Here is a 71,796-nt window from a genome sequence, read left to right as displayed (position 1 = left end):
GCAACGACAAAGACAATGCAAGTGGTGTTATGATATACCGGCAATACAGATGTGCTATTCTAAATACTAAAGTACAGTGCTGTAAAACTGTAAGGTCTAAACAATAACAATCCCAGAAGGGAAAAAGACTGGTTCCATTTACATAGACATAGATGAGTGATGACTAAACAGTTACAAAGCTACCCGCAAAATTCAAAGCTTCTCTTTCACTTTTTCTTTGCTAAAACAAAAGTAATGTCAAGTACTCATAAACTTGGATTGTGTAGTTCATGCCAGGGGTTGCAGTTCGATTCGTGACTAAACGGAATGTCGGACAGCATATATCTCAAAAATTACATTGTTCACAAGCAATTGCTCTGGATAAATCATAATGCCACTCCGCCCCATTTCAAATTCCTATATATACTTCATTTGTAGCAGATAGCTTATCAAACTTTGATTAAATGCTCGGTTGCAATCTGCTAACCATTAGACTAGTTATCATAATTTTCGAAGTGCGAAATATTCGCGACTCGAAGCCTACTCGAAGCCTATCCGAAGCCTATTCCGGACAAAAGTCAAGTCTAAATGTAACTTTTCTTAACAAAATTCAGTTATAGGTTTGTTCCGCTGTAGGTTTGGTTGTTCAAACGTTACCATATCCGGTTCATACAGTTGTAAGATACTACATGTGCTTATATTATGTACGTAGCCTACCACCACGTGGCTTAAGTGGATAATTTTCCAAGAAAAACCGGAAGACGTCAATTAAGATTATTTGGGACCTTCAGGGGTATGCTTCTCTTAAACTCTCTCTACGCAACACGTTAAACAAAACCCCTAATACTATATATCGTTTTAAAGGTCACATGATACATATTTCGAAAATAATATTAATTCAAAATGATTTTCTAACTTGAAACAATACCGAGCTTCAAACACAAATCGAGCACGTTCCGTAGAGGTGAATTAACGGAAATAGCGTTAAGCGCGTATAGCCAAAACAACCTCACTATGTGAATAAGCAGAAGATAATCTACAAAAGGGTGTGAGCGATTTTTGATATTTTGAGTTTATAGTTTGATGGAGTTTTGTTTAAAGTGTTGAAAAGAGAGTGTTTAACCAAACATACCCCTGAAGGTCTCCAGTAACCTTAAGGACTTATGATGTTAAATACGTGTCTATTCAAAAGGGGTTGACAGCTGCTCAAGGTCAACTTCTAAAAATTCATAATATTCATAATTTTTCATTAAGCGCCAAAATCATGCGCCGCTTCTAACCGTAACGGTCTGAAATCTCAAACTTGTAATCAGTCAAGATTTGGGGACCACTGCAAGAAAACTCGTCACTCGATGAGATGGCAGCCCGCAACAACTACCCTGCAAGGCTTTCAGAGCATCTTAAACCAATGAGCAAGGAGAAAGATGATAGCATGAAAATGTACGCCGAATGGTATTTTGTAGAGACTGTGGATACTGGAAAAGCAGAGCAAATATGTCCATGTGGGAAGCATGGCCTCAGATATCTGTGCACCATAAGAAACAAGCACACCAGAAGTTCCACCAAAGTTGGGACAACTTGTATCGAGTTATTTGACGAGGAGATGAAGGAAGTTTTGAAGCTTGTTTATGGCTTAATCAGCGACACTATACAAGGAAAATATAAAGGTGAATCAACCCCATCTGGCAGACACAGATTTGAGATTCGAGCCAACACGAGGCTGGTGAAGAAAAGCCAATTTTTAAAAAGCCATGTAAAGTACGTACACATATACCAAAAATCCAATGAAAAATGGGAAGTTCAAGTATACTTTCAGGGGACACCCCCGGCCAATCTCAGAAAAGGCGACTTCTATAACCTACGAATGAAATGCACTCGCTGGGAAGAAGATTATGGAGATGGAATGAAAACTGGAATCACCTTTCGTGTCATTGAGTGTTGTTTGCAGGAATAGTTTGGAACATTTTTTTTTCTTGTTCACTCGAACTATTAGTTCCGTTTGGTTCTTGCCTCAGGAGTAGTAAAATCCTAGCTTGATTTCGGTATTTCCTTGAGGTAATAAAAAGCTATTTCATATTATGTGTGTTTCTTATAACGTGAAGTTTAGGATCTTTACAAAGTACATTTTCTTCTGATTTTATTTTTTCATTAGCGTTTGAACAGACGCTAGACTGAGGGTTTTCAATATCTATAATGACTATGCAAATGAGAAACAGGTGCTCTGACTTCGTTACTTTTCATGAAATAAATAAATGATAATCATAACAAACTAGAAAAAAAATATTTTGCGAGGTTTAAGTTTTCCCACATCTGAACAACAAAAATTCCCAGTGCTTAGTCTTGAGGAAAATGGCCATACTTGATGCTAAAAAACCTGCAATAAACACCTTAGGTAAGTAGTATAGGGGATGGGGGTTCCAGCGCAACGACCACCGGAGGATTACCCGTCTAAAGTGAATTCCTCGATTCGTACCGCGATTACCCGCATCCCGTGTTTATGTAGTTAAATATGTTAGTCTATATATGGAGTGCGAAGATTGTAAAGAGTTTGTTTATGACTTTTGTGTAAAGTGCTTGAAACCCAAGTTTGTACCTACTAAGCCAAATAAGTATATTTGTTGTGGTAAGAAAATGCAAATAGAAGACGACACGTCAGCATAGTGCTACGAGTGTGGTAAGAATATTCGTAATGCCGTACCAAATGCTACCAGAGAGCAATATTACGCCAATGGAGGTCGTAAGAAGACCCCATACAAAAGAATAAAATACTTTAGGGACTGGATGAGTCATATCCAAGGTTATCGACCGGTATATTTAGACAACGAAGTAAAGAAGAAAATCATAGACCACTTAGAAGAGCCAACCCCACAAAGTCTACGGAAAACGTTGAAAAAATTAAAGCTAGGGAAATATTACAAAGCTATTCCCTATCTTTTGTCTGAAATTACCGGTAAGTCTATTCCTGAGGTTTCTGATATGACAAAAGCCGAGTGGATGTGACAAAAGCCGAGTGGATGTTTTGTCGGCTGGATAAGGATATTCCTTATTACCCTGACGTAATCTACGAAATATTTAATGAAATCGACTCCAACCACCCCCTCTTGGGATGGATTCCCAGGCGATGACGTCACATAGCAACGCCAACATTCCTCTTCCTTATAGCAACCAGCACTTTCACTTTTAAATTTGAAAAGTACGCGAGGGGAAATGGAATGTAAGGAATTAATTTGCATATGAACCAGACAGCCGGCGTTCGATATGTAAACAAAATCCTGTCTTACTTTTTTCGAAGCAGATGTTTACTGAGCAAGCTTTCTTTGAAGCTCTTCTTTCGCTTCTTGGTAGATCTTTTTGCGAGATTCCTCGGAAAGATCTTTTATGACTGTTTTTTTATTCCTTATGTCCGTCTTTAATTTCTCGTACTTTTCCTCTTCGGCTAAGATAAGCGAGAATTCTAAGTCGTCTATCTTTCTGTCACGCAAAGCCTTTGAAACAAGGTCGGTAATAGTATTTACTTTAGCCCTTGACAGAGCTATTGTCCTGTCATGCTTGGATATTTTGCTTGACAACTGTTTCATAATGCCCGTAGCAACGGCTGAAATAATACCACAGGCTGCCCCAACGCCGGCCAAAGGAACTCCAACGATTATTCCCGGCCCAGTAAGCGAAGTAGCAACGCCGGAGCCCGTTAACACTACGGATATGGACCCTGAAGTTATCGAAATCTTATGTAGCGTACTCGGGGCTCTGACGTACCTTTTTCGGACGTTTTCGTAGTGTTTTGTCTGCCCTTCCAAGTAAGCCAGGATTAAGTTCGCTTTATTAAGGCGAAAGTTTTCAGCGTTTAATTCGTTAGGTTCCGTTATTGGTGCCGTAGTGTGATAATTGGGAACATCTGGGTACAACTTAGGTGCCGATGGTATAACATCCATTATATATAGTATGTACGACGCTTTTGGGAATGATATTGAGGACCAGCCACATCACGATAATCGAGATTACTGGAATTGGAGAGCATTTAGGAAGATGTTTCCACGCGCAGACCCCAGTAAGTTCGAAAGAAGACCCGATGGGGTTTACTTTAAAGGCTCCAGAATGTACAGCAATGCGGACTTGGAGCCAACGCTGGTGGGGCAAATAGACAATCAGCTGCAGCATTCCACGCCTACGGTACCTGTGCAGCATCCCACGGTAACGCCTAAGCCAACGTCTAAGGGTTGGTCAAAGGAATTATTGCTGGGCAGCAGTACTTACCCAATACCCGCGGTGTCATTCGACAAACGTCTAAGTTTGGATTCGACATTAAAAATGCGCATTTCTAACAGCCATTCTTTCCCGTTAAAGGTGCGAGATATCTTCAAAGACGTGCCCATTGTCCACACCACTGCAAAAGAATCTCATGAATGGTTAAGTGGCCCTAACATGCGTTATTGGCCGCAGCAGCTGAACTTTGCGGTTTGGTGTGCCACTAGCGGCTGTGGTGTAAGTGCAAACTTGATGAAGAATTCAATATTTATGTTTCATTTTCACTTCACGGTTAGAAGAATACTGCATGAAATGGGTGTTATTGCGCTGCCAGGAGATGCCGCGTTCTATCCAAGAGATAACAAATACAACGTTCCAGCCTACGACAGACTTTGTAAGGAGTTTGGTGTCGTAGGGAAGGATTTCAGGTGCACCGTGGGCGCTAACAATGGGCTGGGACATATTTGGGCTTATTGGGGGATTGGCGGGCACGAGCTAAGCGATAAGAAAGTGCATACGCTGCGGTTGCAGTGGGACACTGGGTATCACAAAGAAACCTACGACAGCAGCACCTTCTTCGAACCAAATACCAAAACTACTAAGGAAGTCAGGGATGGGCCTTTGTTCAAAGACGAGGGCGGTAAGTATGCCGGGGTAATCCACTGATTATCAAAATTACCAACGACGAGCAAACAAAGCAATACTTTAACTTTATACCCCCAGAAGGTAAAGGACTAACTAGAGCCGGCCTTGCCCGTTTGAACCGCAGCATAGAAGCTTACGTGTATTCTATCCTTGGAGCTCAGGTAAATACCCGATCTAGCATAATTGGAAATACGGGCGCCGCAGAAGAGACGCGAGCCGAAGCCTTGATCTTATTCGAAAGTTCGATCTTGGAGGGCGACATTAGCAAGGGCGTACAGCGTTACCAACTAGCTATACAAAATTCTAAGGCCCGACTGGACTATGCAGTAGCCCCGGGTTGTTGGTTAATGCCTAGTAATTTATCTATAAATACTGGTTCTGTAGTAGGATACAACAACAAACTTCAACGAGCTACTAAGGATATGAAGTTTGGGGTGAATGACGTGAACTCTGACACTCTTAGGAACATTCCTCACTTCGTAGGGAAGCCAAGAAAGTCACACGAAACGAAGCTACCCGTAGTTAAGAAACCATCAAAGAAGGTCCTGCCTACGATACCTGAGGAATATGACCATAACTTACTAAAAGCCGGTATAGCAGTTGCAAGCATTGGTCTGAGTTATTATATATGGCGATGAACAACCCCTACGTAGCTGGAGTAGATTGTGTCTATACGACTTACACAGGCGAGAAAAAATACACCCAGGCGTCTTGGGTTGATGTCACGGGCATGTCCGTGAATTTGAACTACTCAGGAAAGAAGTTAATCCTTTGTAGTATTTGCATTGGCACGAGTAGTCACGCCAACGTGGGCTTTAGGTTCCTGGATGAGAATGGCATACTGCAGCCTATGAGAAATAAGACAAACAACAGGGAGCCTGCGCATTTTTCCGTAGAGCCCAACCCCCAGAGCGCCGAGAATCTTTCCGTTTGGACTTTTCACATGGTCGCCGATTGCCATGGGAAGGTAAAGCTGCAAATGCGCGTAGACGATACGGGAAGGTTACGGTAAATAGCATAGAAAATCAAAGGGATACTATTGATAATCATAAGACCATTAGCACTCTTACGGTGATTAGTCTATAAATATATGAACCCACACGCGAAGGAAGATTGGTTTCTTCATTATTTGGAGGAAAAGGAATACTTACAACAGCAATGGTATGACACCGGGCTGTGGGTGAAGGTTGGGGGCCTGGGATTAATTATGTGTACTATTACCATTAACACGGGGTATTCATGCAATGCTGGGTTTAGGATCGTTGATGAGAATGACCATCCATTACTGCCTTACAGGAAAAAAGATAACAATAGGAACCCAACCCATTTTTCGTCGGAGCCCCCACCGCGAAGCACAGAGGACATAACGTCAATAACTTTTCATATGATAGTTAATTGTCAATACGCGAAGCTTCAGGTCCTTCCCAATGACGTTGCCTACTTTCGAATAAATGGCCAAGGTCCTGCTTCCGCCAATGCTGCTTGGTGCCATAATCCCATTTCTACTATGACTGCCCTACCCCTGGTGCCGAATTATCAAGGCGGCGCGAATACTATCTTTACTTATCCCCAGTCGAGGATGCCTCGGGTACCCGACGACGATAAGCCACCAGTAATATATAAAGACAAGGAATCATCTGATCTTCTTTAAGAGCACTACTCCAACGGCGACAACCAAGATCCAAATGTTGTTGCCCACGAACTTCAACAGTTCTCCGCCGGCCCTAAGTGCCAAGGAAACAACCAAACCCAGCAGCCCAGGAAGACCGGCTGCCATTTTTTCCCCTAAGTCCGTTAGTCCATTGCCTAATTTCTTTACGCCCACGCCTGTAGCCTTAAGCGCGGACAAGATCGCGCTTACTACGCTTGAAATAGCGACCGCAAATGCCAGTGGAACGCCATACTTCAAAAGGGCTCTTTTTACCTTTTCCTTGGTGGTAAGCCCCAGCTCCTTTTCCAGGTTTTCCTTTTGCGCCTGTAATTCCGCAAGGCGTACCTGAAGGGTTTCTGATTCCCTTTGGGCAGCCGACCTTTCCTCTTCGGGACGAGTTTGGTCCGCAACTACTTCTCGCTGCCGCTCTATTTGCCCCTCCAGGTCTTCAATAGCCTGATCTCTTTGCCGAATTTGCTCTTCTTTGGTGTTAATTTTGGCAACCAACTGCCGCCGTTCCTCCAAAGAGCCGGTTATGGTAGTTTGTAAGTTTTTAGCTTCTTCCTTGCTTATATTCAGGTCTTGCAGGGCGAGCTCGAAGGCCTTTTGAGCTCGGTCTCTTTCACGCAGGGCTTTATCCATTTGATTCCTCATTTCTATTATCCTTTCGTTTTTATAGCCAATTTCTCTCTTTTGAGCATCGAGTAGTATTTGGTTTTGCTTCATGTAATCTGCCTCCCTTTCCTCCAACGTTTCTTGCAGTTCAATAGCGCGTTTTTCTAGCGCGATCTTTTGGTTTAATGCTTCCATGCCTTCTAACATACTTCGGGTAGCCTCTTGAAAGCCCCTTAATCTTGCCACGTTAACCTTGACTGAGCCATTTTCATCGAAAAGGACTTGCGGTTTTGTCCAGCGGTCTTTGTCGGGATATCTCATGTCTCTGACGCTTATGAGGACTTTGTTTCCGCGTTCCGTGAGTTTCACGTCGTTAGCTTCGAAACGCATTCTCAGTTCTTGCGCCGCCCACTCTACGGTTTCCCGCGCGGCTGCTTCCGGCTCACCCATGTTTTGAAGTTCCATGTACTCAGGGGCGGACTTACCTGGGTTCTTTTCGTGCCAGCAGCAGTAAGGGGGACTCGCGATCGATGTCGTATATTCACGGGTTTTACCCGCGTTATTCCGAAGGCGCCGGCAGCGGGAAATACCCGCGCGACAAGTCCTTACTGCTGCTGTGTTGGGTACCGTAAACGGAGGTAAAAAATATCTTATAAATATACGATGCACGAATGTAAGAAGTATGTTAACGGCATATGCATAAATTGTCTAAGACCTAAAGTTATCGTACCTAAGCCAGAACCCTTTTGGTGTTGTGGTAAAAAAATGCAAATAGAAGACGACACGTCAGCACAGTGTTACGAGTGTGGTAAGAATATTCGTAATGCCGTACCAAATGCTACCAAAGAGCAATATTACGCCAATGGAGGTCGTACGAAAACACCTTATAGGAGAATAAAATACTTTAGGGACTGGATGAGTCATATCCAAGGTCTTCGGCCGGTATATTTAGACACCGAAGTAAAGAAGAAAATCATAGACCACTTAGAAGAGCCGACCCCACAAAGTCTACGGAAAGCGTTGAAAAAATTAAAACTAGGGAAATATTACAAAGCTATTCCCTATCTTTTATCTGAAATTACCGGTAAGTCTATTCCCGAGGTTTCTGATATGAGCAGAGCCGAGTGGATGTTTTGTCGGCTGAATAAGGATATTCCTTATTATCCTGACGTAATTTACGAAATATTTTACAAAATTGACCCCAACCACCCGCTGTTAGGATGGATTCCGAGAAGATGAAATGTGTAGATGAAATCTCGTCGCGCTCTTTTCAAAGCAGATGTCTACTGAGCGAGCTTTCTTTGGAGCTCCTCTTTTGCCTCCTGGTAGATCTCTTTGCGAGATTCCTCGGAAAGATCTTTTACGATGGTTTTTTTATTACCCGACTTTAATTCGCCGTATTTCTTTTCCTCCGCGAGGATCAAAGAGAACTCCGTGTCGTCTATGCGGCGGTCCCGCAGAGCCTGAGACACCAAGTCGGCGATGGTGTTGGCCTTTGCTTTTGCTAGGGATATGTGAGTGTCGTGCTTGGATATCTTACAGGACAATTGCTTTATAATGCCTGTCGTAACAGCGGAAACGATGCCGCAAATGGCCCCAACGCTGGCCAAAGGAACGCCAACGACTATTCCAGGCCCGGTAAGTGAGGTAGCAACGCCGGTGCCCGTTAACGCCACGGACATGGAGCCGGAAGTTATCGCGATTTTATGTAGCGTGCTTCGGGCTCTGGCGTACTTTTTTCTAACCTCTTCGTAGTGTTTTGCCTGCCCTTCCAAGTAAGCCAGGATTAAGTTTGCTTTATTGAGCCTGAAGTTTTCGGCATTCATTTCGTTAGGTTCCTTAGGAAGTTCAGGATAAAGTGGAGGTGCTGATGGTATAACATCCATTATATATACTATGTACGACGCGTTTGGTAATGATATTCAAGAGCAGCCACATCACGATAATCGAGATTACTGGAATTGGAGAGCATTTAGGAAGATGTTTCCGCACGCGGATGCTTGTAAGTTTGAAAGAAGGCCCGATGGGATTTACTATAACGGCTCTAGGATGTACAGCAATGCGGACTTGAAACCTACGCTGGTTAATCAAATAGACGATCAACTGAAGCATAAGCCAACGCCAGCGCCAACGCATGTTGAACCCGGTTGGTCAAAGGAATTATTGCTGGGTACTGGTACTTATCCGATACCCGCGGTTTCATTTGATAAGCACCCAAGCTTGGACCTAACGTTGAACATGCGGATCTCTAACAACCATTCCTTTCCGTTAAAGGTGCGAGATATCTTCAAAAACGTGCCCATTAATCATACCACCGCAAAAGAAGCCCACGAATGGTTAAGTGGTCCTAACATGCGTTATTGGCCGCAGCAATTGAACTTCGCAGTTTGGTGTGCCACCAGCGGCTGCGGTGTAAGCGCGAACTTGATGAAGAATTCGATATTTATGTTTCACTTCCACTTTACCGTCCGAAGAATACTGCAGGAGATGGGTGTTATTGCGCTGCCGGGAGATGCCACGTTTTATCCAAGAGATAATAAGTACAACGTTCCTGCTTATGACCGGCTTTGTAAGGAGTTTGGTGTTGTAGGGAAGGATTTCAGGCGTACCGCGGGCGCTAACAATGGTCTAGGACACGTTTGGGCTTATTGGGGGATTGGTGGACACGAGCTAAGTGATAAGGAAGTTCATGCATTGCAGTTACGATGGAACACTGGGTATCACAAAGAAACTCACGACAGTAGCACCTTCTTTGAACCAAATGCTAAGACCACTAAGGAAGTCAGAGACGGACCTCTGTTCAAAGACGAGGGTGGTAAGTATGCAGGGGCCAATCCACTGATTATTAAGATTACCAACGACGAGCAAACAAAGCAATACTTTAATTTCATACCCCCAGAAGGTAAAGGACTAACCAAAGCCGGCCTTGCCCGTTTGAACCGCAGCATAGAAGCTTACGTGTATTCTATCCTTGGAGCTCAGGTAAATACCCGATCTAGCATAATTGGAAATACGGGCGCCGCAGAAGAGACGCGAGCCGAAGCCTTGATCTTATTCGAAAGTTCGATCTTGGAGGGCGACATTAGCAAGGGCGTACAGCGTTACCAACTAGCTATACAAAATTCTAAGGCCCGACTGGACTATGCAGTAGCCCCGGGTTGTTGGTTAATGCCTAGTAATTTATCTATAAATACTGGTTCTGTAGTAGGATACAACAACAAACTTCAACGAGCTACTAAGGATATGAAGTTTGGGGTGAATGACGTGAACTCTGACACTCTTAGGAACATTCCTCACTTCGTAGGGAAGCCAAGAAAGTCACACGAAACGAAGCTACCCGTAGTTAAGAAACCATCAAAGAAGGTCCTGCCTACGATACCTGAGGAATATGACCATAACTTACTAAAAGCCGGTATAGCAGTTGCAAGCATTGGTCTGAGTTATTATATATGGCGATGAACAACCCCTACGTAGCTGGAGTAGATTGTGTCTATACGACTTACACAGGCGAGAAAAAATACACCCAGGCGTCTTGGGTTGATGTCACGGGCATGTCCGTGAATTTGAACTACTCAGGAAAGAAGTTAATCCTTTGTAGTATTTGCATTGGCACGAGTAGTCACGCCAACGTGGGCTTTAGGTTCCTGGATGGTAATGGAGTATTGCAGCCCATGCGCGCGAAAACGAACAACAGAGAGCCCGTGCATTTCTCCGCAGAGCCACCGACGAATAGCGCCGAGAATCTTACGACTTGGACTTTTCACATGGTTGCTGATTGCCATGGGAAGGTAAAGCTGCAAATACGCGTAGACGACAGCGGAAGTGTCGCGGTAAATAGCATAGAGGATCAAAGAGATCAGCCTTTTAACCACGCAACCATTAGCACTCTTACGGTGCTTAGCCTTTAAATATATGAATCCACATTGGAAGGAAGCCCATTACGCTTATTACTTAAGGGATGGGCGGTATACTGATCACACCTGGCTCGATATTGGGATGTGGGTTGAAGTTGGAGGTCTTGCGTTGATCGTTTGTAGCATTAACGTTACCTCGGGGTGGGCGGGAATCATAGGGTTTAGGTTGGTTGACGAGAATGATGAGCCCTTAGCTCCTTATAGGGCATTGACCAACAATCGAAGTCCTACTCATTTCTCGGCGCAGCCATATCCATTTAGTAATGAGGCGTTTTATATGGCTACGTTTCAAATGGTAGTCAATTGTAAGTATGCTAAGTTACAGATTTACCCTGACGGTAGTAGCAATAATGGTTATTATGCTTTCATAAATAGCACGGACGGATACGCTAGCGCCCCCGACAGGACCTGGAATCATATGACCATTTCTACTATGACCGCCATACCGCTAGTTCCGCATTATCAAGGCGGCGCGAATACTATCTTTACTTATCCCCAGTCGAGGATGCCTCGGACGCCCGACGACGATAAGCCTGACATAATACACAAGGATAAGATTAACCCTTCATCTTCTTCAGGAGTACCACTCCAATAGCTACTACGAGGATCCAAATGTTATTCCCCACGAACTTCAACAGTTCACCGCCGGTTCTTAATACCAGGCTTAAAACGCTACCAAGCAAGCCCGGAATGCTTGCTGCCATTTTTTTACCTAAGTCCGTTAGCCCATTGCCTAATTTCTTTACGCCCGCGCCTGTAGCCTTAAGCGCGTTAAGGATGACTCCTACTACGCTCGAAATAGCAACCGCAAATGCCAGCGGAACGCCATACTTCACCAGAGCTCTTTTTACCTTTTCCTTGGTGGTAAGCCCCAACTCCCTTTCCAGGTTTTCCTTTTGTGCCTGTAATTCCGCAACTCTCTCCTGAAGGGTTTCTACTTCCCTTTGGGCTGCCTCCCTTTCTTCTTCGGGACGAGTTTGGTCATTGATTACTTCCTGCTGCCGCTCTATTTGTCCCTCCAGGTCTTCAATAGCCTGATCTCTTTGCCGGATTTGTTCCTCCTTAGTGTTGATTTCGGCAACCAACTGCCGCCGTTCCTCTAAAGAGCCAGCTATGGTGGTACGTAAGTTCTTAGCTTCTTCCTTGCTTATGTCTAGGTCTTGCAGGGCGAGCTCGAAGGCTTTTTGGGCTTGGTTCCTTTCGCGTAGGGCTTTGTTTGCTCGTTCTCCCGTTTCTATTATTCTTTGGTCTTTATCGTTAAGTTCTCTTTTTTGAGCATCGAGGAGCAGTCGGTTTTGTCTCATGTAATCTGCATCCCTTTCCTCCATTGTTTCCTTTAGTCCTTCGACTTCCCTTATCGCTTCAAAGCCTTTTTGTTGTCGCTGCATTAGGGCTTTGACCCTTTCAACGGCTTCGTTAAGGTTTTCGTCGTTTTCTTTTAGCCTTTCCATTAAATTAGGTTTCCCTAATGCGTCTTGGATTTCTTTTGGGAGATTACTGGCGAGCTTGTTGGAGTCTGTCCTTTGGTAAAGATTATACCACGTATCCCTTCCTTGATGCTGAAGCTGAATTTGCCCCTTATCCCCGGTTCGAAAATTAAGGCGGGCCAAGTCTGCGTTTGGAAATCTTTCCCTAACGTTGTCGAAAAGTTCCCTTAGCATTCCAATTTTCAGGTCTTGTAATTCCAAATATTCTGGAATAGGTCGCCCTGGGTTCCTCGATTGCCACTTGTCTTTTAAGGAACGCCAGGCCTCGCGGGCCCTGCTGCCATATTTGCGTCTTAGCTTATCGAAGAGACCTCGGGAGTCTACGTTGTCATTAGGAAGTAAAGACTCGTATTCTTCGTCGTTAATGTCTACTTGGCCTTCTTCGGTAAGGGGATCAAAATCCGTTCCTTCTACTTCCATTATATATGATAAGCTCAAAGTTAAACCCAAACGTATTACCTAAGCAGGTTGGCGGACTGAAAGCAGAACGCACCTTTCACCGGGTCACATTCACACCTTCTAGCGCTAAACCTGGAGAAACGCTGTACGTAGGCGTGCCCCGCCTAACGGATAACCTAGTCTTAGTTCCTGGCACCCTGGCTTTAAGGTTCGACCTAGCGGTGCAGCCCAGCACTGTGGATGAAAGGTGTTGCGTCAATAACGTGGGCCGCAACCTTGTCTCTAAGATGAGAATTAAGTTTGCCGGGGAATCCCTTTTGGACTTAAATAGGTACGATCTGTATACCACCTATAAGGACCTATGGTTAACAGCCTTCGACCGCGCGCAAAGGATAGAACAAGGAATTGGTAGTCTCATCCTGCGTAAGGTCCGCACGCCTACGAAAACGCAACCTACTGACGCCAGCGGGGAAACCGCAGTGGCTAAGGCAACGGCAATAAAGACGGCTTATGGTAGTAAGTATGTCATACCACTGGACTTTGAAGTGATTACGAATCACGGTGCGTATTACCCGAGGCAGTTATCCGAGTTACAGTTTGAAGTAACTTTAGCAGACGTTAATAACATCATTGGCGGGCTAAGCACTGCACCTAGTACGACAACCCCATACTCCGTTACTAACTTGGAGATGCAGTATGAAACGGTGTACAGCGAAGAGCTGGCCCGTAGCGCTGGCATGGAATACAGCTCCGGAAAGGCATTCCTTTACGACCACGTAGTGATGTATAAGACGTTCAGCTTTCAAAACAACGTCGACGAGGTCATCAACCAAAGCATTAACCTTCCCAGGCGCAGCCTCACAGGGTTGATGTTGCTGTTCGCAAAGACGTACACCGCAGGTGGTAGGGACTCTGAGGCGTTCTTTAATCCCAACATTACCAACGTAGGAGTTAGCATTAACGGCGTTCCAAACAAGGTCTACTCCCAGGGAATAAAGCCCGCGGATATGTACCAGGAAGTCGCACGTAAGTTTGGCGACCAGATAAGTCCTGGGGAGTTCTTCACGGACAAATACGCGCTGTGGATTGACATGCGCACGACGAATGATGAAACCATGCACGGGCAAGGTCTGCGGCTGGTAAATACGCAGGACGGCATCACATTGGAAATCAAACGCACTAAAGGAACCGCTACCGACTTCAAAGTAAATGCGTACATCTTCGTCGTCTCAGACGCGCAACTGAGCGTGGAAATGAACCAACTTAAAAGTGTTGCATATTAAGGTTAAAATATTTCTTAGATATACAATGCTTCGCGTATTTCAAAACAACGAAACCAAACTGCAATGCATAGTGCAAGGCGACAAACTGTACTTTAAAGCGAAGTCTGTGGCTGATGCCTTGGAGTACGCTAACTCCAGAAACGCAGTAAGAGAGCACGTCTCAGAGGAAAACAAGGTAACTTTGAGGTCTATAAAGGGTGTCAATCTGACCGACACCCTTAATGCGCAACCACATTCCGTTTACATCACTGAAATGGGTCTTTATGAGTTAATATTCGGATCTGAAAAGTCTGTCGCTAAGGAGTTTAGGAAATGGATGTTAGGTGACGTTCTTCCTACGCTAAGGAAAACAGGTAAGTACGAAATAGAACGGCGGTTTGACACCCCAAACAAGTTGGTATTCAAAATAGAAAATGAGTTTGACCTGCATAAAAAGGTGGTTGATTACATCCGCAGGTTTTACCCCCAAATGCTCGTGACCCCTGGTCTAGGTGAACTGCAGGATTCCGACGGCAAGCGTATAAAGTGCTGGCAGAAAGGATATCAACGCGGTCAACCCGACTTAATGATTTTGAATGCGCACACACATTACCGCGGTTTCTGTATAGAGCTAAAGACTCCGAAAGGCAACGGCAGGTTATCTGAGGATCAGCAACTACTCTTACAGAGGTATGAAGAAAACGGTTATAAAGTAATGATCAGCAGCGACTACGACGACATCTGCAGGGAGATCACTGCGAATGCTGAACACCTACGAATTCCCTGCAGGTGGTGCTGTAAGGTCTTTAAAACCTCGGAGACTTTGGCAACACACTTAAAGATATTTCATAGAATATATGGACAAGGATAAATTTGACGAGTTAAAGTTCATACAAACACACTGGAGAGATTTAACCGTGGGGGAGATTAACGAGATAAAGAATTATGTGGTCTTTGAAGACATCGACCGGCTGCGTTTGGTCTTAAAGAATAAAAAAAGGACATACACCCTTTGGGCGCCCGATAGGATAAGGTACGCCATCGAAGGGCAGGACGTTACCCATGTCATGAGTCATGGTAAAAAGGATGGCAGGTGGGTATTTGACGTAGTCAAGTATGAGCCCGAGAGTCCTCTGCATTCGTAAGGACCCGCTGCGCTTTAGGATCCGCCGAGCACCAATGGGATCCTTCAAGAAATACCTTGCCGCAATGAAGGCAGGTGTATTTTTTACGCGGTTTTGGGGGCGTAATGCAATCAGCTGGTAGTTCGCACGTAATACAGTCCATATATTGAAAGGGCGATTAGGAATCCTCCAAAGAATGCCATGAAGTAGGCTAGCATATACCTTTAAAAGGGGTTCTTATTTTTATTTATTATTATTAAATATCCTTAATTCATTATTCTTAATAAAAATAAGAATGGGATTTGAGACTCTTTGCGCAAACCCCATTCTAAAAGGGCCTCAGAATGTTGAGTATAAGGTTGTTATATTGTTAAGGACGTTTATTTGTCGAGGCAGTTGAAGATATGTTCCTCTTCTCTGACGCAACCACAGCGGTCGCACTCCTGCCTCCAATACTCCCTTTTAGTCCACGGAACGCCTTCGGCGCGTTCAAAAGAGGGGAAAGTACGGACTATCTTCTTATGGTAATCTATGCGATTCCTTAAGTAATCCTCTTTATGCGGGCAGCGACTCATCATATCCGCACATTGGTAGCAATCCACGCCTTCCAAGTCGTAGCTCCCAAAGAGAAATCGATAGTTGACTTCATGTGTTTTCCGATGCGTCTGTAAACGTTGACGACTGCTTAGTATCTTATTACAGAAACTACACTGTCTGGCTTGTTCACAGACGCCCCTTTTCAGGTGCTCGGAGGTGTTAGGGAATTCCTTATTACAGCCCTTACAAAGCCCACAAATGCGTTTGTCTTGATGTTGTCGCATCTTTTGAACGGTACTGAATTCTTTACCACAATCCTTACAAACTTTACTAATCGGTTTCTTTGTGCAAACGCCACGACGAACGTGGTATTGTAGTCTTTGCTTGGTGCTGAACACCTTTTTACACGTTGAACAGTTCATTTATACTTAAGTGTACCTTAACCACAATATAACGTATTTTTAACTTTATTGTTAACATTCTTAGGTGTCTTTTAAAACAGGTCTACGGGAGCATACAGCTGCGTTTAAAAGATGTCTCAGAATGTTAAAGATAAGGTTGTTAAATTGTTAAGGATATGCATGAGTCATTTAAAAGATACCTTAGAATGTTAAGTATAAGGTCGTTAAATTGTTAAGGATGTCTTGTATGAGTCATTTAAAAGATACCTTAGAATGTTAAGTATAAGGTCGTTAAATTGTTAAGGATGTATTGTATGAGTCATTTAAAAGATGTCTCAGAATGTTAAAGATAAGGTTGTTAAATTGTTAAGGATATGCATGAGTCATTTAAAAGATGTCTCAGAATGTTAAAGATAAGGTTGTTATTTTGTTAAGGATATGCATGAGTCATTTAAAAGATGTCTCAGAATGTTAAGTATGAGGTTGTTAAAGACTATTACTTTTTTAAGAAGATACCTAAGAATAAGGTTATTTCTTTCTTTAAGAAAAGTAGTATCTTTAACAATATAACAACCTTATCTTTAACATTCTGAGACATCTTTTAAACAGCACACGTATATATCTTTAACAATATAACAACCTTATCTTTAACATTCTTAGGTGTCTTTTAAATGACTCATGCACATATCCTTAACAATTTAACAACCTCATACTTAACATTCTGAGACATCTTTTAAATGACTCATGCATATCCTTAACAATTTAACAACCTTATACTTAACATTCTTAGGTGTCTTTTAAATGACTCAAGCATATCCTTAACAATTTAACAACCTTATCTTTAACATTCTTAGGTGTCTTTTAAACAGCTCTACAGGGGATATCGCATAAAGTCCTTAACGCTTTCTTTCGCCCAACCCGCCATAGTTATCAGCGCGCCAACCCGTTCTGCACGCTTCAGACCGCACATTTCATCGTACAACTCCTGCACGCGCTCTTTTAGCCGGTCTATCTCCTCCCTTTGCATTTCTATGGTGTCTCTTTTATCTTTTGCGTCGCCGGCAATCCTTCTTACTGCGTCCACTGGGTCCATCGTATATATAATGGATCCGAACCATATTCCTTGTAACGCGTTGATAGTAGGACCCACCGGCTGCGGAAAGACCCAATTCATCGTGGAGCAGCTATTAGGACCCTTTAGATACCGCTTCGACTATATCGTGCTACTTTGCCCCACCTACGTGAATAACCGCACCTGGGAAGGCATAGGAGTGAAAGACGACGACTTCTTCGTGGATATCTTAGATCCTAATGAGTTATCCAGCCATCTTAAGTTTTGGCACAAACAATTCCCTAAAGATACACAGACTTTACTCATATTGGATGACATTGCCTGTGGGGACGACGTAAAGAGACGCACTTCCGAGCTCGTTAAACTCGCCTTTAGCGGCAGACACGACAATATCAGCGTTTGGTTGCTCTCGCAGCAGCTTACCAGCGTCTCTAAGCCTTTTAGGGAAAACGTAGGATCACTTGTCGTATTTTATACTCCGAGCCGGAGTGACCTGGAAACAATCCTTTCTGACTACGGCGGTGAGATATCCAAGGAACAGTTACACGAATACATGCGGCACCTAAAAACGCACCAACATTCCAAGATGATCTTCTCTTTGAGGTTTCCGTATTCCATTAACATATATGGATATTGAGCAGCTCTTAGATGAAGTCCCCACGCAGTTAGATGAAAGTAACCTCAAGGAACAACTTAACATCCTGGTGTCATCGGGGAAGTGCAAAGAAATGATAGGCAAGGAACTTACCCATGAGCAGGTTAATAAGTTGTCGGAAGAGGAGGTTAAGAAGTTCCAAAAGAGGTACCAGGCTGCCCTTGCAAGTAAGACCACGGACGCCGTAGCAGATTCCGCTATCCGACTTGCGACTAAATTGCTTGGACGTGCACTGCCCATAGACGACGTGGAGCAACTGCGGAAGGACATAAGCGAGGACTATGTCATCGCCCAAGAACTTACGATAACCTGCGGGTGGTTGTCTTTGAAGTGCGGTAAGTTAATGGCAGTCGCCTCTGCGGCTTTGCACGTAGCTCAGCACGTCGACTTGAAGGAACTTGCGGGCACCTTTGGTGCGTCTTGGAAGGACTTCAAGAAGGACAGAGAAGTCGAAAAGGTCTTCCAGGCGGCACTTGCTGAGGTACCTGATCAAGTCGCCTCAAGTACTTAGTCAAGTCATTGTCAAGTCGTTGTCAAGTCGTCCTCAAGTACTTAGTTAAGTCGTTGTCAAGTCGTTGCCAAGTCATTGCCAAGTCATTGTCAAGTCGTCATCAAGTTACTTGTCAAGTCCTTCAAGTCCTTAGATATAAGATGAGTGGCACCGAAGAACAACCACCCGTAGAAGATACCAAGATTACCAAGGCTAAATCCCCAGGCAGAGTTGCCGCGGGAAAGAAGCTCGCGGAGATGAATAAAAAGAACAAAGCCAAAAAGGAAGAAAAGGTGGAGGAAGAGGAATCCTTTATTAATCCTGGGTACGTCATCGGCGCGATAGGAATTGCTATAGCAGCAGGCAGCCTCTACTTACAATGTCGGGCTACGAAGCCAAAAGTAAAGTGGGAGGCCGCAACATATCACGCACCTGTGGAACCGGCTGTTAGAAAAAGTAAGATCCCTGAAATGGAATAACCTTCTCGCTTTGTAATATAATGTCGACCGCGTTGTTGAAAACTGTTGAAGAAGCAGCCATCATTACTTCCATCGTTGCGGGTATTGGTTGGGTAGGTAAGAAAGTGCTCAAAGAAGACTTTACTGAAGACCCAAGCAAGAGCTTCGCTAATTTTGCTAAGATGACGGCTGCCGTTGGCGGGGCTATCATGCTAAAGGATTACCTACGAAAGGAAAAGTACCTGCCTACGGCGTAATATATAATGGCTAGCGTGGTCGTAGGCGGAGTTATTGCAGCTTTAGCATTCACTGGAGCTAATTATGGTGGTCAGTATTTGGATAGATTAGTCAGAGGCGACAAAAGCGGCGCCGCCGAAAGGAAGAGACACGACTTAGCGCTGGAGAAATATCAGCGGGACGTTGCAGCTTGGAATGAAAAAAGACAAGCTTACAGGGATTGGTTGGATAAGAACTACCAAGACAAGATGCAGGCAGACAAGAACTTCGAAAATACAGACTACGCCTTTAAGCTCTATGCGCAAGCACACCCCGACTTTAGAATGAGAAAGCCCCAGTTTAAGAATTACTACCAGCCTTCTAAGAAACAAAAAGACAATGAATTGGTCTTCGTAGGAGTCGCAGGGCTGGCGGGAGGCGTGGCCTTGGCGTATCTAATATAATGATCGTCTTTTTGGAAAGCGACAAGAATAACTTTACTACTTATCTGAATCCTCCCATCAAAGCCCATAAGGTTCGGCTGGTTAGTTGCTCTTTGTACAATTCTTGGTATAATTTAATTAATGGCTTTGTCATCGGAACTTCCGGCACCAAACCAAAAATACCAGATTCCCATTATACCCCCATAACACTGGCTAAGGAGCTAGCGAAGCATGGATATACTCTTACAACAGGATTACCCCATGAAATGAAATTCAAGAAAAATAGTGGAAGCGCTAATCTAAAGGACAGTTCATTGGTAGAACTCCTGGGCCTTACTAGTACCACGATAAATAGCGGTAATACATATGATGTAAAATGGAAAGTCGCATCCTCTTACGAAGTCTATTGCGACTTGGTCAATAGTTACAACAATGGAGAAAAGTCTTCTCTTATGTCCAAGTTTCTGCCCAAAGGTAATCCATTTGACCTGGTAGAATACACTCCCATTTCTTTAAGCTATGACTTATCTAATTTGGTAGAAAGCATAAACATCACCATTAAAGTGGACGGAAAGACGGTGGATTTTAACGGACGTAAGACCAATCTCGTCCTGGAATTCATATAATGGGCCGCGTAGAGGACAAACTCAAAAGGATTTACTATGGGCCCGAAGGCTATTGGAGAGGAGCGTCAGCTATTAAGAAACTCGGGACCGCGGCCAGGGTATCAGAAGAAACGGCTAAGAACTGGCTAAGAAAACAAACCCTCTGGCAGGTCTATCTTCCCGTGCCTAAGTACATTCCCAGGCCCAGCTTCACCGTAAATACCCCTAATGAAGTTCATCAGGCGGATTTGCTTTTCTTACCGCACGACAAGGTGAGAAAAAAGACCTATAGGTACGCTTTGACCGTAGTTGATATCGCAAGCAGATATAAGGACGCCGAACCCATAACCAGTAAGGATTCTGGGGAAGTCGCAGAAGCCCTAGGTAGGATCTATAAGCGCGTCTTGAAATGGCCTAAGCTGCTGCAAGTGGATGCGGGGACAGAGTTCATGGGCGTGGTTACTAAGACCCTGAAAGACCACGACACCAAGATTAGGAGAGCCGAAGCTGAGTACCACAGGGGTCAGAGCATTGTCGAAAGATTCAATAAGACCTTGGCCGAGCGCCTCTTTGGGTACCAGTATTGGAAAGAGCTGGAAGATCCCTCCAAACGCAACAGGGAATGGACTCAGAGGCTCCCCCAGGTCGTCGTGGCTTTGAACAACGAGGCGGCCAGGGCTACGGGAATGAAACCCAAGGATGCCATAAAAAAGAAACACGTGGAACACAAGTCCTACGTCAGAAGTTCGAGGGCGGTCGGACTGAAGGAAAAAAAGCTCCCCCGCAACATAGTGGTCAGATACCTCTATCAGCCGGGGGAACTCGAAGGTGGCAGTAAGAGAGCCACGGATCCTAACTGGTCTTTGGAAACGTATGAGATTTCAAAGTCCGTCACCAAGGAAGGGCAACCCGTGTTGTATTACCTAAATGGCCCAAGTCGTGGATTCGTCAAAGAAGAGTTGCTCATAGTTCCCAAAGACTCAGAGTAGTGCTAGCTGCCCTTCAAAGTAGCGCAGCTCCACGCGCCCGATTGCACTCTAGGCATGTCAGTCTTACGTTGCCTCTACAATGGCCGCGTTTGTTGTTGATACGATCCACGGAGAACTGTTGATCGTCATTTGGGTCAAACCTCCATAGTAGCGGTATGTTACACTTGGCACACCTTGCCCCTTTCTTATAGACGTCGTCCACGCATAGGTCGAATTTGACCCCCGCATAGCGGGGATCCGTACTCTTTTCTTCGTCGTGGCGCTTGTAGCGAAGGAGCTTCTTGGCAATGTTTTCTTTGGCTATGTTTTCCGGTGTCTTATCGTAACGCATTTGCGGCCCCCAGGCTCTTTTTAACTGTTTGGCATATTCTACGCGGCTTACGGCGGTGTATATCAAATTACTCCAACACAGCCGCTGGTCTATGATCCATAAGGTTTCTTTTATGGTAAGTCCCTGCGCGCTATGGACTGTCATGCAATAGCCCAAGCGCCAGTCTGGATGGGAGGTTATTTTTTCCACCTTTGCTATGGGTACCCAGGCTTTATCGTGCGTTACTGCGTTCTGCAGTTGGATGTCGGTACCAGGTACCCAGACGTCTCTTTTTTGCATGCGGGTGTCGTGGGGTTTGTAGCAAACAGGCACCAAATGACTAGGAAAGCGCTCCTGGTGTATTTCGAACAGGTCTTTCTGTATGCGAGACTGTGCTGCGCGCTTGCTGCTTAGCACCAAATCCTTTGGATGCCATGCGTAAAGAAAGTCCTCGTATTTCTTCGCTCGTATGTGCTTACGTAGTATCTTGTTTTGTTCCGCGTCGCTAAGGCCCCTTAATTCCGCCTTTAATTTACGTACTTGGTCTTTGCTGCGGTAGTCGGTGTCGATTTCCTCTGCATGGTCTACCATTCCTTTTAACCATTCGTGGGGCATTTCTCCGGCTATTGGAGGAGGTTGGCATGGATCCCCAGCAAATATCACCTGGCATTTCCCTTTTAGGAAGTCTACGAACTCCTGCAGTATTTCCAAGGGAACGGTGCAAATCTCGTCCCAAAGTATTACCGGAGGTATGTCGCGTACTGCCTCCGGTACCCACTTTTGGCCATTCCAGCGAAAGAAGCTGTGGTAGGTTTGCGCGTCGTAACCCATCTCCGTTAATTCCCTTTCCAAGCGATGCGTAGGAGTTAACACCTTTATTTTTGGAAAGAGTTCCAAAACCCTGGTGGTCTTACCACTACCACCCGTTCCGTAAAGGTAAGAGACGCGTTGGTAGGAAATGGGGTCCGTAACTAACGGTAATGGCTCTTCTGTGGGGGTAATGGCGCCTTTTGTGTGTCCACCATGATATTCCACACGTTCTCTCCAAGCTTTTATCTCTTCGTCTTTAACGCGCCATTGACCACTTTCCGCTAACTCGTCTTCGGTGTAGAACTCCTGCATCTTTTCTAACACTTCGGGCTTTACGTACAGGGAATCCGTGGCTACACGTGGTATGTCCTCTTTGTCGAACCGCAGTAACATCGCAAGAAGGTTAATGTGCGCATAGGCTAACATGCTGGCACGCAGATGATAATACTGCGGTCTGTGATCTTGGTAGTAACACAAAGCGTTCCATTTGTGTAGTTTATCATCTACAATGTAGTCCCATTTCTCTACGGATACCATTGTTCCTTCATCATGTGCGCGCTTTATAAGGAAGCTTAGTTCGCCTTCGTCCGTTATTAGGCGCCGCTGCATATGTTTTTCGCCTTCTTTTGCGCCCTGCGTGAATTTACCTATGACCACCCGCGCTGTGGGGTTGTGCTCTGGGAGCCATTGCGTAAAGGCGCTGTGACAAAGTATGGCTTCATGCGCTGTGTATTTTAAAAGTTTGCGCTCTTCAAAGAACTTCAATAGGGGTATGGGTATCCATTCTTTCTCCTGCAGGTGCTTTCCGTACCACGCATAGATTATTGGATGTAAGTTTTTTGTAAATTTCCAGCTGGTTAACCTTACGAACCCCGTTGCTGGGGCGTCGTAGTGACCATCCAACGCGACACGAAAGAACTGCGAATCTGGATGTCCGTAACGGTCGTAATATTCCTTACAATCTCCTAGACCTTTGAAGCTTGCGGGGTAACAATGTTTCATATCCAGCGACACGTATTCGTCTTCGTCGTACTCCATGTTCCACAGACCACCGTGACCGTGCTCCACGCAAGCTTTAGCTATGTCTTTGAACTCCTCCGGCGTGGATTTCCACCCATTTCTCTTTTTGGCCGCTAAGAAGTCCAAACTGCGACTGCTAAGCACTTCGTCGGAGAAGTCTTCTCCTAAAGTCTCACAGGCGCTTCGAATGCGCAGCTGTTCCACTTCAGGACGATACAAAGTGCCGTCTTGCGTCATAAATTGACTTCCCTCCGCATCCATTAACCAAATAGAATTCTCCTGCATTAGTTCTGCAAGCGGCGACTCCTTGTAAACGCGTGTCTCCTTCTTCTTTGGGAACCTCAACTCCCTCCACGCATGTGCGTTATGCTGGTAGATGACTATAGGCGCACCGCGGCCCCCATATTTGTGTGTTCCGGAGTAAATAAAGCCGTCGGTGATATCTTTCACATGGATTCGCCTCTCCAGCGCCGTTTCTAACTTCTTGATGTTGTCTATCGACCCTCCGGTCCTATTAGTATCTTTTTCCCATTTCCTGATGGCTTCTCTTCTCTTTAAAGTCAGTTTACCGCCCCGAGAGGAGTCCTCAAAGAACTCTCTTACTAACTTCCCTACGCAGTTACCGGGATATCGCATCGGTTTCAACTTCTTAACGTCTGGCGTCTTTATCTCGTACGCACCGTAAATGACTACGGTAACAGGGTAAGCAACCTCGTAGAACAGCATGTCTATTCCTACCAATGCTCCCGGGCGTGTGTTTTCGTTTAAGACAAACAGGTCCTTCTTACCAGACGCCCTGATAGGATTGCGCCCCTTTTCTATCATCCACTCGCCGTCTAAATACTTTATGAACGTTAGCTCCAAACGGTAGTTACCTTCGGGTATTAAGTTAATTATTCTTTCAGCCCTTTCTTCTGTCATCGTCTCGTCCGTATCTCCCTCCATAAATGTTGTGAAGGCAAAGTCCGCATCCAGGCGATCCAACACCTGAGTTCGCAGTCGGCGCACAGTTTTGTTACGAATGCTCGTGATGGTGTCCATCTATATGTAAGGAATATCTTAACCTCCGTTTACGGTACCCAACACAGCAGCAGTAAGGACTTGTCGCGCGGGTATTTCCCGCTGCCGGCGCTTTCGGAATAACGCGGGTAAAACCCGTGAATATACGACATCGATCGCGAGTCCCCCTTACTGCTGCTCGTGCCACATGCGATTCAAGGAGGCTTTGAAGCTTTTCCACCTACTACCGTATTTGTTTTCTAGGGCCATGTCGTAGACTAGGGGGTCGGTATCCGCACCTTGGGTCCATGCGTCGTATTCATCATCGTTAATGTCCATTTGACCTTCTTCGGTAAGGGGATCCAATTCGGGATCTATTCCTTCTACTTCCATTATATATGATAAGCTCAAAGTTAAATCCCAATGCATTACCTAAGCAGGTTGGTGGGCTGAAAGCAGAACGAACCTTTCACCGGGTCACGTTTACGCCTAGCGAGGCGAAGCCAGGAGAAACCCTACGCGTGGGCGTACCCCGGCTGGCGAATAATCAAGTGTTGGTACCGGGCACGCTGGCGTTAAGGTTCGACCTACTGGTGCAGCCCAGCACTGCGGACGAAAGGATCATCGTTAACAACGTGGGTAGAAACTTGGTTTCTGCAATGCGAATTAACTTTGCCGGGGAAACCCTTTTGGATTTGAAAAGATACGACTTGTACACCACTTACAGGGATGCGTGGTTGACAGCCTTTGACCGCGCGCAAAGGATAGAACAAGGAATTGGTAGTGTCATCCTGCGTAAGGTTCGCACACCTACGAAAACACAACCTACTGACGCCAGCGGAGAAACCGCAGTGGCAGACGCAAAGCGAATAAAGACCGCCTATGGTAGCAAGTATGTCATACCACTGGACTTTGAAGTGATTACGAATCACGGTGTGTATTACCCAAGACAGTTATCCGAGTTACAGTTTGAAGTAACTTTAGCAGATGCTAATAACATCATTGGTGGGCTGACCACTGCACTTATCACAACAACCCCATACTCTATTACCAACCTGGAGCTGCAGTATGAAGTTTTAAACAGCGAGGAGTTAGCCCGCAGTGCCGGTATGGAATACAGCGCTGGAAAGGCGTTCCTTTACGACCACGTAGTGATGTATAAAGCATTTAGCTTTCAAAACAACGGCGAAGAGGTAATTAACCAAAGCGTTAACATCCCACGAAAAAGCCTCACGGGGTTGATGCTGCTATTTGCGAAGACGTATGAAGCTGGTAAGCGCAATTCTGAAACGTTCTTTAACCCAAACATCACCAACGTTGACGTGAGCGTTAACGGCGTTCCTAACAAAGTCTACTCCAAAGGAATAAAGCCTGTGGATATGTACCGGGAAGTTGCAAATAAGTATGGTAACCAAGTTAGTCCATAGGAATTCTTCAAAGACAAGTATGCGTTGTACATTGACATGCGCACCACCAACGACGAAGATCTGCATGGGCAAGGTCTGCGGCTGGTAAACACCCAAGATGGCATAACATTGGAGATTACGCGCACCAAGGGCACCGGTACCGACTTCCAAGTAAATGCATACATCTTCGTGATTTCCGATGCGCAGCTAAGCGTAGAAGGCAACCAACTCCGCAGCATTGCCTATTAAAAAATATGGTATGTATAGTATGCTTCGCGTATTCGAAAACGACGACACGAAACTGCAATGCATAGTGCAAGGCGACAAACTGTACTTCAGGGGAAAGGAAGTGGCGCTGGCATTAGGTTACGAAAAGTCTAGGAACGCAGTTAGAGAACACGTTCGCGAAAAGTACCAGAAAAGATTGGATGAGCTAAAGGGGGCCCTAACTCAGGGCTCCTCTAACTTACAGCCGCATTCCGTGTTTATCTCCGAGCCTGGTCTGTATGAGCTGATATTTAGCTCTAAGCTACCCAAAGCCGTGGAGTTTCGCGATTGGGTTCTAGAAAAGGTCCTTCCCACGCTAAGAAAGACTGGTAAATATGTGTTTAACACCGCAAACAAGTTGGTATTTAAGATAGAGAATGAATTTGACCTACATAAGAAGGTAGTGGACTACTGCAGGATTCGGATGGTAAGCGCATAAAGTGCTGGCAGAAGGGCTACCAACGCGGTCAGCCTGACCTTCTTATCTTGAATGCACACGTGCGATACCGTGGTTTCTGCGTAGAGCTGAAGACCCCTAAAGGCAACGGGGTATTATCTGAGGATCAACGACTACTCTTACAGAGATACAAAGAAAATGGCTATAAGGTAATAATTGGCAACGACTACGATGTCATGTGCAGGGAGATCACGGAGTATGCACAAGGAATTCGCCTGCCATGTAGGTGGTGCTGCAAGCGCTTTAAAAGCGCGCAGACTCTGGCAACGCATTTGAGAATATTCCATAGGTATAATGGACAAGGATAAATTCGCCGAGTTAAAGTTCATACAAACGCACTGGCGCGATTTGGTGGTGGGGGAGATTTACGAGATAAAGAATTATGTGGTCTTTGAAGACTTGGACCGCCTGCGCTTGGTCTTAAAGAATAAAAAAAGAACATACACCCTTTGGGCGCCTGACAGGATAAGGTACGCCATCGAAGGGCAGGACGTTACCTATGTTATGAGCCATGGTAAAAAGGATGGCAGGTGGGTATTCGACGTGGTTAAGTATGAGCCCGAGAGTCCTCTGCACTCGTAAGGATGTCTGCTAAAGTCCGCTGCGCTTTAGGATCCGCGGAGCACCAGTGGCCCACAAAGGATTCTTCGAGAAATGCACTGCCACAATGAGGGCAGGTGTATTTTTTACGCGGTTTAGGTTTGGGTGTCGCAATGCAGTCGGCAGGTGGTTCGCACGTAATACAGTCCATATATTGAAAGGGCGATCAGGAATCCTCCCAGAAATGCCATGAAGTAGTATAGCATATATTCAGCGGCTGCAACCTCCTTTAAAAGGGGTCATTATTCTTATTTATTATTATTTAACCTCTGATAGTAGGACCCACCGGCTGCGGAAAGACCCAATTCGTAGTAGAGCAGCTATTAGGACCCTTTAGATACCGATTTGACTACATAGTGCTGCTCTGCCCCACCTACGTGAATAACCGCACCTGGACGGGTATAGGAGTGAAAGATGACGACTTCTTCGTAGATATCTTAGACCCCAACGAGTTATCCAGCCACCTTAAGTTTTGGCACAAACAATTCCCTAAAGATACACAGACACTCCTCATACTGGATGACATTGCCTGCGGGGACGACGTAAAAAGACGCACGTCAGAGCTCGTTAAACTCGCCTTTAGCGGCAGACACGACAATATTAGCGTTTGGTTGCTCTCGCAACAGCTTACCAGTGTCTCTAAGCCCTTTAGGGAAAACATAGGCTCTCTCGTAGTATTTTATACTCCAAGTAAGTCTGACCTGGAAACCATCTTAAGCGACTACGGCGGTGAGATATCCAAGGAACAGTTACACGAATACATGCGGCACCTAAAAACGCACCAACATTCCAAAATGATCTTCTCTTTGAGGTTTCCGTATTCCATAAAGATCTGCGATCTTTAAAGTCTTTGATTCCTAATGTATATGGATATTGAGCAGCTCTTAGATGAAGTCCCCACACAGTTAGATGAAAGTAACCTCAAGGAACAACTTAACATCCTGGTGTCTTCTGGGAAGTGTAAAGAAATGATAGGCAAGGAACTTACTCATGAGCAAGTTAATAAGTTGTCAGAAGAGGAAGTCAAAAAGTTCCACAAGAGGTACGAGGCCGCCTTTGCAAGTAAGACCACGGACGCCGTAGCAGACTCCGCTATCCGACTTGCCACCAAGCTTCTCGGACTTGCGCTGCCCATAGACGACGTGGAGCAACTACGGAAGGACATTAGCGAGGACTATGTCATCGCCCAAGAACTTAAGATAACCTGTGGGTGGTTGTCTTTGAAGTGCGGTAAGTTAATGGCAGTCGCCTCTGCGGCACTTCACGTAGCTCAGCACGTTGACTTGAAGGAGGTACTGGTGTCTTGGAAGGACTTCAAGAAGGACAAAGAAGTCGAAAAGGTCTTCCAGGCAGCAATTGCTTAGGTACCTGATCACTTAGTCAAGTCGTCCTCAGGAATTGCCCAGGTCGCCTCGAGTACTTAGTCAAGTCGTCCTTAAGTACTTACTTAAGTCATTCTCAAGTACTTATCAAGTCCTTCTCAAGTACTTACCCAGGTTACCTTAAGTTACTTATCAAGTCCTTCAAGTCCTTAGATATAAATGAGTGAATCGAAGGTAGAGCAGCCCCAAGAGGAGCAGAAAATTACCAAGGCTAAATCTCCAGGCAGAGTCGCTGCTGGAAAGAAGCTCGCGGAGATGAATAAAAAGAACAAAGCCAAAAAAGAAGAAAAGATGGAGGAAAAAGAAGAGGAATCCTTTATCAATCTGGGATACGTCATTGGCGCGTTAGGAGTCATCATAGCAGCAGGTAGCCTTTACTTACAATGGCGGGCTACGAAGCCAAAAGTAGAACCCGTGCATGTGCCGCCAACATATCACGCACCCGTGCAGGAGCCCCCTAAGAGTAGGATCCCCGTAATGGAGTGATAACCTTCTCGCTCTGTAATATAATGTCAACCGCGTTATTGAAAACTGTTGAAGAAGCAGCCATCATTACTTCCATCGTTGCGGGTATTGGTTGGGTAGGTAAGAAAGTGCTCAAAGAAGACTTTACGGAAGACCCAAGCAAGAGCTTCGCTAATTTTGCTAAGATGACCGCTGCCGTAGGCGGGGCTATCATGGTAAAGGATTACCTACGGAAGGAAAAGTACCTGCCTAATGTATAAATGGCTAGCGTGGTCGTAGGTGGAGTCATTGCAGCTTTAGCATTCACTGGAGCTAATTATGGTGGTCAGTATTTGGATAGATTAGTCAGAGGCGACAAAAGCGGAGAATTAGCCGCCGAAAGGAAGAGACACGACTTAGCGCTGGAGAAATATCAAAGGGACGTGGCGGCTTGGAATGAAAAAAGACAAGCTTACAGGGATTGGTTGGACAAGAACTACCAAGACAAAATGCAGGCGGATAAGAACTTCGAAAACACAGACTACGCCTTTAAGCTCTATGCGCAAGCACACCCCGCGGCATCGACGGGGCTAAGAAAGCCTCAGTTCAAGAATTACTACCAGCCTTCTAAGAAACAAAAAGACAATGAATTGGTCTTTGTAGGAGTCGCAGGGCTGGCAGGAGGCGTAGCTTTGGCGTATTTAGTCTAAGTCAGCAAGCGTAGCTTGCTTCTAGAAGGGGACTTGTCCCCTGTAATATATGATCGTCTTTTTGGAAAGCGACAAGAAAGACTTTACCACTTATTTAAATCCTCCCATCAAAGCCCATAAGGTTCGGCTGGTTAGTTGCTCTTTGTACAATTCTTGGTATAATTTAGTCAATGCCTTGGTCACCGTACTTAAGGCGCCCGGCAAATATCAAGGTGAAATGCTACCCGATGGACATTACACGCCAATCACCCTTGCCAAGGAGCTCGCCAAGCGCGGTTATACTCTCACCATGGGATTGCCGCACGAAATGACCCTCAAACATAATATGCCAAACTATTCAGTAACTTTTGGAAAGTTTGACCCATTGGGATCTTTATTATGTGCCTCAGGCAAGACAATTACCGACACAGCCATACCTGTGAAATGGAAAGTCGCATCCTCTTATGAAGTCTATTGCGACTTGGTTCATAGTTACAACAATGGAGAAAAGTCTTCTCTTATGTCCAAGGTAATCCATTTGACCCAGTAGAATACACTCCCATTTCTTTAAGCTATGACTTATCTAATTTGGTAGAAAGCATAAACATCACCATTAAAGTGGACGGAAAGACGGTGGATTTCAACGGACGCAAGATCAATCTTGTTTTGGAATTCATATAATGGGCCGCGTAGAGGACAAACTTAAGAGGATTTACTACGGGCCTGAAGGCTATTGGAAAGGAGCGTCGGCCATCAAGAAACTCGCGACCGCGGCCAGGATATCAGAAGAAACGGCTAAGAACTGGCTAAGAAAACAAACCCTCTGGCAGGTTTATCTTCCCGTGCCTAAGTACATTCCCAGGCCCAGCTTTACCGTAAATGTCCCCAATGAAGTTCATCAGGCAGATTTGCTTTTCTTGCCGCACGACAAGGTGAGAAAAAAGACCTATAGGTACGCTTTGACCGTAGTCGATATCGCAAGCAGATACAAGGACGCCGAACCCATAACCAGCAAGGATTCTGGAGAAGTCGCAGAAGCCCTAGGTAGGATTTATAAGCGCGTCTTGAAATGGCCTAAGCTGCTGCAAGTGGATGCGGGGACAGAGTTCATGGGCGTGGTTACTAAGACCCTGAAAGACCACAGCACTAAAATTAGGAGAGCCGAGGCAGAGTACCACAGGGGTCAGAGCATCATCGAAAGATTTAAGACCCTGGCTGAGCGCCTCTTTGGGTACCAGTATTGGAAAGAGCTGGAAGATCCCTCCAAACGCAACAGGGAATGGACCCAGAGGCTCCCCCAGGTCGTCGCGGCTTTGAACAACGAGGCGGCCAGGGCTACGGGAATGAAACCCAAGGATGCCATAAAAAAGAAACACTTGGAACACAAGTCCTACGTCAGAAGCTCAAGAGCGGTCTTCCCCCAGGAAAAGAGATTAGGTGATGTCACGTTTCGATATCTCTATGAGCCGGGTGAATTAGAAGGAGGATCCAAAAAAGGTACGGATCCTAATTGGTCTTTGGAAACTTACCAGATCCGAAGTGCGCTAGCTAAGAAGGGTCAGCCCATCTTGTATTATCTTCATGATGGTCCCACGCGTGGGTTCGTCAAAGAAGAACTGCTTATCGTGTGATGTCCGAATGCTATCGTATGGATACCATCATCACACATCCACCTCTTACCGTCAAATGCAGACAGTGACACCTTCTCCTGTGTAACGTTGTGTATTTGATGTCCGTAGCTGCGCAGGCTGTTCATTTTATGTCGCTGTTCCTTACGCGTACGCAGGACCTTTAAGTAGGAATCGTGGGTTATGTCCTTCTTAACCACGTATTTTTTTACGCCTTTAGCTTTCTTTTCTACACCGTCCAGCTTTAGCACGCTGTACATCTTTGGCTTCAGCCCCACGTATTCCACGATGGGTTTTCCTTTCATCTCGTCCTTCATTTTCCCGATTACTTTCTTGTTTTTAGGGGAGTAAAGAAAGTGGTCGCGTGGGTAATCGCTGGTGTCGTATTCATCGATGTCGGGAACACAGTCTTCGTAAATGTCTTCCGTCTGCACCTCTAGTATCAAGGAATCGGTGTCGGTGTATAAGAGGCGGCACTTATCACCGTATTTCGGTTTTAGCTTGTCGTAGTAAAACTCATACATGAGCAGCTTTGATAGGTCTAACACTGTAAACCCCGTGTATACGGGTTTATTCAGGAATAGATTCGCTTTCTTCATGTGAATCACGTAGAAGTTTAACATTTCTACGTATCTAACGAATCCAGGCTGTGACACGTATGCTTCTGCTTCCTCTCTGGTGCTGGCTATCTTTATGCTTACGCGCTTGCGGATGCTCTCCATTGTCTTACCAAATACGCTATTGTTCATTAGTTTAAACAGGTTCTTTTCAAAGTCATTCTTTGCCTGCGTACGCTTTTGTGTGTTAAAGTCAATGTAGGAGCGCATCCATGGTTCCTGCGTGAACTTCAAAACGCGGTGGATCTTCTTCACGCGTAAGCCGAGGCGCACATAGAACTGCAGGTTGCGGTAATGCACCACGTACTTCTTCTTGTCCATCAGGTTCATCGTTAGCTTCCTGTATGGCTTGTATCCGGGACACATTTTCCTCTGCAGCGGACTCAGCTGCTTAAATGGTATCTCTATCGCTTCTGGTGCTAACGGGAACTCATCGTGTGCGTCGTGCAAATGCTCTGGGTACTCCAGGTCCACCTCCAACACGTAACCTTTGTCGTCTTCTTTACCTACGTTTAGGTAAAAATCTATGGGCTTTATGTTGTCCCATTCGAAGTCGCGTACAGGTAAGTACTGCGACATTGCCCAACCGTCGAGGTTGTTTGCGTCTAAGTAGAAGATGTATGTGGTTGGCTTCTCCGGGTCGTGCTCTACCAGGGGATTGTCCGCTTTTGCGTATCGTCTGCTGGGTCCGCAAACACCGCCGCGGATACCGTCTTCCATAAAGCGGTACATGTCGTATTCTGTTAGGAGATCCAGTTGCGCGTTTGTCTTCTTTAACAGCGCACTCCAGGAGAGTCCGGGTGCTGTGTAAAAGCTCGCTGGATCCAACCCGTAGTATTCCATAGCCATCTTTCTGAAGCTTTGGAAGACGTCCGCTAGTAGTACAACGTCCGATCTTAGGTAGATGTCGTGGTAGTCCCCCATATTCTCACAGGAGTACTTTTCCCACACATCTAACGCATGCTGGTACTCTTTGTCTTTTATACCAGACTCGTTTAGGGTGCTGTAGAATCTCTCTTTGGGCGGTAGGGGTTCTTCGAATCGCTCCCAGGAATCCATGTATTCGTATGGGTAGACTCCTTTCCTTTCCGCGCCGTATTGACTGGAAATGGGGAACTCCGTGTTGTATTTAACCAAGTTTGCTAAGGAGTCCGCCATAAACTGCTGCGAATCTAAGAACTTTAGCTTGCCCACAGTTACGGACATGTACCTTTCTTTGTTGTTGGGTATGCACTTTACTTCGGAGCCGTCTGTTCCTTGTAAAAGTAAGTGACTGTCGTAACCCCTTAAATTATGAAAGAATACGGGTATTTCCATTTCTGGATCTACTTTGAAGTTTATATTGCATTTCCAATGAGCCGCTCCTCTGTATTTACCCGTGATTAGGCAGTGATCTCTAACCTTATCCACATAGAAATCCTCAACGAATGCTTTATGACAATGAATGCAGTGGGTGGAAGGCTTGTTGGGCTTTCCCCCCTTCCTTGCATACCTACCACATTTAAAATGAGCTTCTCCTAGATACTTTCCATCTTCGTCCCACGCTTTCTTGGCTCGTCTTCCAAACTGGAGAAGCGTATGTTGGCAAATGTGGCATTTCTTTGCCTTGGTAAAAGCCTCCTGGTTCTCTTTGGTAAATACCATCTTCTTTGGACGTCTTAATTGTTCTCTTATCTCTTCCTCCTCTTCTCGCAATGCTTCTAGAAACTCATTAGCTGCGTTCTTACCTCGGTAAATCACAGGAGGGTCGGCCTTACCATCTGATCTGACTACTATGTAACCAAAGGAGCAGATCTCGTGAAATCCCACCTTATTCGTGGCACCACTTTTCTGCTCTTCCTTAGTTATCAACGCTTCAAAGTCTGCGTATATCACGTAAGGCACCTGCATCTGCTTTTGGTGGTCTGAGTAGGATAGGTTCTTATCTGTGGGCATCTGGATCCGTTGCGCCACTTCTTCGACTCCGCGACATATTTCGTCGTGATCCTTTAGAGCTTTAACGCTGGTAAAGGATAACAAACAACAGTCGCAAAAGTATTTCTTGCCTTTGTGTTTGGTGTGTCTGTAAAATAGTCTGCTAACATGTTTGACCCACGAATAATGCCCGCCGTGGTAGAAGAGGTGTATTCGTTCTCCTTTACTCTTTGACAGCACTAGTGGCACTATCGTTTGGTCTCTGACTCCGTAAACGTTAATGGCTAGGTCATTTTCCTGCTCGAATATCGGTATGTCTATCAACTGCATTGGGAACTCCACGCCGTCCCACTCCAAATCGTCTGTTGGGTACTTGCTTGGTCTACATGGATCCTTATCTGCTGGATACAGTGCGGATCGTATTGCCCACATAAAGCAGCGGTTGTCGTCATTCTTTACGTTCACTATGGCTTTCTTCCTTTCTACCCACACCGGCAGGGGCACGTAACTTCCTCCTCGTATTGGCACGTACCTTGCCATGCTAACCTCCATACCTTCTACCTCCTCCACTGTCCAACCTGATCCTTCTTTCGTGTAGTTAGACAGCGACTCCATTATTGCTTCTAAGGCTTCGCTGAGTGACCTATCCAGATTCGTGGACTCTAATATAACCAGTGACTTTGATCGCAGCATTGCTGTCGTCGTTACCTCATCTTTTGACAAACTTACTTCTACCATTATACTCGCTTTCAGGGCTCCTAATTCTTCTATACCTTTTCGAAGCGTTCTCTTGACCTTCCTTTCTGACTGACGCCAAAACTGTCTAACGTCAATCTCACCGTTACCGGGTATTGACACCGTTTCGAAATTGCTTTGGGATTCCATCTATATAATAGGAAATATCTTATACCTAATTCCAGACCCTTTTCAGATCGTCGTAGTCATACTCACAATCCTGACAATGCCAAAACAATTTAACCTTAGTCTCAAACTTCTTACCACATCCACAATCATAGCTGCTCATACATTTCGACTTCATCTTCAATTGCTTCTTTAAGTCCACTTCTTTCTTAAAAGTTCTCTTACAATCTTCGCACTCCATATATAGACTAACATATCTAACTACATAAACACGGGATGCGGGTAATCGCGGTACGAATCGAGGAATTCACTTTAGACGGGTAATCCTCCGTTGGTCGTTGCGCTGGAACCCCCATCCCCTATACTACTTAGGTACCTTTACCGAGTTCTACATATAAGCAAGTTAAAGTTGCAAGATTGAGGCAAAGAAGTCAAAAAAAGAAAGAAAAAAAAATACGAACATAGATTACTATAAAAATATATAAAATAGTTTGTGAAGTGACCCTATAGTATTTCTTTTCTTTAAGATTTCTTTAAAAAATCTCCAGCTGTATAAACCAATTTGCAAAGACGTTATCACATTAAAAATAAAGATTATGCTTTAGTAAATTATTGTATTACACATTTAGGGTTGATATCCGTGTCATAAATCGATGAATAAGTACCATATCAGTGAAGTGGTACGATGTATATCACTTCACTGTAAACTATCATGTTGAAAAAATACTCTCAACTACACCCGTGATTTTCTTTTCCAAACCGCACTTGAACCTATTCGATTTCACCTATACAAATAGACAAACATTTGTCTTAGAACTGAGAGTTTTTCATTTCTATGCAAATGAGAAACAGGTGCTTTGTTTTCGTTATTTGCCAGACTCAAAAATAGATATTTTGAAACGATAATGATTATGAGGCTTTCCAAAGTTCTCGAGATTGGAAGTAATACTAAAACGTTTTTTTATCCTGAATTTCGACTTTTCTCTGATATTCAAGTCTAAAATTATATAACAAATATTTATTCCCCTCTCAGTGATTATGGGGAATATTTAACAGATAATCACTTCGTATAAACGCTATTTATAACAAATGAGCATTCTTCATGCTATTAAAACTGAAATGAATATCCTGTGCACATGTCATGTCGAAGTTCACATGAACCGAACCTAATGAAATCAAAGAAGACTGTCTTGTTATATATATTTTCAATTAGGTTCGCTCATGTGAAGTCAGTCGACGCCAACATGAGCCTTAGGTACCTTTGCCGAGTTCTTTATGTGAAGATAAATTACAGTGAGAAAAATAATCTTATTTTCAGACAACCTGATGTTAAATAATTCATTGAATGAAATTATCGCGACTGGAAATTTCGTGTTTTCGGAAGACACAAATAAAGCGCCTCTTAATCGCAAATTTAGTGACTCTTCAGTTTCGCGATTTGAACCAAAATTATATTCTAAGTCACTTTAATTTAGCGAAATTTGTCGAATAAATCATAATCAGATACACACATTCCTTGAACGAAATGACTTCACTTGTAATGATAACAACTAAGGCCCTGGCTAAACGAGGAAACGTGTTTCCAGAAACATGTTAACCGCTCGCATGTTCCCGAAAGCTCGTTTCTTTAGCAAGGAAAGTCAACATTCAAGTTCGAATTCGTTACTTAGCAACGCTCGCTCTATCTTGAAAGTGCGCATATGCTAACCAATGTTGAGTAAATATGTTTCCCGAAGTTTCCTCATAGTTTTGCCACCTTTGATAACATTTGAGGCAATGTCCACAAGAATCGAAAAAATGTTAGAATTTGTGGCAAGGGTCAACAATCATGATCAAATTCATAGTTCTTTTAGGTTAGATAGGCCATCATTAAATATGAATCCTAGATAGTTATTTTTTGAGCAAGAGACTTTCAAGAGGGGTGAGAAAGGCCTACCTTCAACAGAGGGCTCGTTAAAAAAAAGAAACTATCTAAGACAAATTTTGAACTTTTCTATTTAATGTCCACTTTAACACGAAATTTTCTAAATATCGTGGAAACAAAATTCATGACGCCATGAAATTGAGCTTCAATTACTGAAAAACTAAAGAATTTTCATGACCATAAGAAAAATTTGTATACTGATATCAGAGCACTAATTCAAGAACAACAAAACGTAAAATGTTTACTCTTAGGCCCTGGCTAAATGAAGAAACGTTTAAAGAACAGGGGCGGCGGAAGGTGGGGGGGCGGAGGGGACTGGCCCCCCCAGAATATAATGCCTCACACACACAAAAAAAAAAAAACGCATGAGATTTGGTTATGATTACCATTATTTATTATTTTGATATTACATAATTTTCTGTATCTAAAAAATATACGATATATCTAGCGACGACTTGCATCATTTTTGTGTCTCTCAGCACAATTGCAAGTGATTTAATGCGCGCAAAATGTTACTGATTGAAATATCACACATACACGTTTGTAATCAAGCTAAACAGGGATGGGGGGGGTCATTTCAAGGTACCGTGAAATATTGGAGTGCCCCCCCCCCCCCCCATCCAAATTTTTCAGCTTCCGCCGCCCCTGAGAAACACCGAGGCAATGTCCACAAAAATCAAAAAAATGTTGACATTGAGTCAATATATCAAATTCGCTCTCCTTATTATTAGATATGAATCCCTGGGTAGTTGGTTTTCAAAAAGGTTATTTCATTTTCGAGAAAACGGCCAGGGAAGAGGTTCTTCGACCCCAGTCCCAAGCAAGCAAGCAAGAGATGTCATAGTCCAAAAATGTCGTGTCCTGTTTGAATTTTTCTTGTATATAGATCTTGATCGGTTTAGCCGGGCTGCTGCCTGTTGGAAGTGTTCGGCTTATTGACTTATTGATTTGTTGACTTGTTGAATTTGCACATAATGCCAATAAAGGACTTGTCATTGATTAGCGTGCTTCCATCGAGACTTTGGGTGCCCGCGGTAGGCTGCTTTGCACGAAGGAAGCGTAAGATGTCTTAGGGATAGAGCACTATGTTCTTGCGTAACTCGTACACCCAAGGGCAGATGGATTTAATAAACGTCAGGTTCGAAGTCCATACGACGCCTCAGCTTTGCGGAAGCCTCGGGGTATGGCGCCGTGGAATCTGGAATCCATTTTTTTTTTTTTTTTTTTTCATTTTTGTCTCTGGGTTTGATATCCATGGTATTCATATAAGATTTTTTTAAATGCATATTAATATCAATTTGGCAATTTTTTTTTAAGTGTGGCTACCTAATTCTTTTTTTTTTTTCCCATTCAGAATTAACATTTAGTAAGCAATATCGATGCAGGACAAAAAAAAAAACGGGAGCCTTTCCTGATTTAGGATGAGCTCCTTGGACCAGTTTGCTAAAGCACTATATGGCATGAAGATAATTATATTTTTCTTTTCCATAGTAAATGAATACTGCATTTGATGCTCCAAGGATAAAAGACAACCGATAATGGACAAAGAGCATACTAAAACACAGTTGTACGAGCTGAGTCACCGATCACTGGCAGAAACAATCGTAGAGACGGGTTTTCTTGTCTTGATAGCAGTAACAAGTCTTATTGGAAATGCTTTAGTACTTTTTGTGTTTTATAAATCTCCACGCCTTCGTTCCAGGGTTACCAGCTACTATACAATAACTTTATTTATACTTGAATTACAAGATAGCAAGTACATGCTAATATCTCCAAGTTATAAATAACCTAAACTAAAAATTAAAATTACATGATGCTAATATAAAAATATGGATGTAAACAATGAAATAAATATATGTATATATGTAAAATAAAATAAAAATAGAATTATCCTCTACAAAAGGTACAACAGTCAATATCAAATTTGACTTTGGAAATTTCCGATTTAAATTTACTTAATTCGTGCAACAATCTCATGTTGTTTGGAAGAGAATTCCATAACTTACTACCCTGATAAGCCAAGGAATGAAGACCATAACTAGTGGTGTTTACTCTAGGTACTATAAGAATGTTATCACCCCGTAAATTAATGCTACAATTACGTAGTGTAAATAACTTAGAAATATATTCAGGAACCAGTCCGTGCAGAGCCTTAAATACTAATATTAAAATATTGTGCATTCTCCTATTATACAAAGTAGGATGATTAATACGCAACAATAATTCCTCATATGTGCTTTTATGATCATTATAAATAAAACGCAAAGCGCGTTCATTAAGTTTTTCTAATTTGGTTGAATTACCTCTCCCGCAATGATGCCATACAATAGAACAATAATCTAAATGAGGTAAAAAATAGGCATTATATAATTTGACTTTGGCATCAGTATTAATTAGTTTCTTATGTCTTTGTAAGACTTGAATTTGCTTGCCAACCTTCCGTGCTATCTCTGTAATGTGTTTGCTGAATTTTAAATCTCTATCGATAGTTACACCTAGTAACTTGACATCATCTGCAAGACTGACCACCTCACTACCAATGGAAAAACAAGGTGTGTTTATGCCCTTGCTCTTGCCTAGCCACATGGTAGTACATTTATCAGGATTCATCATGAGGCCGTTGGAGCAGAACCACGAATGAGCAGTGAGAAGATCAGACTGCAGATGCCTATGTAGTAGAGAAACATCATTACTAACATCAAAGATCTGGGTATCATCAGCATATGAACTAACCTTAGACTGAAGCTCAGATAATAACAAATCATTGAGGAAAATATTGAAGAGGAGAGGGCCTAATACAGACCCTTGAGGAATTCCTCTGATAAGTGGGCTCCAATCAGAAAACTGGTCACCCAATTTAACTCTCTGAAAACGATCCGTAAGATAATTCCCTATAAGTGAACAACTATTAAAGGATAAACCATAAGCAGCAAGTTTAGCTAGAAGTAAGTCATGTGGCAAGCTGTCAAATGCCTTGGACAAATCAATACCAATAATAGATGCAAAATGCTGCTTGTCCAGACCACTCCTAAACTCTTCTAATAAATTAAGCAAAGTAGTCTCGCAGCTATAATGCTTACGATAAGCTGACAAAAACTGGGACAGCTTGTCACAAAAGAAATTATTTAACTGACCTGCAATGACTCGTTCAAAGATATTACCAAAGGCAGCTAAGGTAGTAATGGGTCGATAGTTACCCTTCGAATATTCAATGCCCTTTTTATATATAGGTGTGACCTGACCCAACTTCCAACAAGTAGGGAAAGTACATGTCATAATAGCATAATTAAATAAATTAGAGATAACTCGAGAAATAACAGGAATACTATCTTTAACTAGGCGAATAGGAATGTTATCATAACCTGACGACTTTGATGAAGAAAGAGAAAGCACTATATCAGTAATAGTAGAAGCACAAGTGGTATGAAAGCTAAACTGATTATTCTGATTATTAACTCCTAACATACAATTATTTATAGTGCAGATACTGGGATGGTTTGAAAAACCCGTACCATATACTTCATTGCTAGGCAAAGGGAAATTCTCACAAATACTAGTGAAATAATCATTAAATAATTTTGCAATAGTAGACTTATCAGTGATAAAGTCATTATTTTCTTGTAGAACAATGTCATTAGCAATGTCATTACCAAGTAGTGCTATCAATCCTATTGTGTATAACGTATTCAACAAACCATTTCGAAGGCAGTTTTTACGAGTTTGTTGTCATCGAATGCAAAACCAAGTCATAGCAGGGGGCAGTGAACTTTCAAATGTGAGTTCAGCAAAAACGTACCAAAGAGGTGCATAAAAAAGAATCAATGGCGCGATGGAGGGACTTTGAAGAAGTTAACTGAAACTAAAGAATCATAAAATCAACGAATAAAACACTAATAGCATTCAGTCAATGTACCGAGTAAATTGCCATCGCTATAATCACCATCGCAAAGTACAGCAGTGACGCAGCCCAACGGGTTCGAACTGAAAGAATGTGAAGGCGTCTTTGGCAGGCACTATGACAGTTCATGTTAATGCCCCCGGAGCACAGCACTAACCAGTTTGAATTAGTTAGAATAGAATTGAAATGAGGGATCGAAAACTCAGAGCGCCGGACAAAAACCCCGTACGTCAGTGAGAGTCAGAAAGAGAACCAACCAAAAGAGGAAAAAACAGAAAAGAAACACGGAATACTGAGGTTATTAGTTCTGATATTGTGGAATAGCGACAAAGACAATGCAATTGGTGTTATGATATACCGGCAATACAGATGTGCTATTCTAAATACTAAAGTACAGTGCTGTAAAACTGTAAGATCTAAATAATGACAATCCCAAAAGGGAAAAAACTGGCTCTATTTACATAGACATAGATGAGTGAAGACTAAACAGTTACAAAGCTACCCGCAAAATTCAAAGCTTCTCTTCCACTTTTTCTTTGCTAAAACAAAAGTAACGTCAAGTTCGATTTGTGACTGAACGGAGTATCGGATAGCATTCGTTCTTTATCTCAAAAAATAGATTGTTCACAAGCGATTATTTCTCTGGACAAATCATAGTGCCACTCCGCTCCATTTCAAATTCGTGTATATACTTTGTAGCAGATAGCGTATCGAATTTTGATCCATAGTTCGGTAGCAATTTGCTAAGCAAAGGCTAGTTATCATAATTTGAGAAGTGTGAAATATTCGAGACTTGAAGCCTATCTGAAGCCTATCCGGACAAAAGTCAAGTTTAAATGTAACTTTTTTTTAAATTTCGGTTATGAGTTTGTTACGCTCTCGGTTTGGCTGATCAAACGTTACCATAACCAGCTCATACAGTTTTAAATTACTACAGGTGCTTATATTGTGTACATAACCTACCACCAAGTGGCTTAAGTGCCCCGAGGGGTACTACCACCCCAACTTGGGTAGGGGTGTGCCGCCAGGACCTCAAAACCCTGACCCTATCCCAGACCTAAAATTTTGATTTTACATACCCTACCCCAGACTAAAACTAAGAATTGTACACCCTATCCCAGACTAAAAGACGGAAAATACGGCTTTACAATCGATTGCAATCAATATTTACTAACATTTTTATCGTTTTTGTGTCGGCAGAAAGCGTAGCCTATTCGCCAGACAAAAACGACCAAATCGTTAACCCCATCCCAGACTAAAATGATACCCTATCCCAGACAAAATGTCAAAAAATGATACCCTACCCCAGACCCAAAAGCCGAAAAACCATACCCTATAGGGCGGCACATACCCGTGTAGCAAATAAAGGGGAGTACCCCCCCCCCCCCCCCCGGGCTTAAGTGGATAATTTTCCACGAAAAACCGGAAGACTTGGGAAGATTCTTTGATGCAATATGAATTGCTTACATTTTCATTCCTAAAATCAACCAATTTGGTTGAGCTTTTCATAGCAATATGATGTTAAATATACGTGTCTATTCAAAAGGGGTTAACACCTGCTTAAGGTCAACTTCTAAGAATTCATAATATATTCATAATATGAACTATTCTTTGTCTGTTTGCCCAAATAAAAAGCAACACTCATTAAATACTACGATTTCCAGATGAAACTAACTTTAATATCTTGATCTTTGCGGTTAAAAGGTTTTGAAAGCCGTTTATGGACAAAATACACGATGAATTCGTTTCCTATAAAGTTGAATTCGTTTTTTTAGTAGACGCCCTGATTCTACGAATTTTTCATTAGGCGCCACAGCATGCGCTGCTTCTAACTACCGGTCTGACTAAAGTCTCAAGCTTGTAATAAGTCAAGATTTAGGGACCACTGTAAGAAAATTGGTCACTCGATGAAATGGCAGCCCGCAACGACTACCCTGCAAGACTTTCAGAGCATCTTAGACCAATGAGCAAGGAGAAAGATGATAGCATGAAAATGTACGCCGAATGGTATTTTGTAGAGACTGTGGATACTGGAAAAGCAGAACAAATATGTCCATGTGGGAAGCATGGCCTCAGATATCTGTGCACCATAAGAAACAAGCACACCAGAAGTTCCACCAAAGTTGGGACAACTTGTATCGAGTTATTTGACGAGGAGATGAAGGAAGTTTTGAAGCTTGTTTATGGCTTAATCAGCGACACTATACGAGGAAAATATAAAGGTAAATCAACCCCATCTGGCAGACACAGATTTGAGATTCGAGCCAACACGAGGCTGGTGACGAAAAGCCAATTTTTAAAAAGCCATGTAAATTACGTACACATATACCAAAAATTCAATGGAAAATGGGAAGTTCAAGTATACTTTCAGGGGACACCCCCGGCCGATCTCAGAGAAGACAACTTCTATAACCTACGAATGAAATGCACTCGCTGGGGAAAAGATTATGGAAAGGGAATGAAAACTGGAATCACCTTTCGTGTCATTGAGTGTTGTTTGCAGGTATAGTTTGGAACATATTTTTTTTCTTGTTCACTCGAACTATTGGTTCCGTTTGGTTCTTTCCTCAGGAGTAGTAAAGTCTGGCATTAAATAAACATTCAGAGTCTAACGAAGATACTGTTTTGAGATTTAGGGACGAAGTAATTTTTACCTAAATGTTTTCTTCAGCAAACAATAATCTATTTCCGAGCTGTCGGGCATCACCATAAAGCCCACTGATGCAATTTCAAACCTAAAAGTTTGTTAATGGCGAATCGAATATTACCATCGATTTTCCTAGCGCTCGAAAAGCTCGGAGTTTTTTTCTTTAAGAGACATTTAGTTGACATACAAATATGAAACCAACCTAGAAAACTACACTTGACACAATAAAAATTAGTGATCATTAGTGTATATCATAAACATGCAATAATCTCGTCCGTTGCTCTTAAAATTTGTTTAAAGTGATTTAATTTGCTTCTTAAAAATAGTGATACTCATGTCACTAACATTGCAATTGTGCGAAAGAACATTTGGGCATTTAGTAGATGTCGCAACGCTTACTCTTCGGTAAGAGGGAGATTTTAATATTTAAGCTGTGATTGGTTACGAAGTTTATCCATTGTGGAAGACCTCGACGGACTTATTGTTGATTGGTTCCGAAGCTTATCGATTCGTTCCGAAGTTTATGGATTGAGTAATTTATGGCTTCCTTAAATTGAGCACAATTCAATTTGATTCAATGTTTTACCGCTACGTGCTGACATGACCACAAAGTTCAATGTCAAGCATTCTCTTTAATGTCTACCCAACCCTTCACAAAAACTACACAGATAGATTTACGGGAAAGTAAGCAGGTGTTTGTAGAGGAAAACCGTTGTTCACTGTGATTGTACGTTTTTAAACGTCCAAAGCGGCAATTTGTCACTAGCAACTTTATTTCATAATTTTGTTGCATGAGTTCAGATTACATGCGCTTCTTTAACGTTGATAAGCTACTTTTTCTGGGAGATGCAACACCTTTTCCTCAGCAACGGGCCGGGATGCCAATTGGTTGAGCCGCCTGCCGCTCACCTATAGTAAATCCAGCATATAGCTATTTCATTACATTTCTTCGCGAGGACTTTCACTGATTCACTGGCGTTTCTGATAACATAGAAAAGGTTAGTTAACTGCATTGTTTTACTCTAGAAATATTTGAAAATATAACAAGACGCCCTTTGAGCGTGCACTGGGTTGCCTAATGTGCGAGTATGCTGGAGCTTATTTAACTCCTAATCTTTGCTATGTACCGCTATTTGGGGGAGGTGGTACTTTGGAACATTTTAGGTGCATTTTTTTCAGAGCTTCCTGACACTACTGATGCGGTTATGAAGACGGAGACGTTTACCAAGTTTAAATATATCCTCCATCTTGAATTACACAATAACCTTCGACCTGACAAAGACTCGTTAATGTTATGTCTGACGAGACAAATATATTTATTTCCAGAACCGTGTGCATGGCCAACTAAGCGGCATAAATTCGTTTAGAAATATGTTTAAATGGTTATTTGTTCTTTCATGTACTATATGCCTTTTATAACATAACTAAAATTTAACGCGCGCTCTGATTGGTTCACCACCTATGAAGAAAAAATGTTTATTTCATACATACTAAGATTTATCCACGATAAAAAGCCCGCGTAAAATTCGTACCAAATATGCATTCAACTAATCAGAAAAGAGAACGACTATTTTTTACTCTCGTTCGTCTAATCAGAAGCGTGAACGATTGTGCTTCATTTTGGCATCCGAAATATCAATCAAAAGATACTCAGCGAGCGCATGGTAGCACTTGAATGACAAACATGGCGGAGGAATCGAAATGGCGGGATTTGCACTCTTAGAAGGAACAGTAGACGACTTTATCTATGAACAAGAAAACAAAAACACACAAGCTAAGGCCAACAGAGATTTAAAATTGCTTAAAGTATTTCTTCAAGGCCACGAAAGAGCACAGGGAAGTTGAAAACATTCCTCCAGCTGAGCTCAATGAATTGAGCTGAGCGAGTTCATATACTTACCGTTCGTACAGAAGAGGGAAAAAATTATGAGCCAACGTCCCTCCGAGGCATGATTGCCAACTTTAAAATATTTTTAAAGCGCAAAAACTACCAAGTCAGCATTATGAACGATTTGGCATTTGAAAAAAACCCTAAAACCCTGCAGTCTAAGCAAAAATAGCTAAAAAAGAAAAAAGAAACGAGGCAAAGGTAATAAGCCAAATGCATCAGTGGCATTGACAGAAGATGAGATGACAGTCCTCTATGAAAAAGAACTCCTTGGAATGTCAAGTCCTCGGGCACTTCTTAACTCTCTTTGGCTGAACAATACTCTTCATTTCGGACTTCTCGGGATTCAGGAACATCACAGTGTGTGCTGGGGCGATGTGACTTTGAACAAAACAGCGGGTGGCGTCGATTATCTAGATTACAACGCAAGGCAAACGAAAAATCGTACCGGCGCAAACACAACTGATGTCAGGCCGTTTCCACCAAAATGTTCGCCACGGATGGCATTGAAGAAAATCCCGTCACAGTTTACAAACTGTTTGCACAGAAAAGGAACCAGACAGTCCTTTTTATTTGGCCGTAAATAACGTTAAAGTCAGAAGCAAACTTTGCTTCAAAACTTCAAAAGCAACAAGGTGGGTGTAAACAAACTGGGCGGGTTGATGAAAAAGTGGCAGAAAAAGCTTGCATAGAAAATCCTAAACTTAGAAATCATGGTGGAAGAAAAACTATGGTTCAAACATTAAGCGACAACGGAGTTCCACCGGCCCATATACCATAGCTTTCCGGCCATATAGAAATCTAAAAAGTATAGACTTCGGCTCCGCCTTGTGCAACTCTCTCCAACTATCCGCGTGCACCATCAATAGATTTACGCACGCTAAGCATGCTTAAATTAACTAACGACTTAAAGTCGTATTTTCCTTTAGGCTATACTTACTTCTAAAGCCCGGATTTACATCTTCAGATGCTAAGCCAATCTATGAACCATTGACCTATAAAAACGCCATTCAAATCCATATATGGGTACTCTTGCGCAAGAATGCGCTTTTCGCAAGAAGGAGAAGACAAAAAAAAGACATTTTACGACTGAGCTGCCACAGGCAACCCAGTAAATATACCGCTTGCACTATGGCTCATGCTCGTCTTATGCTCCACAAGGAGCTAGGAGAATGTACATACGTACTATGGCGCATGTACTATCCAACAACGAATCTTCTCAGGTGCATTAAAGTGCACCTCAAGTGTAATTTTTCCCCTATTTGGAAGTGGAGATATACACATATAATAACGAAAAATAATAAAAAAAAGGAAATTGAACGAATTGTTGATTTTTTAAAAAGATTTGAAATTCCCGGTTTTCATAACAGCTCCGCTCATTTGGGGGACTGGTGCGAATACGTCATCGGGGTGGAAGGAACCAAAGCTATCTTCATTTCTTGTGTGTAAACTTTATGTTGTTGTGTCCAAATTCTTCGCCAGTGCATCAACTGTTTCGTTTAAAAAAACTAGTTTTCTCAGAAAAACATATTTATGGCAACTACAAGCGCATCATGTAGCTCAAAATATGATTCCTCGTCCGATATTACTGACTTCGAGCTCGAATACAACACGGCCGGCGAACTACCATCAGAACTAACATGTCTAACTGAGAATTACGACTCTGAAAACGATGAGATACCTTATTCTGATGAACCTCTAGCCGATGCAGAATGGATATCTCAATACGATAAAGAAGTGAAGCAAATCGAAGAACAAGAATCAGAACTGAAGTCTCGGTTGGCAGGAACTGTGCTTGTTAGTTCATGGTAAGCTTTCGTACACATTGCAGTCTTACAATTCGTATATCTTCTAAATCGAAGGTCACGAATATTTTTCAGGTGTAAATGCGGTAACTGCAGCGTAGCCCTTCTTCAAAATATTAGTGAATGTTACTGTTGTGATGAGCTGGATGGCTGTGGCGAAGCACTACAAAGCGATCTTGTTCAGGATGATGTTGGAGAGAAAGAGCTTCGATGTATCACCGACCACCCAGGATTCCAGCCGGTTTGTTTGGAGAAGTGGAGTCTGCGATTGGCGGCCGATCGTTACAACACGAAAAGCAAAACACGATATCGACAGACTGGTTCGGAAAATGAGTAAGGGTTTGGCATAAATATACATGTGCTTTTTCGAGTAGCAACGTTTCTACTTCGATCTCCAGAGCACTGATTATGAGTCATTCTTTGATCCTAGTTTTCTACGAAGTGTTGCTTACAGAGAATTCTCCCGAATGGTATATGGCTACTTAGGTAAGAAGAGGATCCCGCTACCAGCGTGTGCCTATACTACAATTAGGCAAAAGTTTATGTCTGACCAAGAATTTACTGGTTTTGACCTCGATGAGAGCTAATGACTCGCTATCATAATTAAAACTATTTAATATACTAGAGTACAAACACTGCAAGTGTGCAACATAAATACCACTAAATAATGCTAAATAATGCTAATCCTATTGTTTTCTATTGTTTAATTAGCACTATTTACTACTAAATAGTGCAAAGTGTTGCACACTTTTAGTGTTTGTACTCTAGTATGAGAGTAACAACTACAAGCAATAAATCTTTATCATTTGTAGTACCATATGAATTCAGCAGTCTTATCTTTTTATTATGCATTCCTTGAAAAACGTATTTGTGCAGAATTGAAAACATAATTTTTGCACTTCTTTCAACATTCATGTTCTTCTATGTTATATAAGTATATTTGATACATGTGGATTTCATCTTTGGTCTGAACCTTACTGTAATCCAGAACGAATCATTTGTACAGTGCATGCTACTTCCTTGTCAGGAAATAGAATGATTCCCCTCTTTTAAGATAGTTTAAATCTATTATAAATAACACTTATAACTGTGAATAAGTGTCATGGATTTTCCTTTTAGCTAATTTATTTGGGTTGTCATTTACTATGGGTTTTTGTTTTTATTTCTTGTATCTGCTGCACTGCTATTTCTGATTTCGGGGACAATCAAGTAAAAGGTGATGCCCTTTCATGGGCCTTTTGCATATTCTACAGCATGGTTTTGATCTTGCATTATCTTGTGGTGCTGGTTGCGGAGGAATCTGAGGTACTGAAAGAAAATAGCATAAGATAGTCCAACTAACTTTTGAAATTTACAACAAAAAAATCCTTACTTTTATTTACTTTGCATACATGTACCTGGTGTAGTTGGTGGGACATCCTTTACTGTCATTGCCTTGCGTGCATTACTTTTCTGGATAGCTTCAGCTCTGGGTTGTTTCACCAGCATTGTGTTCATGGGTGGTGGAGTCATGTTGACGAGATCTTGCATAGCATCTTTAAGGTACTGGCTGTTTGTCAAGAATGTCTGAAAGATTTCTTCCACATAGTCTGTGAAAACATTACATTATGGGAATCAAAATACTTGTATATGTGGTTCTAGGAATGCTACTGTTTTGGTTTTCATAAACTTGTGAAAATATTGCACCAAATTAAGAGCACCACAGTTACTGTGTAACAAGTACACAGAATTATGGTAAGAAACCTAGCAGCTGTAATTACTTATACTGCTACTAGAATTTCTACTGCTTTTGCTAGAATTTAATGATCATTGATTGGTATTTAAAAAATGTATTCTTTTTACCAAAATTCTGGGTAATCCTCTGCTCTCTCACTGTGGCCTCTCCATTTTTAAACTTCGGGTAAACCACCTTTATTCTGCTTGAACCATCGGCTGTTGTTGAAACATCTCTGTGAAGATTCATATTAAAATGGACAGCAGCCAAGATATGTCTAATAAAACAAGAATTTGACAAGTATTAGCAATATTAGGCACTGTGAATCAACTTACATTTTTATAAAACTTTCCATGGAGTATTTTTCATACCGGCAATACTGTCCACTGTAGGAATATGGTTAACCACAGAATGGAAGCCTTCGAGGCAGCTGGTCTGAGACAAGGGAGAAGCTTGCATGATGCCATCTATGAGGCTTTGCTTAGTTAGAGCTTGTACCACTTTCTCATAGAGTATGCTATCTGCAAGCAACAAAGATACTCCAGTGAACAAACCTTAGAAGATAGACAGCAAGATTAAATATATAGAGATGTGAATGTGTTTGATGGCTATATCAAAATGCAGTGCAGTGTTTTTGAAAAATACAAGGCATAGAATTTTACTAACCCTTTTGCAACCATTTCCGGTGAGGAATATTGGGCCCATGATGGCATTTGTTAAACAATGCATTTCCAAGATTAGTGTGCTTGTTTATAATGTGGTCCAGGTAGGAAATGAATTTCGCCCATATCACTAGACCATTACCATTGTGGGTCGATGTCGCACTCCAGTGGAGGTGGTTTTCAGCAGGCTTGATCCATTCTGACAATACCTCACATCCTGACAGTTTTGCAATCTTGGTGAGAGTTTTGCGAATTTCTGATTGAAATATTGATTGTAATTATTCAAATAAGCACTATATCATATAAAAATCATATGAAAAAAATCCAATATCAAAATCCAATATAATAAATATATATACATACTTTTCTTCAGGTGCCACAGGTCAAAATAGTGTGTTATATTAGAATAATTTTTCTTCATACAGCTTGTAATAGTTGTGTGCCTGTCAGAAATAAATGTTGATATCTCCAATTCCAGTCCCATTAAAAAAGTCATTGCTTGTTGGAAACCCATGAACTCCATGGCAGGGCTGTTTCCTGCTTGGTTTCTCTAAACAAAGGTACAGTACAACAATTTAAAAAAGGTATTTATCATTATCATCATAATGTAGTTATGATTATTTTTGTCATTATTATTATGACTATCATTGTTATTATAAGTATTGTCATTATAAAGTATACATGAATAATTCAACTTGAATATGATTATCAAAAAATCTTCATACTTACAGTACTTTTGATTTTCTCCCACTTAGTGTTCAGGATAGTTATAAAAATAAAGAGAAAAACTCTACTTATTTGCTGTATTGCTATATACTGTACCTGGATTAACTCGAAGTGTAAAATCATTGGGAGAGTGCAACAAAACATTGTGTATGCTCCAAATTTAGCTGAATGCCCCATGCTGTCGTGGCGACCATCTCCAGCCATCACAAGGGCACTTCCCAAACTTTTCACCTTTTCAATCATTTTCGACTGGTATGCTCTCCAATATAGCAGAATGGTAGGGAAGAGTTTTGTCTAGAGGGAATAAAAATGACTGCAATGTATTAAATGAGATCAAAAGCAACAGGTATTGATGAAAATAATGATGTTAGTAATAAAACCAATCAAAAAATATGGCATATGTTTCCAAACCCACTCTTTGATGATGGAAGAATGAAGCCAGGGACATACATCTAAGGCCCATGTGTTTAAACATAGTGAACACTTTCGTGACTGATCCTCCACTTAACAGTATTGCCATGCACAATAGAAAATTCCCAGCAGGAATTTTCATAGATGGCATGTTTGGTTGACTTGACCAAACGGTGTGTCTTTTAGGACATTTAGGACTTGAGCAGTCAGTTGTCACTACAACCATGGTACCAATTTCTTTTGCTTCTACAAGAGGTTTTTTTGCACCACAAGAATGGCAAATTTGGAAGAGCATTAGCAGCTGCGACCAGAAAACAATGAACTTGGGATGAGTCCTTAGATTGTCTTCTCCTACAATGAAACTGAACAAGTGAAAGAAATCAGGATTTGTTATCATGTAAGTCCTGATGTTACACCAAAAATATGGACATGGGAAATATACCTTGATGGTTGGTTGTCCTCTTCATCGGTTATCGACGATTCTGTTTCTGTTTCTGTCTCATACTCCATGCCAACCTCATTCTCGTCCGATAACATCTCTTCATCTTCGTCCGAAGATAGACAATCTTCTTTACAAGGATCATCAAGGTGATCTTCAACATTATTCTCGTGCGGTGGTGCACTTTTTTGGCCAATGGAGTCTTTACAATACAAAGTTTCTAGCTGCTCTAGTAATTTCTGGTCTACGAAAGATAAATAGTTGAAAAAATTATAAACGCAATCTAGTTGTGCCGTAATTATAAGAGTAATGGAATACAGTTTGTTTGTTTTCAAGGAAAGTCCGACTTTACTAACTTTTTAGTTTTTCTTTCCTCAACTGTTCTTTCTTTATCTTCAAATGCGAACGTAGCGTGATAATCCTGTTTCGCATTTGTCGTTCTTTCGACGAGGATTGATGTGGTGTCGGAATAGTGGAACTCTGATCGAGACTCCAGTGTTTTCCCGGAGTTTGCTGCTGGTGCGTTGACATGATGCTGGGATGGTTTGTGTCGTCTCTCCTTTCCTATATAAGAGAAACATTTCAAAGAATATTACCGTAATACTTAATGATATACGATATACGTTTTCTGAAGTAAAAATCAACTCACGTCATTGATTTCCGCGACTGGTGACACTGACTGGATATCATGCTCTTCTGTCTGCATACATAGGTCCCCTACAGTTTCAGCGACCTTTTGAGATTGCCTTATTTCTTTCATGATCTACGAAATATTTTACGCACACCATCAGTACCATAGATAAGCGAAATCTATTCGATTAAGTGAACAATTCCCAAATCCAAATATAAGCATGAAAACATAGTTATCATTGCTGACTAAGCTTACCTTCCTACGCGTTCGCGCACTTTGTGGTGGCGCTTTCTCTTCGTCGCTGACAAAAACAGTTGGATACGCTATTATGCCAAAATCATCTCGCCGTAATCTTGGGTGGACAGGGTTTTTCAAGCCCTCGATATTTGAAAACATGGTTTCATAGTCTTGCGACTTGAAATGCTTTGAGCATATTGCGGACCATTCTGATGGTTGCCAGTGTTTGCGGTGAAGGCATACAAAGTCAACCCATCGTTTACGTCTTTTTTTCGCTTCTGGGCGATCATCGTTAAAGAAGGGAATCGTATGCAGACTGATGCCTTCTTTCAAGTTGGATTCACTCAGTTACAGTGAGTTACAACACAATATTTAGGCATTTTATGACAACAAAATAACTTCTTACAAAATTTGTACAATGCTTTGCAACAATAGGTGGCATGACATCTCACCCCGATGACGTATATTTTTCTCGTACCAGGACTTCTTGTGACGCGGTGCTGACATGTTGTGAGTGACTGGACACTAGTTTTTTGCGTACTTTAAAACGCTGTAAAAGCTTACGAATTTCTCCAAAATGGGAAAAAAATGCAAAAAAGCATTACTGAGATATTGAGGATTTCTTCCAAATAGGGGAAAAATTACACTTGAGGTGCACTTTAAGGCCTGGTAAATAGTTTCAAAATATCCCCCGCGAAGCTTTTTCCTTTGCTTGCAAATCCAAGATGGCGGATGCTTAGGGATACACGCGGCCGAAGATTCAAAATGAGATTCGAAGCGTTGTTTGCTATGAAAGGTATTTTTCTTTCTTGGTTGTACAAAGCTGAGTTTGTATGTTTGAAGATGGGAACAACAGAAGTTCATGAGATATGATGAATGAAGGTGAGTGATACCAAGTTGTTGTTTTAACTTGACCTTTTAAGGTCAATTAAAATTTTAAAGATTCGAACGCAACGGTAATGAAACCGTATTATCACGAAGTTTGCATTTTTGTTTGACTCTGCTACGAGTCGAATTGAGAAACATTAGAGCCGTTGAAGGTTAAACACAATAAGGCTTATCCAAAGCGATGCAAATCTTATTCACCAAGCTTTGTAAGAATGTTTTTCAAATTTTCCATTGTTTTTTTTTTTTTTTTTATTTTGCCCGGGTTTTTTTGCTGCTTGTTTACAAGTTGAACTCATAAATCTTATATGTTTTGCGGATGAAACAGGTCACAATACCGAGTTCTTCTAACCTAGGAATTGTTGTTGCGTTGTATTTTTATCAGTGATTGACTCCAGAAATTTGCTACAACACTAATTTTGTATTTGCTTCCAGACAATGTAATATTGCTGGGTGTATTTATAAGCTATTTGATAGGCTTATAATACATTAGCTTGTCATCATAATTGGTGGACAAAAGTTGTCGTTTCTCATGGTAAGTTTCATACATTATCAATTTAATTGATCTTTGTTTTAGTTTGATGTCCCAATCTATAGCTGGATTATTCCCTATATACAACCCATAACATGATGATTCTAACTTTATAAATAAATAATTTATTTAGAAATTTTTTGTGCCCTCAAAAGTATGTAAAAAATTAATAATACATGCTTGATGTATATACAAAATCGTTTAAAAATGTGAAAATAGCAAATCATGTTTCATCTATATACAAAGTTATTTAAAATATTATACACTCGAATGCAAAAATAACAATACATGCTTCATCTATATACAAAGTTATTTAAATATTTATACAATTAAATACAAAAATAGCAGTAATGGATGCTTTCTCTATATACAAAGTTGTTTTCAAACATATTCACTGCAGTAGGTAGTTGTGTTTGTGAATGCTTCTTAACATCTGTATTTAGTCATTGGTGTGAATAGTTCTAACAGCAGCTTCATCTAGAAATACTATCTTATTAATCTCATACAAAAAAATTATTAATTTAATATACATGATGTATACATATAATGGCCCTTTTATATTTCTTGAGACATGTAAACATCATACTACCTATTGGAGGTGTACAGTTATTTTCCATAATTTAAGAAGTTCTGAAGCTGTTTTTAATTGTACTTTCTTTGTTTTGAACTCATCTACTTGTACTACAGGCTCTTCAGCATCGTCAAGGAATGAGCTCAGATGTTTGAAAGCTTTGAGAACTGCAATTTGGATTTTCACAAGGTGAGTTTCATATCTTTCAATGTGAAACCTTGATTTGGAATTATGTCTTAAATTCTCTCTTAGTTTGTCATACTTCAAAACTTCCTCACAGGGGCCTAGCACTGTACATAAGGCTTTTGCTGTCTTGGAGTTGAGTTGTTGATTGTTTGTTTCATCTGAATTCTTTTTCTTTTTGGTTTCTGGTGTACATTCATTGACCTCAGGAAATGAGTATGGCCTTTTACCATGTAGTTTGTTTCCTTCTTCAGCAGTTGTTGGTGTTTTATTTACAGCAGTCAATACATTCTCTGTCCCTCTGGTCTTGTCATCACCCAAGACACTTCCATGCATTTCTTCAGTCATCTCTTGATGTGCAGCCATTTGTTCTTCTTCTGATTCTATGTCACATGTAGTTGTAAAGGCTTCTCCATCCATGTTGTCCTCATCATCAGCCAAGGCATTACCAACATCACTGTCTTCTGTTATTAGCTGAATCATTTGCTCTGTGGAAATGGCATTGTCATCCTCATCATCAGGCACAGTTCCAGAGCAATAGCATGTTTCAGGGACATGCCACTTACCCTTGGCATCTCTCAGCTTTGTTGCTGGAATCTTGACCTTGCTCTCTAGGCATTTGTTCCAGGAAGTGTCTAGATGTTGTTGCTCCTTCTTTATTGTACTTGATCGAAAATGATGAAGCTGTGGTCCCTCTTCTCTGAAGCTTGTTTCATCATGACCATCAAGGAATTCTATTCCACCAACAACTTCTTTCCACCATACTCCTTCTCCTGGCTCCAAATAGTCTGCAATGAGCTTCAGGTGTGCCTCCCAGTCCCCTGCATATTTCATCAGATCAGTTGTGGGCACAAAGGTGTTTCCCATCCTTGGAAGAGACTTAGCTAGTTTGCTGATCTCCCTTTCTTCTTTGAGAACATAGTTTAGACCAGGTTTGGATGGATCTTGTTTGACATGAAGAATGGCATTCTTTGGCAGATCTTGTATTCTCCTGCTCCAAGTCTTGGAAGTGATATCTGATATCTTCTCAAAAAATCTTTCAAACATTTCAGCATTAATGGACCTGTGGGATGTTATTCTAAGAAGCTGTGAGGAGTGTGTGATGCAGCTGTGGAAGTACAATCCAAAAAGTTTTCTGTAGCTCAGGGACTTTGGAGGAGTCAGTACTCTTCGGCATTGAATAGCATGCCTCCAACAAAGGTTGTGGAGGCGTAGGATCATCTTGGGGCATCTCTTCTCATCCTGGCTATAATAGATCTCAGCCATTTCACACAAAGTTACAAGTAGAAGTTTAACTTCCCGGTTGGCCAGTGGGTAAAGGGCAATTGTCACATAAAGAAGTGTCTTTCTGTAGTCCACACCTCTAAGTTTCTCTTTACCTAGCTGTACAGAAAGGATTTCCTTAAGCTTGATCAGTGTGTCAATGTCTGTTATGTGATGAGGCAGTTCTTGCAAGATGTTTTTGATGTGGTTCATCAAACAATGTAATGGTTCAAAGCACAGCACTTCATACATTTCCAGATTGAGATCTTGAACTGAGGCATTATGGTGTAGCAATGCAGGCAGTCTAGTTGTTCCACCTAGTACTTCTGCTAGCTCTTTCTGTAGCTCATTCTTTTTCCCTTCATCAGACATACCCCTAGCTCTAAGCTCAGCTTTGAGTTCATTGACTTTCAAGTCCTTGAATGGATGCAGTGAATTCTTTCTCCCAGCAGGACCAGCAGTAATCAAATTCTTTTTCTCTTCTAACGTTTTATATTTCCTCTGGAAGGAGTATTCCATATCACAGCTAGAATTAATATCACCATCGCAACCTGGACATCCATAGTGGCCCCCATGTTGAGTTCCATCTTCCATTTCTGCTGCTGGATTGTCCCCATTCATGAATCTCATGACATCCTTTATTCCTATTCCAGATTCAGTTGTGATATTGTCTTTCAATTTCTTTAAGTCTTCCTGTCTTGTAGGCACAAACTGCATTTGGTCCTCTACTGTTGATCTACTGGGACCCAGTATATACAGCTGTGGCTCTTCAATTGTGGCTTGGATGTCTATACTTCGGCCTGTCTTAGTAGCAAACTCTTCTGTGCTTAAATGAATTGCATTGTCATACAGTTCTCTTACGCAGAACAGCATATGCCCATGATTTGCCACTGTTGAGTGGTCATGCCATGTTAGCCAATGTCTTTGGCGCTGCAATTTCTTTAAGCGACTTCTCATTTCTTCAGTGTCATCTCCAGTTGTTTCGTTAATTCTTTTCAGCTCACTCATTATTTCTTCTCTGGTTAATTTGTCATATGAACTGTCATCTTTGATTCTGAGTAGATCCTTGTTTCTAACGAGTGCTTCAGATCTAATTTGCTGTAGGGGGATTTTTCTTGCAGAGACATTAGTCTTTTTTTGGATAACTTCACCCTCATTACTAATAGCTAACTTAACTATTTCGGTTTGTACCACTGGGACTCCAACATCATATGTCCCATCCTCAATTAGTTGCTTGATGGATGCCCGGATCTTCTCATTGGTGCAAGGAACTGGAACTGATATCTCACCTCCTGCCTGCTTCTTCAGTGCTCGTCTTACTCGAAATTCTGTAAGCCACATATAAAAGAAATTACTATATTTCAACTCACAGTACATCATATAACTAAGCACACATTATTATTGTTTAAGATAGTAAAAAAAAACTGCACATGCAATAATAGAAAAACAAAGTTCATATTTGTTTTATCCATTCCCTCATCAACGTTTGAATTTCCCATTCCCTAATAGAACAAACTTATTGTACTGGAGCTTACCGGTATTTAAATATATTTACCACAGGCATCCCAACTACATTGATGACAATTCAAAATCAATGATATATAGATTTTAAATACCTTTTGGACCATCCTTATTTTCAGGCTTATCAAAATTTGCCAGGTTAACACCTTGAGTTTTCTGCAGTAAGGTCTTCAATATTTGACCACCATTTGGAGGAGTGGAGTCTTGCCCTTTGTACCGTATCTTGTACACCCTAGCCTTTTCAGACCAGTTTACTTGTTCATGTGGCCATGAGTTGATGTCTATCAAAAGCTGATCGATATCACCTGTAATGTTTTCTAATGCAGGAATGTGGGACCTCTCTTTTATTTTAGGGGGTGTTGTACTTGCCCTTTCTTGTGCCTGTTCTGGTGTTTCAAATGACTGTGCTAATCGGCGTTGTTGTCTTGCATTGTAGGATTCCCTTAAATTTAGGTGCACACCAGTGTCATTCTCCATTAAAACCCTGTTTTCAACATCTCTCTTGGTCTGTCGAAGCTTATTCCTTTTTTCTTTTTTCTTTTCCACAGGGGAAAGTTTTCTCTGAAGACCAGCATCTGGGACAAGAACTAGTATTTCCCTTAGTGTCTTTCCAAAGTTTTCTTTACATTTTTCATTGTATGTTGAATAAATTGTTTGTCCAACAGACTTCAGCTGTTTTTTTGTTGCCTTTAACCCTTCAGAAAGCAGTGTATGTTTTTTAGAATCTGTGGCAATACTGGTAAGCGGGCCCCTTTTACCTAACATGGACATTTTTTTCAAAGGATACGCTGCTTGATACTGTGAGTTATAGAGTTGGCAAGCCTTGCAATTTGTTATCGAGTGTGCTTTTCGTGTTTCGCTGGTCATCCTCTTTCCCTGATCAGACCAGTTTGTCATCGAAAATTGAGACAAATACAGCTCCTTGTCTTTTTTGTTTCTCCAGTTAGCAATTTGCTCATCTATTTTCCTCGTAACACGGTTAAATTCGTACTGCGTTAGGTTAAATTTTGCATGGCCACTGAAATGTTCACTGTAAAGTTGATACCTTTCATGCAAAACCCTTGCCCCAAACTTTGCCTTTCCCTCATTAAAGGCCTTTTTTATAGAACACAGGCTCTTGGTTTCTCGAATGCACACTCTAGCCCAGGCACATTCTACTTTTACAGACATATTGAACTCAAATATTGTTCAAGTGAATTAATTATCTTTGAAGAAAAGTAAAGTGCATAAACCATATAGCTTCTAAAGAAGCTGTATGCAAACTAAACTAAGGTCTTCAACTAAATTAATCCCCCTCAAACAAAAATAAGTTTGAAAAGAATTGATATAGCTTCTACGGAAGCTGTTTAAACACAAGTAATTACTTGTAATAAGGGTATGACTTCAACAGACTGTCTCGTAGGAGATCCCTTTGCCTCGACTAAACCGATTGAATTGAAGAGAAATTTGAGGCTCTGTTTGCAAATTGACGCGCGTTGCAAGGTTTTCCCGCCTAAATCTCAAATAAGCATGAAGATATTGAAGAATATTTAACATTTTAATAGAGCAGAACTTTTATTTGTTAGTAAACGATCACTCAAACATTGTGGTGTGCATAACCTTTTTCAAATCAAAATTACCTGTCTAAAAGGAGAATGTACATACGTACTATGGCGCATGTACTATCCAACAACGAATCTTGTTTTTTATTATAATCTATATGCCATGATATTGAGAGTGCTATCGATGTTCCGTTGCTTTTAATGTACCTTCGCACCATGAAAACGGTTTTTATCTTTAGGGGCGTTTGATCCCAAGAAAATCTGCTCTGCAAACTTCCATGAACTAGCACCAGCCTCGAGATTTAGTATTCGTTAGATTGTGAGCTATATTATTAAGAAAATTTTGGTAGCCAAGTTTAGATCTCTTAATTTTATTTGAGTTATTCACTCAGTATTTTCAAAATTGAAAAATTCCTTGCCATATAAATTAGTCAAGAAGACTCATTTAATCAGGCTTAGCCTCGATTTTGTATAGAAAATTCACGTGTCTCAGTCAAGCTTCGTCAAGCTTCAAAGTGTTTGCTTTGTTGGAGTTGTGTGCATTCTTTACTTTATCGTTGGTATTTGTGAATATTTAAACACTGATGCGAGGCCAAGCTTGAGTAAATGAGTCTGTAGTCAAGGAACACAGCGGTAATTTGGAACTCGAAAAGGATCTACTGTTTTAGTTTAGTAAATGATTTCGCTCTTTGAAAGAAATATGAACACAAATGGGAGAAAGAGACTATGTTTCTCTAGAGAGAAATGAGCCACGTAGCGGCGGCTAGATGAAGAGCAGGCGCTATTTGAAAGAAATATGAACACAAATGGGAGAAAGAAACTATGCTTCTCTAGAGACAATCATCCAATTTAGTCCTAAAACGCTAATTAATTCACGAGAAGCAAAATTTCTGAAACATGACTATTGCTTTAAGACTGGCAATATAGCCTAAAAGAGAAAAATCAACAACCCACCCTTTCTTTTTAAAGAAATAATAAATATGCATGATGATTCTATCCTTGTTAATTTGTCCAGTAACTTCGGTGACAGAACTTTGGGTTGTATGAATGAAAATGCGGATGATCCACCCTTTTCATCTCTATAAAGAAACACAATGGCCCTCCCTAGATTCCTCTTGCGCTCCTCACTAAAACAATTATGCTTCCTTAACTCAGTAGACACTCAATGCTAACTCAAACTCAACTCACTTCTAACTTGATCATTATCTCAATGGAAAACAAGATTGAAATATCTTGGCATTTGTGGAAAATACAGCCAAACATATATATATACTTTTGTATCAAATTGAGCTGATCTTCGAAGTATATGAAGCAACTTATGCAGCAAAGACCTTTTTCTGAGTCTTTCAATTGCAGCTGCATAAGTTGCTTCATATACTGCGAGGATCAGCTCAATTTTATACATTACAACCGCAGTACATATATAAATGTCATATATATTCACATACATTTATACTTTTACCAATGCTAAGGCAGTTCTAAACCGCTGAGGTCCTGTTCTTTCTGGCGTTTTCGTCATAAACTGGATCTTTTCTTTGAACAGTTTTGTTGTACTGATCATTTGTGGTTGATGATCTTGATTGAAAACATGACCAGAAATCGTTGTATAACTTTTCATAATATATCAAGATGGTTGCGCTTATTGAGCCGTTAGCATAAATCAGAGAAACACTGATATGACGAACTATGTAGTCAGCAGTGAATGAAACATTAACCTTGAAAACCATTCTAAAACTCGAGTACATTGAAAAAGCCATGTAAGGAATGATAAAAGCAAAAATCAAGGATACAAACATCCTCGTTACTTTTAGCCGAGACAAAGCCCTCCGAGTGTTTTGAAAAGCGTCAGCACGTTGGCTTTCTCGTTGACGATTTAAAATACAAAGGCTGATGAAAGTTAAAATGAAACTCGGCACGATGTATAAAATAGAGATAAAAGTGATGAACAAAGCTCGATATAATGGCATGGAGCTATCGTATTTACAAACTAAGGTATAGTAGTTCTTATCAATGTCTTCAAAGTACACGAGGCCGTAGGCAGGAACCGAAACAAGAGTAAACAAAACCCCTAAAACCCAAGCTGCAGCAACCATCTTTTTAGCTGTTCTTCGACTTAGAATAAAAAATGGATGAAAAATGGTTAAATGTCTCTCTACACCAATAACTAAAAGATTGAGAATTGTTATCACAGCAAACATTGAATTGAACAATCTAGTAAATCTGCAAACAGAATCACTTTTCACAAAGTCGATGAACATTTCAGATGAATACAAAGGAAGGCTGATAAGACAACACAGCAAATCTGACAAGGCAAGGCTGTTAATGAAATATTCTGTCAAGGATCGACTGAATGGTCTTCGTATGGTATGGCGTCTTCTTCTGTGTTGCTTGTGCTTGAAGTAGAGGATCAGAGAGTTTGCAATCAATCCATACACTCCAAACGAGAGCATGGCAGTCAATATGATAAGTTTGATTAGGTAACTAACAGGAGCAAAGACATATTCTCTGCTGGTGTTGTTGATTGCTTGACTTGAATAAACACTGCTGTTTTGTCTGAGAAATTCGTCTTTTGGATCCTTATTTTCCATCTTTGACTCCTGCAAAAAATATAATATTAATCCCTATTATGAGTGTTGCAAAGTATAGCGAGCCGTTATCCTGGATAATCAAATTTTTAACTAGATGAGTTTGTTGTTGCTTTTTTTTTTTTTTTTTTTTTTTTTTTTTTTTTTGTTTTTTGTTTTTGTTTTTGTTTTGTTTTGTTTGTTTTTTTGTTTTTTGTTTTTTGTTTTTTGTTTTTTGTTTTTTGTTTTTTGTTTTTGTTTTTTGTTTTTTATTTTTTGTTTTTTGTTTTTGTTTTTTGGTTTTTTTTCTTGTTTTTTGTTGTTTTTGTTGTTGCTGCTGCTAATTTTTGTTGTTTTTTTTTTTTGTTTTGTTTTTTTTTGTTTAGTTTTTTGTTTAGTTTATTTGTTTTGTTGTTGTTGTTGTTGTTTCATGAGAGAAATCAAAGATAACGGATGAAACGTGACGCATGACTTGACGTGAATTGAGCCTAGAAAAACATTACTTGTAGTTTGGCACGTAACATAAAAATCAGACCTCTCTTTACCAAATATTTAATTTATTCATATAATAATTATTTGTATGTTTTCAACTGTTTTACGTGGAGTTTGGTATTTGGTTTTACTCACATGTCATTAGTTGATTTGGCCCGATTCAGAGGAGTTTTGAATTTAGCGTGAAATATGGGGTCCATTAAAATGCCTAAATACATTGTACATTTATCTTGATATAATAGACTAATCGCCACTATTCGGTACTATTTGCCAGTATTCGCTACCATTCGCTACTATTCGCGCTATTCGCACTATTCGCACTATTCGCACTATTCGCACTATTCGCACTATTCGCACTATTCGCACTATTCGCACTATTCGCACTATTCGCACTATTCGCACTATTCGCACTATTCGCACTATTCGCACTATTCGCACTATTCGCACTATTCGCACTATTCGCACTATTCGCACTATTCGCACACTTTTCGGATCTTTTCACCAGCCAATAGAGGACGCCGATAGGCCGAGTTCATTTTTTCAGTCAGAGGAATGTTTTAAATTCAACTAGACGCTGTAGGCAGCGTTGACTGGGATACCTGGAAGGGGGGAGTGGAGGACCTGGTTTCAACATGCATGGAGTATTTAGTTGGTTGAGCTTCCAAAAATACTGATAAAGTAGTACTGATAAATAACTCAATTTGGAACTGCAATTCCAGTTCCGGTCCGGATTTTCGCATACGTAATTAGGTTGTTGTTCGAGCATAAACGTGCACATTTGAACGGGCATTGTATAGCTCGCTTCAAAATCAAAATGCTTCATTTAAAACGTAAATACGGGCTAATATTTGCTGCAGACCTGTCTCATAATTGCTTTACATTTTATACTTATATGATTTATCGATATTTTTTAATAAATCACTGTTTTTTTGAAGAAAAATTAAAGGAGATCATAACGCTTCGAACGGCAAAGATCAAACCCTGGAATGTGCTTAGCAAATTATTTATTTTGCTTCTTAAATCAAATAGAATCTTAAAATAAAAATATTGCTATCTACCTCATGGAGTTCCTTTGTGAGTAGACTTTGAAGCCAAAACAGTTAATATGAATACATAAATGTAGGCTATAAAAATATCTATATTGTCATGCTGAATGAATTTGCAGTATCGCTTATCGTATAAATTCTGACTTTTGAAACCCTGTTCTCCTTATCGATCTTCGCTCGTTCGTGCAGAAAATACTGCTCGAGTAGATGAATCATGAAGAGTAAACCAAAACAAGCTGTTGCTCATGAAGTTCATTGAAAATTCTTAGAAATAATCGCTTCGAAACCATCGTATCTTCTTGCCTTTAAATCTCTGTTTACGAAATTGATAAATTAATATTTCTAGTTCGGCTGTCTTGAATTACAGCAGTCAACGAAATAGAGCATGCGTAGACATAAATCTGGGTCACGTGATCTGTTAGCTCCGCCCTCTCATAATCACTTGACAACATAGTGACATTGATTGACATCTGGTACATGATAATTGATTGGACTATTGATGTGAATCCCATAGCAGAGGCCCTCTAAGGTCTCCTGGGTAAGTTCCTGAAGACCCCTGGGTACTATTGCGCAACTTTCCCAATTTGTCGTAGAGAAGACCGAAAAAAAAAACACATTTTATGACTGTGATATCACAGGTATCCCAGTAATTATTTCCAAATTGGACAGACATGTAGTCCTATTGCAGATTAATCATATCATCTCAAACTATGCTAGACTGATTCCATAAGTCATAATTTTCCCTCGAAAGAATGCGAATGGAAACGATCCAAGTTAACCTTTAATTGGGACAGGAAAGAGTATCGGTCTAGCGTAGTATTTGAAAATAATACAATAGTTGTTTATATAGGATTATAGAGTGATGACACAATCAATATTTTTAAGTACCGTTAGAAAACTCATTAATAATTCATGAAGAAAACACAATAGAAATCATGACCATGAAGGTGATTTTATATCGGATAAAGATTCGTCTTCATTTGCATAAACTTTAACTTGGATTTTCTCTATCAAACTTGGTTCATTTCGTAAAAAAATCGGTACACAATGAGAACAAACATCATAAGTTTTCTAAGCCGTTTAATAAACTCGCAGATCGTGTTTTATCGGGTCTAAAACCACTCGGCTGCGCCTCGTGTTTTATACCCGATAAAACACTCCTGCTTGTTTATTAAACATTACTTAAATCATTTACCTTCAAGTGTTTCATCAAATAAAATACTTTATACGGAAGTGTCCGGTTTTAGCCAGAACAGAGATTTATTTAAGCCATCTATTTAAGTTTATGACTTGCCCTATTCAACGTACATTTACAAGCAACCGCATTGTGTGACCACTATTTCCTTGGTTTGTCGATCAAACAGACTCAGACCACCATCTGTGGCCTAAAAGTTCCACGATTGTGGCTATTAATTGTTATGAAACAACCGCCGAAATCTCGACGGGACTTTACCAAAACCCGGAGGCTGCTGGGGAGGAGGGAGCAAAATCAACATTAGAGGCCTTTAGCAAGACGTTCTTGCTATATACAATTATATTATTATATTACATATTTATCATTTATATTTTATATATTATTATATTATATATACTATATATAATTTGTCACTGGAAGAGCCGCCATATTGTATTTATCTTAATGCTCAGTCTTTCTCCTTGTTTGTGGGCGTGATTCTGGGCCTGATCTCCTAAAGCGGTTAGTGCTTAGTGTTAAACCTGATGCTAATATTTTTTAAATGTTGCTTACTCAACCCCTAGAAGTTAAGGGGGGACTAAACTGGAGTATTGCCACCTTTTTTGGCTAAGAGAATTTGATACTTTAATTACATGTCTCATTAGAAACAAGGCTAACGTCAAGGGCGGATCCAGGGTTTTTTTGAAGGGGGGGTCTCAGGGGAAAATTTTGTGGGCAAAGGAATCCCAGTCGCATTTTTATCACAGGAAGCCCATTTGACCTCAGGAATGAAAGGGGGGTCGCGACCCCCCCGACCCTCCCCCTGGATCCGCCCTTGAACGTTAACTACCTCGACACCTATGTATGCAAATTGCATGTAACGGCATAAATAGTAATTAATCCGATCCTAACTCATAATTGGTGCTTTTGTGTTGCAAAGAATAGTTACGAAATAAATGTAAATCCTTGCGATTACGACTTAGTGATTTCGCTCGTGCAAATGTGTGAAAATTTTTGCTGTCTCACTGGCTAACTTGTAAAAAACTGAATTGGTTGACCACGGTACGACAAGTCGAGCTGTATCGTCTTAAACTTTTAGAACATTATTTTAAAACAATTTTTTAATTTCAAAAAACGGAAAATCAACAGTTAGATGCCTGTCGTTTTAAAATTAACATTCCCATCAAATGGAGCAGAGAAAGGCAACACTAAAGCACTTCAAATCCATCGCAAAACAAAGCTCTAAGAAACCACACAAAACGAAACTACAATGATAAAGGAAAGATCTAGAATCATGGAAAAAATAGCTCAAGCACAGTTACAAAGCAAAGTTTTCTATAATAAGATTCGGACAAAGCCCTTAATTAGAAAAACATTTGGAAACCATTGACGATCTTGAACGAAAACACACACTGAAAGAAAGCTATGCTCCCTTGAAACAATCATATTAAACAGGAAATATAAAGTTAGAGAAAAACCCTAGTTACTTAAAGAATTTTTCTTCTACTTTCTGTAAAAACTAATCAACAACTATATCATGCCTATATCTCGGATCCTCTAAATCCAGAAAGGAGTCTAAATATAAAAAACACTCCAACCTTTTAAATAACATTATCAAAATTAGAATAAGAGAATACCTAATATCACAATTTGAAGCCAATAAAACTAACTTGAAAATTACATGCAAACTAATAGGAAGAATTATAAAAAGGAAAAGAAAGTCTCAAATAACATCATCTTTAACAACAACAAATACACTGATAAAGAGGACGTAGCTAATCAAATAAATATCTATTTCAGTGAAATTGGAAATGATCTAGCTAGCAAAATAGATGCTACAGTAGACAATGTTACTAAACACATTTACAAATCACCTACTTCAAGTTTTCTCCTAAAACCAGTCTCACCAACTGAAGTTAAACAAAGACTTGAAGGCAACTGTAGATATGAAATCACGGTTCTGCGCCACGGGCCCCGTCAAGCTGCCACGGGCAAGTATGGGGAGGGGTGGTATGCCTCATGTTTATTTTTAGCCGGAGCAATCTTTAGGAGGGGGAGGGGATGTTCAGGAAAACCTTGAGTCATATCTGTTTTTGATTGGTATATTGAATCACAGCAGCGACGATGTCATGTTGTTTTCCCGATAGGAAAATTTGCTGACTTTTTTTATTTTTTAAATCAATAAGCTACCCAACATTGTTATGACTATATTGTTAATGGATGTACCGCAACTATTCCCATTCGGTCACGCATATCATTCGGTTGGAAACAGGTGCTGCAGTTAGCTGTCTAATTTTATTTATTTTTGTTGACTCATCAAAAGCAAACAGCAGATGACTTGCCCGAGGAACGACAACAAAGATGCTTTCGAACAATTTTTTTTATTTCGGGGGTTCGATTCCCATCCTAGTACCCTGATTTTTTTCTTAGCGTTCTTATCTTCATTTATTTATTTCATGTGTATCAGTATGTACATCTTTTATTCAGAAAAATAGAAATAACTTAAGACTTCTTTTATCATATAACGAAGCACGATGTTTTGATTGTCAGTAGATAGTGTTCAATACAAACACCTGCAGCAAACCTAATCATGCACCGAATTTATCGTTTCCAACTAGATCAAAGAGTAACTAAATCTTCTATTGTTTTGTCTATTGAGGTGCCGGTATAATTTGACAAGTTTTAGCAAAGGCAACCCAAGCTCACCACATTTACAAGAGAATGTATCGGGATTTAGAATATGCCTTTTTGTATTCGAAAAAACGTGAATAAAAGCTTGTCGACTTATTGTGTCATTTTGTTTATTTTGAATTCCTGTATGCAGTTCCAGCAAATTTTGAAGGGTGTTTAAGAAAAAATTTCCAACACTTAGAAATAATGACAACGGGTACTCGGGAAGCTGCAGAGCCAAATTCGCTGTCACTGGTGTCCACTTCGAACCGTTTTTTTCAGTAAATACGAATCCGATGTGGAATTTGCTTTACATGAGTACGAAGGAATAGTTTACCAATACACTTGTGTGCTTTAATTGGATCCTAGCTGTAGCTACGGACTAGCAATTACTTCATCCCTTAAACTTTAAAAAGTTACTCCAGCGAACGCTAGGAAATCCGTGATCAAGGCTGTTTGCTTAAATTTTAAGGCCAAAGGACTGCAAGCCATACAAAATTTCACCACTCGGGGAGTGGGGTAAACAGAATACGGCGCATTATGCTACCTCCCGGAGCTGAAAATTCTTTGCTAATCAAAAGCTAACCTTCCTTGATTACACTCCAGTTCGTCTTCAGTTTCCAATTCAGTAAAAACCCACGAGTAAGGACCTGAAAATTAAGAACCTGATAGCTTCAAATTTGTCATTTATACCCCCTTTAAACATTTAGCCTAGAAAATGAAAACAGGCTCTTATTTTCAAAAATCATCATTATTATTGTTTGCCGGATGCAGAGAGGGGTAAGAATCCTGTTTGGAAAAAAAGGAGCTTGCCATTGCTGTGCAGATAAATTAATTAATTAATGTTAGTGTAAAGTGAAGAAAGGTTGATATTAATCGCATTGCAATATGAAAAAAACTGTACAGGGTGTTGTTGATGGGGAGGGTTGGGGTTGATTGAAAAATAAGCTGATTACCTCTACCGTTACCTATTCTTTGAATTACATATGCACTTATTTCAAAAAACGGTATGGGAGAAGAATACCAAATAGATGATAGTCGAAAGGTGATAGCACGACCGAAAGGAATTGTGGGAAAACGTTTCTTAGTCTTTATGAAAACAGTTTGCTGCAGATCAAAGGATCGGTGTCCACTGGTAGAACGAAGCTTGGGATCGGGCAAAATAACAAAAACAAAGAAAGCATGGATTATGGTGAACAATGTGTATTGTTCTACATGTGAGCTGCGTTCTTTGTTTTATCTCACCATTCATTGTTTGTTCATCCACTCCCAGGCTTTGTTCTGCCTGTTGTGTGTTACCCGGATCAAACCATTACCATCTGTTACTGATGGACTTTTCATGCAGCCATCATCATTACTTTGCTTATATTGCTCCTTATTTCTCAAAATCCATAGTTCCTTACATCGGCCCTTTCTGTCACCTATCGCCTGTTGGCTTTTGGCAGTCTCTCCAAAAACGTTTTTTGTTTTTTTTCCAAAAAAAGAATAATGATTGATATATAATATATAATAAATAATGATCAAAATGTAGTTCAGTAGCATCTCTAGCTGCACTAGTCAATGATTAATCCCCGGGGATCAATTAATACTTTACATTACCTATTTTAGAATTGGAAAAAAGGAAATAGAAAGGAACATAGATTTGGGAATCGGAACAACTTATGACAATGTAGGGATTTCTTCTCCGAGGAAAGATGAGATATCTCAGGCCCTAGCTGTTTATATGAAGGCGAGTTATCCCGCTTAGCAGTGACAAGTCTTTTGTTTTCTAATCCCAAGGAACATAAATACAAAAGACTTGTCTCAGTGCCTCAGTTGTCAACCGAGACGAGTCAGATTTCTCATGTAAACAGTATATAGAACGTTTTCACGTTACGTCACAACGGCCATAAATATTAGAGCGCATGCAGTAAAACCATGAAATTAAAACAATGTCGATACTGATAAAGAGTACTTATTTAGTGACTAATAGTTGCTAGCACTCAACCAGAACATTTATTAAACAAAAGACACAAATGGTCTCTGGTGTATTTGTCTCTGTGATCATGAATCTTCTGGTTTAGTGATAGCAACTATTACACTATAAATAGTGCTGTTTTCCAGTATCAAATTTTTTTTTATTTCATGGTTTTACTGCATGCGCTCTATAATTCAATTCTATTATTATAAAGTCAATACCAAAACATTGATTACTAGAAATAGCATTTTTTGATCTAGTGGAATTCCAGCATATTATTCCGCGCTTTGTAAACAAGTTCTTTATGCAGAACCAGTACTGAATGTATTGTATTTGCACTTTTTAAAAGCTCCTTGACGCGTGAAACGACACAGCAGATTTCCATTCATTTCTATTTTGCAATGTTGGACTAATGAAATCAGTCAATATCCTATAACTTGGCGTGGATGTTAAATTACCGTTAGTGCTCCAATCTTTTAAGATTGTAATAAAAAGAATACTGATTGGCACAATCTTATTAATTATTCTGAAATCCACTGAAAGTTTGTCCGGTAACACATAAAAAATTTTTTTTTTTTTTTTTTTTTTTTTTGCACAAATCGGAAAAAACATTCATATTGTACTTTATTTCGATGATTATAAAGTCAATACCAAAACATTCAGCACTAGTAATGCGCCCTGAAAATGGCAAACAGTATCATGCAAATCTCCAAACCGTGACTGATTGCGTACCCAATATATTTACCCTTTCATATGCTAATAAAGAGCGATTCACGTGAATTGTTTCATCAGGATGACCAAGGAGTGATAAATACCGCATGATTTGGACAAAAATAAGTTCGTGTTTTATGAAAAGCAAGAAAAAATTAAGCCGTGATTCGTGATTGGATTAAATTTGTTCCCTGTGTGATTTGTGATTGGCCTACTTTTTAATTTTTGATATGTGAATTAAGATAAAAACGTTCGTGAGTCGTGTTCAGTGACCCCCCTTGACCACCCTGCTTAATGGATTTGAAGGAGTGGCTTGTTATCCATGGTTTGAGCTGTGATGGGGAGAACTCTTTTACTCTTTTACAGGATCAAGGGGGTGTTGGAGTTTGTTTTGGCAGTTGTAGACACCACTACCCGGTAGGGACCCTTAAAATTACGCGAATACAAGGAAAGCATAGTGTACGGAAGTGTACGGATACATAGTTCTCTTTCATAAAATAAAGACAAAAATGTGATCCAAGAGTCACCTGGCAATTCAAAGAAGAAATTGAGAATTACAAAAGATTATCCAAGATCGATCCAGAATTTGCCACGTCAACTCAACATCAACTCCCCCTTGACTTAATGCTAATTTATTCATGTTCAATGGACCTTTCATGTTGATAGCTACTTATATTTGCTCATCACCACCAGTTGAGGTCAGCAACGCACACTAGAAACAGCTTTACTTAGTTCGGAATCCGGTATTGGTAAGTAAGTATCTGATTCAAAAGTTATTAGGACAGTAATTTTCATTTAACTAAATATATTTAATTTTGGTATTCAAATTTAGCTAGACTAGTGCGGTATTTCTACATTTTTTCTTGTATTGTAGTTGAGATTCGCAGTACGTCTACATGATCTGAACAGGGCGCTAATTTGACTGGGCATGTTCACGTTCATTAAAGAGCGAACAATACTGTATGGCTGCTCTGTTCAGTCTATGGCTAAACAAAAGTTTTTCGTTGCAATAATATGCTTCTACGTAAAATATATTTCTACATGATATATGTTTAGGACTACTTTTATATCAACACGAATTTTCTCGGTCAACCGAGACGAGTCAGATTTCTCATTTCTATTATTTTTGGTATTGTAGTTGAGATTTGCAGTACGTCTGCATGATCTGTACTACTACGATTTGTAGATTTGTCACTTTTCAACGGTTCGGTTCTTGCTTGGTTATTTGTATGTTTAAAAAAATTATTCAACTTGGGCAATACATCCAGTGAAGCACGCATTCAAGTGTATCTAACACATTCTGCAATCAAGTTAGGCGTTGTCTAATCTTTAGTCAACTGCAACGTGATTAAGAGAAAACATTCAGTATATAGAGCGTTTTCACGTGACGTCACCAAAACAATATATTTTCTATCCTGCAGGAATTGAACTCTATTTTTATGCAAATACTGTGCAGAAAGTTTCTATGCGTGAAATAGTTTGCTAACAAAATTGTGCAAATTAGTGCAAAATCCTTTGTCTACTGTTGTTTAATTCAGTGCAATTTCTTACAAAGTGTTTCACGGATTTAATGAAAGTGCTCTATTTCTAGTATTAACTATGTGTAATGTATTCAGAAGGTGCTTATTATCGCATTTCACTAACGTCCCATGCGCTTTATAATTTCCAAGATTTATAGTAAGTCGGACCGCTACAATGCGGTTTACCATGCGATTCATGTAATACAGTCAATTCAAAAAATTTTGTCGTCGACCAACTCAAGCCTACGCGACTTACCGAAAGGAACTCTGGGTAGCAATCATTGAAGCCGAGTTGACTCCATAATTTTATCTGACTAGTTATGCCTGGTTGCATCTTTAATCTTTTTTTTATGTGCTGTGAATACATGTATATTCAAGCTTTTTTTGGAACAATGTATTACTTTAAAATAAACTCAAATAAACTAATGCGTCTGAACGTCTCTTTGACTGTTGTAATTCAGCCCGTGATTTAAGAATGCAAATTTTCAATACGCTCAATGAATATACGCTCAATGCACCCTTCGGTTAAATTTTGTAACGGCGAGGTGTGGGTTTCACCTGCTGTTTTCTTTTATTTCTCTGCACAACACTGCATTTCAAAAACTCTCTGGCTCACGGGCTTACTACTGGTTTGGTTAGTAAAAAGGCCTGGTCAAAAAATGCACTTAGGCCCGTGGTTTAAGCAAAACTGTGACATTGTTGAACTTTGAATGGTTTTGAAGGTATTGAGAGGCAGATACTGAGTTTATTAAGAACTTTCAGATCATATTTGCATTTATTAGCATGTTGCAAAGTATTGAATATAGCTTATTATCTAATTTTTGTATCCATTCAATTTCTATCTAGGCTAGCGACAACAAGAGTCCACCATGAAGTTCACATGCATTGTTGTTATTTTCTTGTATTTGCCTGCACCATGGCCACCGAGGCAGGAGACTTGAAGATGATCCTGATCAAGAACTGCTTCGTGGAGTACGAGTGGCTTCTCAGAAAACGTTTTCAAAAGGTAAGTCTGGGCTTCCTGTGAAATACAAATAGGGGCCCGTTTATATGGAGGCGAGTTGTCCCGGCTAACCGAGACAAGTCTCTTGTTTTATAATCCCGAGGGAGACAAAAGCAAAAAAACTTGCCCCCTGCTAGCCTAGACAGCTTGACTCCATATAAACGGGCCCTAAGAAAAGCCACTCCCTACTTCTTTAAATTTTCAATCTCTTTGGAGATTAGTAGAAACAATTGGCACTATTACATTACAAAAGAAAGTGGGCAAAACATTCATGCAAATCGCCCTATTGAAAGGTTCTGGCTAAAGTATACTGTAACTAAAAGGTTAGGTCTATGTTTAGGAGTTTTGTCTTTATATAAGGGTTGGGCTCAGGGATGAGATACATTTGAGCTTAGGCTTTGGTTATTGTAAACTTTTAATTATTCAGGGTTAGGCTTAAGGATATTAGGATAAGGTGTAACGCGAAAATCATTTAAGTATACTTCAACAGTCAACGATAAAGCCGAGCACCTTGCAGGACTTAACAAGATGAAACATTTGTAATTGATTCTCTGATTGTTGTCAGGTTGAAAACGAAGCTGCATTGCAGT

At 40.9% G+C, this 71,796-nt stretch overlaps 5 protein-coding genes across 7 annotated transcripts in view; 2 read left to right on the top strand and 3 right to left on the bottom strand.

Annotated features, from left to right (window-relative positions):
- LOC148907261 (D(1) dopamine receptor-like) overlaps positions 1-2,058 on the top strand; it is an 8,375-nt gene extending 6,317 nt beyond the window's left edge. For both annotated transcript variants that reach the window (XM_089037167.1, XM_089037166.1), the window contains one exon: positions 1-2,058. This exon is cut by the window's left edge and continues 1,514 nt beyond it. The gene's annotated coding sequence lies outside the window, so the exon portion shown is untranslated.
- Positions 2,059-46,335: 44,277 nt separating this feature from the next.
- Positions 46,336-57,194, top strand: LOC148907258 (uncharacterized). Its single transcript, XM_089036302.1, has 6 exons — positions 46,336-46,756; positions 46,829-47,086; positions 47,184-52,455; positions 52,894-52,993; positions 53,678-53,750; positions 57,077-57,194. Exons 1-3 carry the CDS (start codon positions 46,482-46,484, stop codon positions 47,338-47,340), a joined length of 690 nt encoding a protein of 229 aa, XP_088892428.1. The 5' UTR covers positions 46,336-46,481; the 3' UTR covers positions 47,341-52,455; positions 52,894-52,993; positions 53,678-53,750; positions 57,077-57,194.
- On the bottom strand, positions 48,603-51,732 carry LOC148907260 (uncharacterized). Of its 2 annotated transcripts, XM_089036300.1 has the most exons (10): positions 51,592-51,732; positions 51,355-51,468; positions 51,062-51,269; positions 50,709-50,949; positions 50,271-50,628; positions 49,952-50,149; positions 49,493-49,679; positions 49,134-49,385; positions 48,839-48,988; positions 48,603-48,744 (listed from the first exon to the last, which is right to left on the bottom strand). In XM_089036300.1, the coding sequence occupies exons 1-10, from the start codon at positions 51,730-51,732 to the stop codon at positions 48,713-48,715; spliced, it is 1,881 nt and encodes a 626-aa protein (XP_088892426.1). In that variant the 3' UTR covers positions 48,603-48,712. The 2 variants fall into 2 exon arrangements, with proteins under 2 accessions (XP_088892426.1, XP_088892427.1); XM_089036301.1 differs by lacking the exon at positions 51,355-51,468.
- Positions 52,988-55,527, bottom strand: LOC148907259 (uncharacterized). Its single transcript, XM_089036299.1, has one exon. The coding sequence runs from the start codon at positions 55,524-55,526 to the stop codon at positions 53,580-53,582; it is 1,947 nt and encodes a 648-aa protein (XP_088892425.1). The 5' UTR covers position 55,527; the 3' UTR covers positions 52,988-53,579.
- A 2,258-nt stretch (positions 57,195-59,452) lies between the features above and the next one.
- LOC116303381 (neuromedin-U receptor 2-like) lies at positions 59,453-65,295 on the bottom strand. The gene is made up of 2 exons (XM_031712913.2): positions 65,224-65,295; positions 59,453-60,666 (listed from the first exon to the last, which is right to left on the bottom strand). Exon 2 carries the CDS (start codon positions 60,655-60,657, stop codon positions 59,548-59,550), a length of 1,110 nt encoding a protein of 369 aa, XP_031568773.1. The 5' UTR covers positions 60,658-60,666; positions 65,224-65,295; the 3' UTR covers positions 59,453-59,547.
- Positions 65,296-71,796: the final 6,501 nt, after the last annotated feature.

This window comes from Actinia tenebrosa, unplaced genomic scaffold, assembly GCF_029948245.1.
Source record: "Actinia tenebrosa isolate PJP-AT-01 unplaced genomic scaffold, QUT_ActTen_1.0 PGA_scaffold4__44_contigs__length_22323623, whole genome shotgun sequence".
NCBI classification, from domain to species: domain Eukaryota; kingdom Metazoa; phylum Cnidaria; class Anthozoa; order Actiniaria; family Actiniidae; genus Actinia; species Actinia tenebrosa.
The sequence above is the reverse complement of the archived record's forward strand: the minus strand, read 5'-3'. Positions and strand labels throughout refer to the sequence as shown.

Excerpts from the sequence above, each read along its gene's own strand:
- LOC148907258 (XM_089036302.1), top strand. The coding sequence starts at position 46,482 with ATGGCAACTACAAGCGCATCATGTAGCTCAAAATATGATTCCTCGTCC. Across the intron at positions 46,757-46,828 it reads ACTGTGCTTGTTAGTTCATG|GTGTAAATGCGGTAACTGCA; the intron begins GTAAGCTTTCGT and ends AATATTTTTCAG. Across the intron at positions 47,087-47,183 it reads CAGACTGGTTCGGAAAATGA|TTTTCTACGAAGTGTTGCTT; the intron begins GTAAGGGTTTGG and ends CTTTGATCCTAG.
- LOC148907260 (XM_089036300.1), bottom strand. The coding sequence starts at position 51,732 with ATGTTTTCAAATATCGAGGGCTTGAAAAACCCTGTCCACCCAAGATTA. Across the intron at positions 51,469-51,591 it reads GTGCGCGAACGCGTAGGAAG|ATCATGAAAGAAATAAGGCA; the intron begins GTAAGCTTAGTC and ends AATATTTCGTAG. Across the intron at positions 50,150-50,270 it reads CATTCTTCCATCATCAAAGA|ACAAAACTCTTCCCTACCAT; the intron begins GTGGGTTTGGAA and ends TATTCCCTCTAG.
- LOC148907259 (XM_089036299.1), bottom strand. The coding sequence starts at position 55,526 with ATGGAATACTCCTTCCAGAGGAAATATAAAACGTTAGAAGAGAAAAAG.
- LOC116303381 (XM_031712913.2), bottom strand. The coding sequence starts at position 60,657 with ATGGAAAATAAGGATCCAAAAGACGAATTTCTCAGACAAAACAGCAGT.